Raw genomic sequence first — 71,180 nt, 5'->3', positions numbered from 1 at the left:
GTTAGGTATTGTTTGTGTTTAATTTTAAATAAAATTTTTTTTTAATGATTTTTGACCGCATGGGGTACGATAAAAGGACACGATTCACGGATTCCCAGAATCCTCACCAGTCACCATTTTATATGATAGTATTTTTTTTCTTCTGATATATGTGATAATTTAACTGGTTGTTTTGATATAGGCCCTAGAACTTATATTATTGAGTAAATTATAGTTTGCACTCTCAAGTTTTTGTTTAATTTCAAATTCATATAATGTATTTTAACTTTTTTCAATTTCAAACAATGACTATGATTTCATCACAACCTTATACATCAGTTAGTCATCTGTAAAACTAATCGTTAAGTGATAACGTGACAAATATCAAATTCATAGTTGACCTAGAAAGTTCTAGGAGGTGAGAATCGGAAAATTTGCAGTGTGGACATATACGAGAAATAACCACAAGGGAGAAGGATAGGGAGAGAGAGAGAGAGAAAGAGAGCAGGAAGAGGAGGAGGAGGAGGAGACGGATGCTGATGGTGATGAGGTGCGATGGTGGTGGACGGTATTGGGTGGGCGGGGGCGGTTGGGTTTTGTGTTCACTTTGTTGTTTGTTTTTTAAACTTGTTAGAGTTTTATTTTTTATTTTGTGACAGTAACAATGTTCAAGTGAGAGTTTATGAGTGGACGTATGCCACGAAATTAGCCTCATAGAAGCCACAATTCTTTTTAAGGGGTAGAAGATTTGAACTCAGTATTTTAAGTATTCAGAAACTGCAAAATGGGCAGAGTCAAACAAAATTAATAAATTTGCTTATAGTTTTATTTAAACAAAAAAAACAAAAACACTGTATATATAGAGAAACTTGAATTTCAGGGTTTGAAGTCAATTTTTTGGTAATTTAAATGCTGTTAATTATAAATAACTCATATTAGAAAAAATTACACCAAAACTAAATAATGGCTTTTTAGCCAAAGTGGTCCATGAGATTTGCATAACTCCTCACTTTGGTCCATGAGATTTGAAATCGATATAATTGGTCACTAAGTTTGTCCACAAGCAATCATTTTGGTTATTTCGTGAAAAATCTCCATAAAATAAGGGTAAAATGACAAAAATACCATCATTTTTGTCAAATCATTTTGCCTATTGTTTATTAATGAGGGTAGTTTTGTCATTTTGATCCTTATTTAACATAATTTTTTACCCAAGGACCAAAATGATTGATGGTGGATAATCTCAGGAACCACTTATATTGATTTCAAATATCAGAGACCAAAGTGAGGAGTTATGCAAATCTCAAGAACCATTTTGATTAAAAAAACCCTAAATAATCTTGCAGGGACATAAGAAGGATCAATAGATAGGTGTTGTTGGAATCATCGTATATAGTATAGAAGGGGCGAATATTTGTATTAGGGTTTGATTCCAATACCTTTCATTTGGACGGGAATTTGGAAGAACAGGATGTGTGCTCAGGCTGGAATATACCTATATATGTACGTATGTAAAGTGTGTGTGTGTGTATATATATTATATAATATAATATGAGGAAGTTTAGATATTTTTACTGGTATGTTGCTTCATAAGCTGTATATGCGCTGGTGCTCTGTGTGTGAGAATATTTTTCTTAGAAAACAATAGTATTTAGTACATGTTAAATTTGTAAACTGATTGCTGTTTTTAATATCATAATCACAATGATCATCGTCTTCAATTTGTTTTCTCTTTTACCCTTTTTTTTTTTTTTTTTCTCGATACGGAATTAAACTAGTAGATAATTGTGTGAGAATAAGAAGTGTTGTGCCACATATGAACGATAAGAAATTTTGTATGCACTTACAAAAATGCGTTATTTTTTGTCGTAGTCAATAAATTTTAAGATGAAATCTTAACTTTATTTGAATAAAAGCCTAAGAGATGTAATGATCTGGCTGTGAATGAATGAGATCCACTCCGGATCTTTGGATGAACTGAAAGATCTAAATTGTTCAAGAAAGAAAAGTGGAATAGTGAAATAGGCTAATGATGGTTGTAAAATTGGAATTGAACGGTTCGATCTTTCATTAACAGACTCCGAACACAGAACTTTGAAGTAGATCTCAATCCGGCTGTGAGAGAATAAAAGCATGGAAGAAGAAATGAAGTGATGATATTCATATCATGGCATGCATGGGCATTAGGAGTGGGCGTGGGAAAAGCCGAAAAGGAGTGAGGAGGGAGATTGAGATGGGGGATATGATGGATTGAGAGAATCCATCAGATATATACACACTTGTCGCGTCAACCAAAACTTTAAAGGGTCGATTATCTCCCTTTGCTTCCAAATTAATTTATAAATTATTTACCAAAATAATTTAGGTATAATTTTATAATTATTTATAATAGACGAAAATATTATTCTAATCGACTAATCAATAATATAAGGTTTTCAATCGAACTGAGGACATATACTGGAGAGATTTCTGGATTGTTTAGGCCATCTTCAATCGAAGGGTTCAAAGGATCAGAGGGCCAAAAATAGTTCGAAAACTGTCTCTAACGGAGGGCTAGGCCAAAGAGGTCGTGGGCCCCACGAGACAAAAAGGGCCAACCGATTGGCCCAATCCAATCAGCCTTGTGGGCTAGATTTTTCATTATTAATACATTTTCTGTCAGCTTTATCCAACAGTATTGTCCTTTTTCTTCTCTTTTTTTTTTTTTTTTTTTAGGCCAAATTTAAAAAAAAAAAATTCCACTTTTTTTTTTCCTATAAATACCTAAGTCATTCCTACACCATTTTCACCATTTTTAAATTTAAGTTGTTGTAGTTTTTAAATTTAAATAATAAATTATGTTTGACCCTTTAGCTCTCGGTGGGAGACTGTTTTTTGTCACAGGGCTAAAAAGAGCCCTATGACCCTCGGTTGGAGATGGAGGCAAATATAGTCATGTACTATTCATTAAAATATTAATATTTTTAAAAGATCAGAATACTAAAACGAGCTATCGACCGATCTTCAGTTGGAAATGACCTTATACGATGAGGTCCCCCACCCTACTTCCAGGCCACTGAGTTAGGGCTAGGGCTTAGCTGGCACCATTCTCCTTGCCTTGCCCAAGTCCGAAGGGCAATTGACCAAATATAAGTCCCAAGGGACAAGGGCTAGTCTGTCTTTTTCAAACAAGGATCTTCTTTGAATTCTTTTTTTTTTAAGAATTTTAGAGATTTTTCAATCACATTCGTTCATCATATATCGTGTGATTAGTTTTTATCAAGTATTTATATTTAATTTTAAATAAAAATTTAAAATAATTTTTAACCGTACGATATACAATGAACAGATGTAATTAAATGATCTTCGAGATCCTTACAAAATGAACCCTCGTTCGTCTTTTTCCCCCAACTTTTTCTTAAACTTTTTTATTATTTTATATATATTTTTACTCCCTCATTTGTTAACCGTCCGCTGTAGCAAAACACAACTTTGGATTTGTTATTGCAGGTTCGACTCCTGGCAGCAGAACATGCTTAAAAATATTGTTTTTTACATCAATTTTTTATTTATTTTTGTATTTTTTTAAATTCAGCTACAAGAATTATCAAGCAGTGTACTTTAGTAGAATCACGCTTCCTATTTGGAGACTGAGGGCGAAAGCTTTGTCGTGCCTTTTATAAAGAACCCACATTTTTTCCCATTCTATAACAATTGAGATTTTAAATTTGAATTCTCCATCTAAGCGAGCGTTCATATCAACGAGAATGCTCGATTAGGTTAACTTTAAAAATCAATAAGCAGAAAGTAAATGTATTGTTAAATTACAGACCACTTTCCTTCAACAGTAGACTAGTTACATGCAACAGAAGAGAAGTGACTTTACCAAATCCCAAGGATCCGGAGATCCAAGCCCTTGAAATTTGTTTCAACGGTTACAAACAGCGGCCCCTATAAGTTATAATAATTGTAGTCATTGGATCAAATTTCAAAGGTCTAGATCTCCGAATCCCTAGGACTTGGTGGGAGAGATCTGGATGAGATCTCTTCCCTAACTAGAGAACCCCAGAAGCTGCAGGAAAAATTAGCACCTTCTGAATACCGTTTGTGGCACCTCCGTTATCATTCACAATCGGTGCTCTTTGCCTTCAGCTACTGCGGGATGCTATCCAAATACTGCTTCATGCGTGTTTGGTTCATCTCGAATATGAATGGCATTCCCCGTATCTGCAAAATTCATCATTTGCAGGAAATCGTTTAGTTAACTACGATGCGATCAAGCTACCCTAAACATGCTTTACGTGATTATTACCGCAGGAAAACCGCAATCTATTTGAAACAAATTTCGAGGTATGACGATCAAGACTTAGGCACAGCCACACAGACACATTGCACCAAAAAAATACAGCTAAAAAAATTCAAAGAAAAACTAAATTTTAGCAAACTAAGAACATACCTCGATCAAGCAACTTGAACTAAGGCTTAGACTTTGTCCGGGGGCTACCTCCTTGCTATTTACCGAGATTGAACACTTCCCAAGATTTTTCAGATGGAAGGATCCATCTTTGTCCATATTTATCATTGCCTAACAAATGCAGAAAAAATCAATTTTTGCGCTCACTTGAAGACAAACCAAAATGCATGCCCTTTTCTGGGGTTAGCAAGAAGATGTAAACCGCATAATCTGAAGACACCTAAGTTCGGTTCTGTAATTGTTATCGTGATTTAATGAACTAAATCGTAAATGTCCAAATGATTTCTTTTTTCCACATCACTGAGAACATTACGTAGAACAAACTTTTGGAAGGAAAGGAAAAGGCAAGTAACTGCATCACTGGTATGGTAAGTTAAAGTGGTCAATAATATTATTACCTGTTTTCGAGATATCTTATTACCACGCCCTTCGCTTCCCAAGTCAATATCAACAACAGCGTCGTCTGTTGCTCTACCCAATAAAACCTGCAGATATAGATTGCTATTCAATTATTCATTCACAGAATCAACCCATGTCTGACATAAACTAATTCGACCATCAGTTTTCAATTTTCGATTAAATATGCATGTCATAGCAAAACCTAGATGGATCCCTATGGCAAAGTGATTAAGTTTTACACAGAACTCTTGCTCCATAATGCAGCTATGGGGTGAAAACTTCCCAACCCCAGATAGCAGGAAAAGAGAAAAGAAGCGTCCATATGGCTAAAACCCCAATTGGGTTGGGTAAAAATTTACAGAGCAAACGAAATACCTCAGGCTTCTTAATGTAATGCTTAGAATGACGTCCATACAAAATGGCAAATGCTCCGTGAGATGCAGTGGCTCTTTGCAAATATGAATAAGCACACTGCTCCAGCCTTATGATTCTCCTCTTAGCATCCTCATTCTGATATTTTGAGACTGCATATAGAGAACAGCATAAAATCACAATTTTTTAGGCATACTGATGCAGTGAGCCTCCATCAAATATGATGCAATCGCTTTACTGAAAATATTAGTTCCTTGATTAGGAATGTTCTATATGTTTCAAATAATCAACAAATGCAAACATTTTCTATTGTGATGCATTGCAAACTAATGTAGATCACGAATAATTCCGACATCATTGAGTATAGATACCATATCATCTGTCAGTTAAGCATGAATGCCGCATAATAAACAAACTATTTTCGATTAACAAAACTCATTGCATTAATGCATACCATTTATTACAGGATTTGATATGCAGAAGGGAAGTACCAATAAGATTACGTTAATGCATACCATTTTAGAGGATTTGATAGGCAAAAGATAAAGTACGGATTAAGTCTGTATAAAGAAAACAAGTAATGAGCTGGTCATTAAATGTATAATAGTTTGACCAAGTATTACCTTCCTCGCTAGAGTACAACTCCTGGTCATATGGGTCCAAATCCATATCAAGTACCTGCAGGTGGAACAAAAGTTAATGAAACTAAAAGATGAACTACGAAATTGATAAGCAAATCAAATGTTCATCGACAAGATGATTCGCATTTTAGCACTTACCATTGCCTCTATGTCGGAATAACATGGTACATCATCATCGCTCTCAAAAAGCCCCAGTTGATCTGATGTCTCAGGGTTTAATTGTGCTTCAGCAATCCCTTCTGTATGTAATGATTTATTGTCTCTAATTGTAGCTGATGGATCAAGCTCCTGTTTAATGACACCGGAATCTGGTTTCTCCACATGAAACTCAGTTGAGTTATAATTGAGAAGCTTTGCCGATATACTTTTTTCTCTAGTGTCTTTCTTCAGGATTCCAGGTTGAACACTTGTACTTGGATTGGCTGAATAAATTTGACCCAGAACTTCACTAACATGACCTGCATTCTTAGATGCCACTTCACTGGCGTCAGTCTTAGACAGCTCAAATTTCACCCCAAAATTACCTAGTGGAGGTTTTAGACCCTTTTCTTGTAAGAAGTGTGATCCTTTAACCTGAGAGGTACCATGTGGTTCTCCAAGATTTTTTCGCTCTCTGTGCATAAAGCATGACCCTGTGTCATTATTTCTCTTATTAACAGGGAAACCTCTAGTGGACAAAGATAATGGCTTATTCACTTCAGAAGTTGATGGACGATTTGGTAGAAAAATATCATCGTTGCGTGGAATTTCTGGGTCCTCGGTGTTTAATGGGCAGCAGATAACTCCATCTTTCAATTCAGGATTTTGATAGTTCGAAGCAGTTGAAGATGATAGCATCGGAGTCTCTGAATGGCAAACCATATCTTCATCAGCATTTGGGGATCCTCTATTATCATCTACCACTCCAGGATACGTACTAGGGGGATTCATGGAGTCCATAACTGGAGCTACAGATGTTTCTGGCTCAGATTTGACGATCGTCTGTTCTTGATGAACACCATCTTTCGGTGACCTCAACAAAAGGGAGCTCAAGCCATCATAGTAAGACTTATCAATCACATCTTTTCCATCAGCAGTCATAAGCATGAGCTCCTCGTTCGTAAAGTTTAAAAGCGAATTGGACAGTTCTGCCAAATAACCTTCAGTACTAACAGGAGCTGCAGACCTCTGGAAATCACCACATGGCATTTCAGCATCCACCTCAATCCTAATATGAACTTCAGTTTCTGATGTTCTTGCACTGTCAGCATCGATATTCTCATGAAGTTCAAAAGCATCGCTGGTGCACATATTATTTTCTCTAAGATCAACATCGACTGGCATAGCTGGAAGTGGACATGAATACTCCAAGTTGTTAAACAATGCACCACTGTCTGAAACAGGTGAATTAAAGGCCTTATTCCCTTCAAATTCTGTGCACATATTTCCCTCGTTGCCATTGATTTGATCAAGTGTAAATTTCATTCCCAAGTCATCAGCATTGAACAGGCTGCAATCTGGCAATCCCTCTGGATGATTGAATTCATCCACCTCAGATTCATTCCATGTCATAATATCTTCATGTATATTACCTTGTTCCATATGAAAATCATTCCCATCTGGGTTCTGGAGCATATGAAAGGTATCATCAATGCCGACATTCATCAGATTTTGCATAGCATCCACATCTGACGTCTCAAGGCCAAAAGGGGCTGAGGTCGGATCTCCATTCATGCAATTTCCATAAAGAGGCTCATCTCCATTTCCATGATAGTTGTTATTACTGGGTGCAACCAGAAAATTAAGGCCCATGGAATTAAATGGCTCATTGCAAATCCTTTTACGCATCGCATAGTAACTACTACGAACACTTTCAGCCTTTCTCTTTCCGGATTCGCATTTTTTTTCTTTTGAATTTCCTGACCTGTCAAATGGAACAGTTGTGGTGGAACTCTCAAACTCAATCATGCGAGCAGAAGCATCTTCAGAAACTACTGGATCATACAGGAGAGAATACCACCGATCTTGCAGCTCACGAACAGTAAATCTTCGAGAAAAATGCACTGCACCTTTAGCAAGCGACTCCAACGAAGCACCATCCTGCAAACAGAGCAAAAGAATACCAAGTCCAAATATAACTTTCAAGAATACTAACTTCCTGATAAGCTTTCCTTGTATGATAAATATATTACAAAATCAAAACCGGGATTCTGAAAAGTACCAAATCCTAATTTATTTCCGAAAGGGGAACCAGGGCAGTTCCCCTCCGACGCAACACAGTTAATAGAGGCGAATACTTGTTAATTTGACTAAGATACCGCCTATCTCAGTAGGAAAACCAGCCGTGACAATTATTCTAGCACTGGACAACATAATTTCAACCGTATTCACCTTCAATTTTATCTAGCATTTGTCCAATTTACTGATTATGTTCCTCGATTTCAATCTTAAATACGAGGAAAGCTAAATCCATAACATATTCGGAGAACATAAACCCGAAATCAAAAGTTGAGGTTCCACCATAAAACCAATTGGCAATATGGGCAGTAGCCCAACCTCTTAGAAGCCCATGCAAGTTCCCTCCTCCCATCAACATGGGACTCATTCCCAACACAACTCGAATTCATACTTAAACACACTAAAACGCCAAGAATTTGAAAACCCAAAAAAGAAACATACATAATATGCATAACCAAAAGCAAATTACCAGAAAAATCCAGATTAATAATACACTGCGAGGATGCAAGAACATCAAATTTTCCGAAATTGGGAGGAAATTGAGAGTCGAATTGTACCTCAACAGCTTTCTTAAGCAGGATATCATCCGCCGGAATCCATTTAGAGAACGGAGCGAGAGCACCCATGGCCTCCGTCAGCCAGCCTCCCTCCCTTCCTCCCTCCCTCTCTCTCTCTCTCTCTCTCTCTCTCTCTCTCTCTCTCACTCTAGAGCGTGCTTGTTCACGGGAGCACGGAAAAAGCTTGAAGAAAGAGGAAAATTACGAAAATAGGCGCCCCGGGGGGTGGGCGGGCGGCGCGAAGCGGGGTCGGGGGGGGGGGGGGGGGTGGGGGGGTGGGGGAAGGCCTTGGCGGCAGCTGGAGTTTTGTGAAACGTGGACGGCGGCGAATCGGGCGGTGGGGGCACGGCGTCGTGGTCTCAGATGACTTTTGGGTGGCGTGGTTTAAGGGTTTACTTGAGTGGGGCAATTAGAGCACGTGCCAACTCACTCAGCCGTTTCATCGTTGCCTGGGACTCCTATGCTCTTGGTTGACCGTTGACCCAAGGTTGCTCCTCCGGAACTATGAACTATAGTGGTATTCATACACATATATTTACTTGTCACATATTTTTTTTAATTTTTTGTCGTCGTATCAAATGAATTAAAAATGATTCATGATAAAATTTAATAAGAATGTATGAGATATAAAAATAAATGTGTGAATAGTATTTTTTGAAATATAAAATGTCCTTTTTTCTGTTTGAAAGATTTACTTATATTGATGGACTTTATTTTTAATATGGAGGCGGTACAATTTGATGTCACTAACATTACTCCATTAAACAAGTAATGCAAATTAGCAAAGGAATGTGTTTTCTTTGTGCACTAAATTTTTAAGTGTAGATATACATTGTTGCGTTATTTGGGAAGTAGACGAAAAACTCCTAGGACCAACCATAAGAGAGTATCAAGAACAAACTCGCGCTGCAACAAGAGGGAGGGTGCTTAACCGCACTTGAACTCCATCCAAATTATGACCCAATAAAGCAAGAACATTCATCACAAAATACACTTTTGTGGCGTTTGTGACTATAAACTTTTTAAATATTCTACTTTGGTGAGAAAGGTAATGTCTTTTGGTACATAAGAAAGAATAAAGGCGAAGTGACCAAATTTGTTGTCAAAAGCTAATGGAGAAAAAAAGTTGTGATGGAGTTTTTGAACCGGAAAGGAAGCACATCAAGCAAATCCAGTAGCTTTCAATTTTGTTGGGTGTCCACTTTCCCAAAAGGGCTTGTGGGGCCTTCCTATTTTGAAGGTCACACTTGAATTTTTTGAAAAGAAAATAAAATTTCAAAATCGTTATTCTCTCCTCTTTTTCTTCTTCTTTTTTTCCAAAAAAAAGACCAGTTGATACTATAGTCCATCTTTCTGGAGGCCGAGAAGATTTACATAAGCATTTATTTCAGCCTTCTCACGCACTAAGAACCAAACCGAGAAGGTATCGTATGGAATACGGATCTAAAATTAATCTATAATTACTTAATCATCCCATGATAGTTAACTTAGATGTTATTCTTGAAATCCTCTAAAAAAAAAGAAACAGAAAAAAGGGAATTGAAATCCTCTGTGTTAGGTCACATGGCCCAAACATTTAGGCCCAACCACATATGCAGCCCACCATAACAAAACGACATCGTGATAGGTAATACTGCGACTACAAGTCTACAACAAACAAGTTCAAATTAACAATACATGGGTAATTAACCAAATGTTTAACTAATTACTGCAGTGGTGGTGGAATCTGATGCAGCTCCAGCAGCAATGCAGTGAAGATTAGTGGGATGCGATTGGTTACTACTTCTCAAATATGGGAGGTCCTCCTACATTTGGTGAGCAGCCACACACTGAATCATAATCCCCTTCATTCTCTACTTATTCATAGTGTATACCGTCCCTCGCATACTAATTAATTAAACCAAAAACAAAAACAAAACAAACAAACAAACAAACAAAAAGATTTCAAAGGTCGGAAAAGAGTAAATATAATTTGATCAATTACAAGAGAGAGATTAAGTGCATACGAGTTCGTGAAGACTCATGTTTATATCTGCTTGGCTCTTTACCTATAAAGCAACAAACGGAGAAAAATAAGCGATTTCGTTATATAGTACAACTTAAATAAGAAACGAGATCAAAAAAAGGAGAACGTGGTACGAGATATGATATTGACAATTATGTAATCAATATATAGACATCATCATGATATGCGAAACATGTTGATAATGGATAACATGTTAATATGTTTGCACTTTGTCGATATCGAATAAAAAAAACAAGTCAACTGATAAGACGGTCTAACTCACATTTTTTTCTCCCCAAATGAACCTTATATCAACCAAAGTAACTTAAAAAACATAGAAATTAATTAACAAAGGATTGGCAACTAGGTTTAGATGGTCAATTAGCAAGGGTTAATTACCTTTTTCTTGGTTGTATCAATCTTATTAGAGATCATCCGAACCTGTCCACCATCGTACACATATAGTTAATGTAAGATTAGGAAATTAAAACTCATCTACCCTACAGTCTAATATACACCTATAACTGTAAGAGGAAAGAGCTTTACCAACACATTCGGATATAACTATGACGGATTAATGATATAATGTTATGTAAAACAGTTAAAACACATGATATTGTATCAATAATTGAGAATGCCAAAGTAGCATCTCGAGGCGTAGGTAAGTCATTCTCCCTTGTAAGAGGCAAGGCGACTGTTGCCCTCGTAACCAATATAAACTAAATTCCTTTATCTTCAAATGGTTTATAGGATGCATATTAAGAAGAGATTTTTCAGAGTGCGAGAACACAATTCAATACATCAAATATCGTAATACAAGAAGTTGGATAGTTGAAAACGAAATATTTTCGACCACTTGTATTATGACATTTAATGTACAGGGCCGTGTTACCAACTTTTGTTATATTAATAGTGACTTGCTCGGATTTTCCTTCAAACTAGCTATATCTGATTGGCTTTGAATTTACCACAGTAATCCCTCTAGAAGAATAATATCAATTAATTAAGAGCTACAACAATGGCAACACATATACAACCTTGCGCTGCCGAATGACGGCGACGGCAGCTTCCACCTCTTCCTGGAGACCACGCAGTTCATCGAAACTCAGATCGTTCAGACAATCCCCAACTCTCTGCCTACATATTATACTCCGATTAACTTGAAAAACAATAATTTAATCAGTAACAAATTGACTCCTATGCAGTGTTCTAAGAGTTCTCGTCTAGGCTCCACTTAAACGCCTAGGCGTTAGCCCCTGTCTTGACTAGCGTCTCTTAGAACCTTGCTCCTATGTAAATATCTATTAATTACCTGATCTGCCTCCGAAGATTCATGTTCACCTCCTTCAGCTTCTTCAAATGCTCTTGCATTGCCTGCAGTGCACACACATTAACTACCACAAACATTTACGCATATAAGCGTATTGCAAACGCTAACCAATTAGTAACTTAAAATGAAAAACGAACGAGGAATACCTCGTAGTGCGAGCTCCAAATATCGATTCCAAGAGTCTTCCGGTACTGATCCAGCAATTGCTTTGTTCTGGTTAAGCACAATTCATCACTTAAGCAAACGACGAAACCCAGAAAATCCAACAGTTTGAAGAAAAACCTAGGGTTTTAGAGAGAGAAAATGAGAGGGGAGAGAGAGAGAGAGTGAATGGATTACGTGGTGGAGGGGCTAATGTACTCGTGGACTTTGCCGGAGCTCGAAACCATGATGAGAGAGACCTCGGCGTCGCAGAGGACGGTGAGCTCGTTGGCCTTCTTGAAGAGTCCGTTCCTTCGCTTGGAGTAGGTCACCTGCCTGTTGGTCGAGTTCTCTATCCTCCTGATCTGGATCTTCCCTCTCGCCATCTCTCTCTCTCTCCTCTCCTCCTCCCTCTCTCTCTTCAAATCCGATCTGAAAATATGAATATCTGAAACTCCGAAACGATTAGATTTAATAGAACAAAAATAATTAACAAATAATTAAGAGGAGATTAGGGTGGCAGAAGGGAATTTACCAGAAATAGAAAGGGTTTCGGGTTAAAATCGGGTCGGATTTCGATGTGTGGGGACCCATTGATGGAGATGGAGCATCGTACGTCCGCTTTCCGTTCTTCACCAAATCACGGTTTCCGTTCTGATGTAACATCCTACGGCCTACGGGGTTTGATAGATTCAGTCAGGGCTACCCTAGCTACCCTAGCTAGCCAAATTTTTAATGGTAATTAGAAAGGAACCAAACGGCTAGTTTTAAGGCGCGCTTTTGATAATTCAACGACGTGTTTGCCTTCCTTCCCACCGTTTTAGATAAATTGTATGATATTAACTCGTTTGCAAGTATTTTTAAAATAACTAAAAGTTTTTTTGGTGAAAGTATTTTGGGTTATAAAAGTACTTGAAGTGTTTCGTGCAAGAAGCATATTTCCAAAATTCACTTGTATTTTTTTTTTTACTGAAAATTGGTTTCAAAAGCAATCTTATAAAAAAAAAATTTCAATCATTTTAAAAGTACTTCCAAATAAACACTATATCTATGTCAAGGAAGCAAAAAAAATCTTTAGGCATTGTTGAACTTAATCGTTGGTGGGATGTATTTTAAGAGTTGTTATAACGGTAAATTTGACTCAAATCTCTTGATCCACGTGCTTCAGACCTAGAGATCTGAAATAAATCTAGATCCACAAATAATGAGACAAGAGTAACATTGATATTTACAATTTAACCAAACGTTTTTTGCCATTTATTTATTGGCAAGAATAAAAACCAGTGGTCAAAGAGAAGGCATTGGTGGATGCAATTAGATGTTTCAAAATTGGAACCCCTGGATTTTTCCCTGCAGGCGTGGTGAGGGCGTCGTAGGCTGGAGCAAATAGGCTTGGGACAATCACGAAATTTGAACATGTTAACGTTGTTCAAACCTTCAAGTAACGTCAATGTCAAATCTCTCACGCGTCTAATCGTATTTGACCCCCGCCCAATTTCATGCCTCGAACAGATTTCTTCTATCAAATCCACATAATTCACCAATCAGAACCTTTGAAATTTGATCAAACAACTACGAACAGGGGGTCTTTTAAAAGTTATAATAATTTTAGCGGTTGGATCAAATTTAAGAGCCTGAATTTGTGGATTATGTGAATTTGGTAGCCTAATATGTTAAAATGGTAGTTACATAATGAGGCCCTCAACAAGGGAGGCAATGGCCCAATTGCTTCATTGGGCTACGTAGAAGGGCGAGGCCTTACGCTTAGCCCAGGTTGGGACAGAATAGCAGAGCAAGTACAAGTATTAGTAACATAGCAAAAATGCATTCCTCGTCATTAATATGTTTGCTCACCGAAATTGTGACCTCTCGGGTTTTGCTCTTCTCTTTTCGTTTTTATTCGTTGATTCTGTTTAATTTATTCAATGAAAAATTTGAGAAAAACAATGGTCGAGTGCTAGAAAATAAAAAGAGTGCGAAAATCATTTCTTAATATCAATTCTACTTGATTTATAAGTGAAAGGAATTGTAAGTCTAAAAAATTGATCCAAAACACAGTACCAAACATGAATTTTCTCTTACATTAATCGAGAAGTTCATGAATAGATGAATCCTAACAGTTATGTATTAGTATATTTGTACGTCAAATAATATCGATACATTTCTGTTTGGTTGACAACGAAACATAAGCCCGAAAGAAAAGGAAAGATTATATGAAAATATCACGAACCCATGAGACCCCAGCGACATCTGCAACTAGCAATCGATGACAAGAAAGAACATGCTCAAAAAAGACTGAATCCAAACTGCATGACAAACCTCCGGCTATACCTGTATTTTGTACGTTTGTCACACTCGTACCCCCGTTCGAAAATAATTTATATGTATACAAAAATTGTACAAACGACGGCAGTGCATCATTCGTCCTCCTCGCTGAGCAATGCAAATGAGAAGGGATAGAATTTGTAACCGGAGCCCTCATAAAACTTGTTCTGGAACTCCACCCAGTGAAGCCTCAAGGCATGTAAGAATGCACTCAAGGTCTCCATCACTAGCAGCACTCCGACTGTCGCGCATATAAAGACGATTATGCCAATGATCAGAATGATCACATTGTTGTACCTGTAGTGATTCCGAAACCATTCATTACTCCGATAATTTGAGGTCTCGACTTCTGTGACGAACGAAAGATGAGTAAAACTGTGAAAGAACTTACCCCCAGGCTAGAAGTAGAACCTTGTCGTAAAATACACTGGACAACTCCGAATGAGCTAAGCTGAAGAAGGCAAAACAAGGGCAAACAAGACGATGTAATATGTGAACCGTACTGAGTTAGATGCCTAATTATGCTTCAAGTCGATGCTATTAGATGGTTGTAAGTTGTTATTCACTCACCTGAGTGCCCATAAACGTAGATATGAAGCTGTATTAGACACCGCTCCAAGCACAAATTCTATGGTATGTATGAGTTGGTGTACGAAGACCTCGGTGAATTCAAATTCCTCATGACCAGGCAAACTTGGGTGGTGCTCCTCGTCAAGAGGGTCCTCGCCGCTGTGAAGCAGTGAGTAGGATTGACCTTGGTGCCTCTGAGAGAGGTAATAGGTCAAAAGAGAAAGACGAAAAAGAATAAATGCAAAGTATAGAGACTGTAGGACACAAGAAACAGATGTTGAGATATGATAAGACTTTAGTTTCAAGTTTACCTCCTCATGCTGTTTCTTCAAGAAATAAGGCTTTGGAAACAGCATCCATGGTACAGCAACAAGAGCCGATAGCAGTAACAAAATCTGTAATTAAACACAGGGAAAAAGAAAAAAAAATTGTTAGGAATAGTGTCACTCTTTCGTACTGATTGAGAAATTTTACAGCATAATTGAAGAAGAACAAACCTGAAGGAATCTTTGACCCCAAAAAAGCTGATTTTCACCGAGGTCGTCAGTAGGACTCAGGAACATATATATCATTACATGATACAAATCGGCTTGTGAACCAGTGCACCATTTCACAATAATTAGGAGAGAAAGATAGCCAAACAGGCTGTTTAAAAATATCATCTGAGGAACAAATTGGTACCTAAAAGAATAAGGTTAGGTTGTCAACATTAAGAGAGTAACTCATAATCTTACACATGCATTCTCCGAAAGAGAGTGAACAAGATAGAGGAGAAGAAATACATATCAAGTTTCACATTTAAGGTGGACGGGCATGTCATGCGAGATATACGATATCCCAAACAGTCACACTAGAGATGCTTTATAGGAAGTATGATACACATAAAGATAATTCTTTTTTATTTTTTTTTCTTTCTTTTTGCGCGGAGAGATAAAAGATAAAGATAATTCAATTTCAATCACACACTGATGGAAATTCCTACTCCTATATATATATATATATATATATATATATATGCATATATTAATGCAAGATCGAGGTTGAGTAGTATAGCTTACCAGATATTCAGTCTATCCGCAAAGAATTTTGCATTAAAGTAACTCAAAACGATTCCAAGATTCATCTGGGCTACTCCAAGTAGGATTGACATCTTCATCTTCAATGAGTTAAGAAATGGTAACTCAGATCGAGAACCATGCCATTTGGGATCCACACCAAATGGATAAGTGTCACGAACCTTAGTCAAACCAACTGTAGTAGCGTCTCTGCCACAAAAAAGAAACCCAAGTTTAATCAACTCAAATGGGATTGAGAGACCACACATATGTTAAGGATCTCAGGCTGATTGTGTACCTACAAGACGGGTCACGGCACCCATAGGCAGATTTCCCAAATAACTCAAATGGGACCGAAAAGAATTCATTATATATCAGTCCTGTGTAAATTGAGAACAGCGCCATCATCATAATAATATAACGGCCACCAAATGTCATTTCTATGATGTCCCCGAGTTTCTGTTGTCAACAAATCAAGTTAATAGAACCGTGTGAAAGTTACAAGAAGCAAATAGTCCGTCTACGGTCACAAAGCCATGCAGCATTACCTGGCTAGAAAACTTCCTCTCCCGGATTATGAAATAGAGTGATGCCAGCAACAAGCAAATACCATGTCCCCAATCTCCAAACATTACAGCAAAAAGGAAAGGGAATGTGATAATGGTGTATACGCCTGGATTAGCCTCCTGATACTTGGCGACCCTGTGAGGATGATACATTAGACAAATTCTTCCCGAAATGATCTCATTCGGAAACATGAGTTGTGCAGTCTAAAGTAAAATAACTTCAGTAGGTTAGGAAATGGTCTTCCTTTCTGTTTGATGGAAGAGAAGGAAGACAACAGGTAAAGAACTCTAAAAATTATGTTTTACCATTATAAACAGGTTAAAAGAAATAAACAGGTAATTCCCAAACTTCCCCAAAAGACCTCACCCTCCCCCCTCTGCCACCCCTGCTCTCAGTCTACCAACTCTCATGATCCTCCTACCGAGCATGGTGCAACACCTTGTATAGGCATAACTTGCAAAATGACTCACCCGTATGCATCAACAATTTCTTGAAAAGCAGAAGTGAATTTGTTTGTGCGGAAATATGTCGGTGGCGGTTCCTTTGTATGTAAAACCTGGAATATGGCGCCAAGTTGAGAGTTGCTATCTAAGGATGCCCGCTGCAGCGCGTTTTGAATCTGTGAAACATCAAGCCTATGTTAATTGAAAAATTCTTCAAACATACCTTGCACTTGCAAATGATTCATGCCAAGTTTTAGCATTGAATACAATTTTGGAAAGTGTTACAGGATAAAGATCAAACCTGGTTTGAAGCATATACAGGACACCAACCTTCTGCAACAAGACACATTCTACTCACATCAATGCTTAGCATGTTTAACGTATGGTAAATGGATTTTTCCTTCTTCACCTATCGAGGCATAAAGGAATAAAACTCACCGATCAAACAAAACTAAACTCACTGACTATGAAATAGAAACATGAATGGAGAATTAGAAGCTAGATGCATAAGTATTTGGAATAACAAACCAGAAGGTTCCACTGCTCGTATTGATGACCAATTGTCTGTAATAAACTGCTCCTGTGCAACAATCCAGCATCTATGGTAGTCTTCAGCTCTGAAAGTTTTCCAGACACCTAGAAATTAAAGTGGTTATAGAATTCAGAATTCAGATTACAGAACGAGTCAGTGACTGTAATTAAAGATGGACACACTCATCTCTTATTGAGCACAAAGTTTGATATTTTAATGATAATAAATCCAGACTATTTAAACTCAACATTTAAGGAAAACCCCTGTATAAAAGATATACACATACAGATACACACATTAATACAAAAGGAAATTTTGAATCTAACCTTAATTAAGTTGTGGTAAAGTAAAGCTGTTGATTCCACATATATAGAGGTAAGAATACTGCATACCTCATTAATCATCTGAAATTGTTTTCCCAAGTCATCTGTAAATGGGTAACGGTTTGCTCCAAAAGCTTCACATATTTTCAGAATTTTGTTCTTTGCCCTTTCTCCAGAATAGAAGATGATAAACACATTTTTCTCAACCTGAAATATATTAACTCGTTAATTTCCCGAAAAGAAAAAAAAAAGTATTCAATCATCCTGCAGGAAGACAATGATATCTAGGCATACTAGGATTCACATACATGAAAAAAGTACAGCATGCAGCAAGATTAACCATCATCTGTGAGAGTGCACTTCCACAATAAGTAAAATAAGACGGACAGTTCACAAAAGATATATATGAACATGAAATAGTTATGTTATTGAGTATTAACCTTCTCTCCTGACACAGGATCAACGACACGGTCATTGACCACAGCCTGCTTCAGAAACACATTACCCCTGGTTGCACGAAACAGAATCCTTTCAAAAGCCATCGATTTTTCTCTTGGAACAAGACCACTAACAGATCCGAGTTTAACATGCTTTGATGGATCTGTTGTCATTTCCTACAACAGAAAATACCTAAGCATCAGTCAAAGGATATGATAAAAGAATTTCATCTTAAACGAAACAAATGAAACCAAAAACTACAAATCTGCACTTGTTCGAGTAATAATGGACTGTCGATGGATCTTTCCATACTATGCTGCACTTCAAGTTCTCTGTGCAGAGCTGCAGCAGTGCTTTGAGCTGAATTAAAAAACTCGCCAGCCTGAAACGAGTAAACAAGTTGAGTTCACTTTATGGATCACATGAAGGGAATCAATAACACAATAACAAATAATTACAAATTAAGTTGCGGAATTTCTCATGACCGCAACAAACTAAAATGTAAACAACGCTCTCATAGAACTAACTGCAATTACAGTAAAACAAGCCATACCTTCTGCAGAACAAGTTTATATTCTAACAATTCACTGTAAGTGCGTTGTAATTGTTCGTTGTTCGCATTAATTTCTAACAGCTCGGCTTCAAGTTCACCAAGTTTAACCTAGCAAAGGGGGAAAATGATTCAATGTAGACCATAGAAAACTCAAAATATCAACTCAAGTACTGAAACTACCTCCAAGTTATCGAGATCGATGTCATTGCTAATCATGGACCTTGTTGAGGGAGACAAGCCGGCCTTGTTCATTTGTTCCTTGAAGAACCGTAACCTCCGAGCCATTTCACCACACCGTTTGATCTGCATCACACAATTTCAAATCCACAAACAAGATTTTCAGATCAACCATATTTTTTTGCAAATCTACTCACAAAACCACAGATACTACGGCAATTAATCGCCGATTCCAAATTCCACATCCAATTACTTTCTGATAACAGATTATTTCATATCGTATGAAATTAAATTGGTTCATTAATTCAAAAAATAAAAAATCAACGAACCTGAGTGGCGTATGTTCGCTGGAACGGGCTTTTTTCCGCATTGAGCTGCAAAAACAAAACAAAAAATCCAAAATTGAACAGAAAATTATAAAATAAAAAAAATTGAAAGGAGAAAGAGGAAATGCGAGAGCAACGATTACGTCTTTGAATTGAAAGAGGCCGAGATCGCCGAGGTAGGAGATGGCGTGGCGAGACGACTCAATCGGAATGATGAGTTGGATTAACTGCATTGGCTCCGACCGCAGCAGATCCATCGTTGGACAGCACCCTCCTCCCGCCGCTTCCGTCGTCCCCATTTTCCCGGCAAATTTTCACAAATCTGTTATTTTCTCTCTGGGTTCTTCAAACGTCAAACTGTTTTCTTTTTCTTATTTATTTATTTATTTATTTATTTCTGTGTCGTGTACCGCACACCTACCGTTTTTTCCTTTTTTCAAACCTTTTACTTTACGTTGCGGCGTCGTTTTAACTTTGACGTGGCGCGGTGGGCGCTCTCTGGATCACATTGGCGGGCAGCTGAAACGCAGCGTTTCGTGGAAGATCAGATAAATGCTTGCATCTGGTATTCCAATGGTTCGGTGGTAATTGTCAACGTCGCATTCACGTTTTTATTCTGATTCGTAGGTTGACTTGGACTCTTCGATCAGTCAATTGGAGCCCATGAATGTCGGTGGCCCAAGTTCAATTTCATGACTTAAAAGCCCCTTCAAATTGGATTTCGCACTGATTCCATTAGCAGGGTCCAAGCCCACTACAATTGGCTACAATTTTGAATTTTAATTATTTTGTGGCTATATTGCCAAAGAATGTAAAAAAATAAATAATCATTTCAAAACTTCTTTGATAAATAGATCTGTATTTAGTCAAGCTGCCTAAAATAGTATGCTTTTTTCTTTTTTTTTTTGAACAAATGATAATGTCTATAGGGGTGGGAGAGTGGTGTAAGCCTCACAACGAGGTTCAAATTCACCTTTGACGAGAACTAAACCTAACATCTATCACTTACAAGTAAAAAGAATACCACTAGACCGTAATAGTGCATTTTCCCTTACCACCTTCCTTATAATTTAGATGAATTTTGTACTGACTATCTTATTCTGAAACTAGGGTTTTCTATATGAGAAAAACCCATCCTTCCCAATAAAATTTCTACTAAAAAAAAAAAAAAAAAAACATTTTTATGATATGTAAGATAAGAGACTTTAAAATCAACCAAAACTCTGAAGAAAAAAAAATTCATTAAACATCTTAACATAAAAATGGTGGATGCAATACATTTGAAAAACATTTGTGTCGAGTACATTTCTTTAGTAGTGTTCTTGTAATATAAGTGTGCTGAATTGAATGTTAATAAGAGGAGTGTATTCAGTTGGGATTTTGAGGAATTTTGATGAATTTTATAAATTATGAATCTTGATGGAGTTTAATTAATTTTCATGAATTTTTTTTTAGTGAACTCTCTCAAAGAAGATGTGAGATTTGTGAATGTTTAAAATCCACTATAAAATATCTCTAATTCCCTTGAATTCCTCAATTTTTTAAAACCCTGTCAATTTATAATTCAATACACCTAAACTTTCAAAGAATGACTTAAAATCATAATTTTTGTTTTCAAACAAACGATATTATCTACACTAAGGGGAAGAGAGTACGCTTAACCTCACAATGGGCTAGCAATAATGTGGTTCAAATTCACCTTTGGCGAGAATCGAACCTAAGACCTCTCACTAACAAGTGAAGAGGAATACCACTAAAACGTAATACTAAATAGCGACTTAAAATCATAATTGAATACCCCTGAATTTGTAAAAAGAATTAAAGACTAAAAGAAAATCATGTATTGGTCTGGGCAAATCCATATGTAAAATAGGAGATAAATAAATATAAATGTTTTTCATGACCTTATTGAGATCCGACCAGAAATTTTTATTTTTTATTTTTTATGATTTTTGAGCAATTCCTAATTTAATCCTAAGTAAATAAATACTAAGGGACATGAATAAATGTAGATAGGCACAAAGTAAACATTTTGATTATACTAGTGAGCCTCCGTTTGGATGAAAGTTGCGCTCTTCATAATTTAGATCCAATAAAGTTATCTCTTTTCGCTAGACATTAAAATGATAAACACACACCGTTTTTCACACCCTTGTTTAATATTAAGAGAAATTAGGATGCAATCCCTAACCACCAATATCATTTGACTGAAATCCTATTGATTTTAAATTTTTGATCAAAGTCCTTCTACTTTATACACATTAACATATTTACATTTAAAACTTTATGCCATCCATAAATGTAATTAATTCATTTCTTTACAAAATTTCATAAGATTAGTAGAACTAATCAATTCCTACATATCAGGCAAAACAAAATATGTTTTTGTACATAGATTTTTATTTCGTTTATATCTAAGTTTGAATTCAAGTTATTTCTTTAATGGGTACATGTGAATTTAAATGTACCCATTGATGCATTTGGGATATTTGTACCCATAAAATTGTTATGGTTTTTCTGGACTTGTTACATGTACAATTTTTATAACGTGTATATTTGAGTTCCACGTTACAATTGATACATTCTTTCTCACAATTCCTTTGTTGGGTACAATTACAATGGGTACATATAAATCTGAGATAATATTATAGATGGGTACAAAGATGAACACAAAAGGCAGGTTTAATTTGCACTTACTGTGTAGAAAGACAAAAGAAAATTTTGGTTCATGGGTACAAAGATTGAAACATAAACAATTGTAACACAAATATACTACAATTAACGGTGTTATGATTTTGTACTCTGCAACTTTTGGATTGCTTGGGTGATTTTACAGAAGACAATTGTGTGTGGGTTCTAGTTGGCTAGGTTGTACCCACTAGTAAGCAGTGCAGATTATTTCAAATTCGAAAATCAAATTGAACTCATATTTGGTGTGCCTGATATCACTAATATGTGATATAAATTTGGGATAATTTGGAGGTTAATTAGATTGGATAATTTGGAGGTCTTAGTGGAAGGGTTGTAATTTAAGGTGCATATATGTTCATCGTTAAGATGAGCTAGCAAAATGTAATTTATCACAATGTAATAAATAGAGACTTGAATTAAAGTTTTTAAACTAATAAGATGTGAGTCTATAATATATGATCAAGTGGGACCGAAAACTAAGTGTCCCTTAATATTATTTGTTGCTTTTGATGGTAAAAACAAAGAGCTAGAGATGTGTGAAAAATTAAAATACGTGCGTGCAAATCATTAAAAAGCAAATCAATGATCTCTCTTCATTGGCCCCTAAGTAGATTTGCATAAGTGGTGGATTGCCATAGAATATTATTCTTCAATTCACTGCGTTCCAAGTTCAAACATCATCACTCTTACTATAAATTAAGGGAATTGTTATTAGCACTTCAAAAATCTCATTTGATATTTCATATTTTTTATAATTAGAAAGAAAAATACATTTATGAGGAGTGTAGAATAAAATTTTTAGAATGTTAATAACAATTTCCTAAATTAAAATAGATATCACTTGTAATAAAATAGATTTACAAAAAGGGAATTGTTATTAGCACTCCAAAAATCTCATTCTACACTCCAAACTTTCTATATTGGAAAAGAAAAGTACACTTGTAAGTTGTGAGGAGTGTAGAATGAGATTTTTGAAGTGATAATAACATTTCTCTTACAAAAATTGTAAATAATTAAATGCAAAATCGAAAGTAAGATGCCTTGAAGTCAGGGCCGGCGGGATTGAGGATGATGGCAGGCGTTATGGCCTTCTTGTAAACAAAAACAATCACAAGGATTAGCAGGAGCACCGCAAGTACATACAGATTACATACATACATATCCTATGTATATTCTCACAGTCACACACTGACTGCAACAGAAAACCTAGCAGTAGCAGCTATATATACGTAGCGCTAGCAGACGCGGATGTGTTCTGGACCACCGTCGTAGTTAAACCGCAATCCGCATGCGGCCTGGCCACAACCCTACGCTCCGCCTAGCCCTGCTCACCCTATATCTATATATAATATATAATAATCAAATATTATATATATATATGTATATATTAGGAGGAAGAAATGATAAACCCTAGCTGCATTTGTTCCACTAGATGATCTCATAAATTCTACAAGGGTTTTTTTTTTTTCTTTTCCATCTACGTAGCTAGATAGAGAAAAGCGGAGGGATATGGATAAAGAGATGGGGATGGACTACGTGCACACGGCAGAGAGCTACAACTCGATATCATGCCCATTTCGTGTCCCCTAATTAGCGATGTGATCGCTATTCTGCTCGACCGCTTTATGTGCTTCAACGGCCGAGCGGGTGAGGTAAGTTTTCAAAAGCGGATGTCCACCTCTTGGCATTCAAGTTTGAGTCTTTTTCTTGTGCGAAGTAATATAATTTAGACTTTTGTTGTATCAATAGAAATCTTGAAAAATAAGTTCCGCACACACTTTTCAGTCTCTTTTTACATACCCTTTGTCACATCTCAAGCCTGCTCCACCACCATAGCACGATATTGTCCGTTTTGGGCCCTGACGACGTCCTCACGGTTTTGTTTCTGGGAACTCACACGAGAACTTCCCAGCGGGTCATCCATCAACTCACACGAGAACTTCCCAGTGGGTCACCCATCATGGGATTGCTCTCACGCGCTACTCGCTTAACTTCGGAGTTCCCATGAAACCTGAAGCCAGTGAGCTCCCAAAAGGCCTCGTGCTAGGTAGGGATAGAAATATACATATAAGCATCACTCCCCTGGACGATGTGAGATCTCACACCCTTGTTGTGTGTAAATTATCCTTTAATTGATTCAATTTGAAAATAAAAAAACTCTTGAGCCTATAACGTTTCCCTTACTATTTATTTTTCTCTTGTGCATGCAGGGATCCATATTTAAAATTTACTAATAGTGAGACTACTAGTACAGTAGTTCTTATATATACCCCACATACATCACTGGTTACTATTAAACACGCATCTCTCTCTCTCTCTCTCTCTCTCTCTCTCTCTCTCTCTCTCTTACCGCGAGCCCTAATTGACTCGTGATGATCTGATAATTCTGAGCACAAAGCCAGAAAATAAGGGTGATTGATTGCATACATGGTAGTAGTGCAGTTTTAGGTCAGTAAAGTCAAGCGAGAAAGACACCCGGAGAATTTAAATGAAAAAGTAATCAGCAGTACGTATAAGTCCTCGATCAAACCTTCGTTCAACTTATGTGGGTCAATACAAATACTGTTTATTCGTTCCATCTTGATGTGTCAATGTTTTCAAATTTCAAATACAATTGATTTCAGTGATCTCGATATCAGTTTGGTGGCTAATTAAGTTTCCTCTAATCAGTCCGAGCGTTGGAAGGCCAGGCTGTTGTAACAGTATGACTACTTAGTCCTCGTTCAAATTAATTGTTTTGCATAAATCTGAACTTAGCTAAGTTGATTAGAACTACGTGCTTTTCTTGTGCACCTAAGTTGAAATCATCTTTTCTCTATAACTAAGATAAATTTAATGTACAATATGGTTAATCGAAGATAAAGATTGAAAACTGTAAGCATTACCCCAAGCTAATAAGGCTTCCACATTGCGAGGGTCACAGGAGAAACATTTATCGTACGCAATTTTATCTTTACTTTACAAATATGTTGTTTTCAAAACTCGAATTTGTAACATTTCAGTCACAAAAATACAATATTTTCGTTGCACAAAATTTGTTTTTATAAATTCAGAAATTAAAAATCTTGACGTACGAGATTTGGGAAATCAAATCACAGATACATATAGTCTGACTCCACTCCGCGTTAACAATCTGATCAACCAAATCCCTTTTTCCTTCCACGGTTGTTTGACCGTGTCCTTCCCCGGTTGTTTGACCGTGATCATTTATATATATATATATATATATATATATATATATATATATATATATCTCTCTCTGTGTGTGTGTGTGTGTATACTTATATACGTATATATAGCCTTAGATTTGACATTTTAGGTTATACATGAAACAACCTTTCTTTTTCCACATTTTGCTGAGCTAAACAAAGACCCGTCAAATACTAAACGGGAGGGTCAACAACTAGGGTTCATCTTTTTTCCTGATGCATAAAGTGAGACACTGCTAGGTTAAACTAGTTATAGGGTTTACACGGATCTAACCTTAAAGATTATAGGTCAAAAGTACAATAACTACATCTAAACGTTAAGATCTCGAAATATCCACCATAGAATTTTCAATATTCTTATATATAAGTAATATTCATTCCAGAACTATAAATTGCGGGTGAAAGAATCTTATGAAGAAGCACATCCTCTTTAACCAATACACATATGGCCACATTGCGGGGTGGATGGAAATAGGGAGCAAGATGGTCCTAAAACCATTCGAGTTTGGAAAATATACATGTGAAGGTCTTCCGATAACCTTCCGAATGTTTGGTATGATTTTTTTTTGTACCTACTAAATATTTGATGTAATGTATGCATGCTAAGTATATCTCGACATGTTGCGTCAACAACACTCGACAAATTCTTTCAATATCACTTATCAGATTGCTTCGGCGTATGCCGGTATTTGTCGATAAGTGCACAACAAGTCATCCAAGTAAATAAACTGAGTTTTCTTTTCGTGCTCGGATCCTATCTAAATAACTTGCATTTAGTTTAAATTCTAAATCCTCCACTGCCCGCATTTACCTAGTACTTCCCCCTTCAATAATAAAAAATATTTGTTATCTTTATTATGACATCCAAACGCTACCAATTATATATGCATGCTTAACTCCTTAATTAGGTTTTTTTTTTTTTTTAATAAATACCCAAACACGAAAGAAAATCATAAATAAATGAATAAATAAACACATATACATAAGAAATTGATCATCATCATCAAGTGTACGTATATATAACAAGGCTATAATGTTTTAAATCGGACGGTGGAGGATGCGGTTGCACAAGTTAGGGTCAGAAAAACTATACAAAACAAGGGAAATTTTGGGGTAAGCTTTATGTTCCCTTCGTGATTACCAAATGTAGCAGTCTATGGAAGCGTCATTAAAGATCCTATTGAATCATGCATGCAATTTTGTACCTCAGCCTATATCCCCACTATATAGCTATATACATACATATATAAATAATCGAGATCCTCTCTGAATTTTCTCTCTGAATTTTCAAGTTCGAAGCCTCCGTACCCAAAAATTTGGGCCGTTCAAAGGTATATAGAGAGATCCGAATTCTTGATTTATGTGAGGTACGTAAGCCAGTAGAATCAATAAATGAGGGTTGTAGGGTTTTAAATAATGGTTCGGATCTCTTGATCTATCAACTCCGAACACAGAATAAAAAAGAATCTCAAATATTTGTAAATAAACACATCACATGCACACACTTTCAGAGTTTAAGCTGCATTAAACATTAAGAGCTAATGCCCAGCAATTAAGCTGGCTGGATATATAGGTCTTTCCCTGTTTCCCATGCATGTCACATCGATCCACGCTTGTCAATTTCAAGTGCCCAAATTATGCAGTTTTGCAGGCAAGTAGTTGGCGTTAATGCCTTTGTAATTATCCTTATACGTAGCTAACTAATTAAAGGATTTGTGCTCATCATACAGATACAGTTCTACACACACAAACACACAGAAGAGAGAGACAGAGATAGAGTTTATCTTTCCGGAGTAGGGAAATGCCTACCCTGCCATTTGTCAATGCATGCGCATTTTGAAAGCCCTTCGAAGGAGGGGAATAACGTACATAGAACGAGTTCACTGCTGTCGTGATGTCACGATCCAATAATACACTAACATATGAAAGGTTCTTTTCACATAGTGTTGTATTAGTGAACCGAAACACCACTGTGTCAGTAAATCTGGTCTATGTAAAATTTTCTCTAAAAATAGATGTAGAGTACGAAACTTACCTACAATTTCCGGGACGTCACTGTGACATCTCAAACTAATAACAAAACGTCATGTGTAACTTTTAACACCGCATGATTAATTCGAAACACTAGAGTTTAATATGAGTCATTTTTCTAGACCTAGATCTTCCATGTCATTCCATCCTTTCGTTCTCCCTTTCTTTTTGTTTTACAGTACTTGATGAATTTGGTAGGACCGAAAGGATCAAAACAGGAAAGAATTTAAATTCAGAATATTGTTTAGGTAACCAAACACGAAACCTAGTAATTCATCCGGCAAGGGAACGGATAAACTGGAAAAGCGGTTTCGAGTTCACCGCCACTCAGAAAACCCAGATATGATAACACTACTCATATCTAATCACTAATCTAATTAAGATTTAATTAAACTAATTAAACTGGTCAACCAAATAACACATAACATAAAACATGATCATAAACAAACAATTTATATGCAATGCGCACATATCCAAATGCATGCTGCACAAAACAAGTAACTAAACCACACACAAAAACCCACGATAAACAAATGGTTAATTTAGATTAATTCTAAATTAATTTAGATTATTAAAGAGTCACCATCATCATCATTGATAAGAGTTATCTTCATCAAAATAAATAACCACGAAAACTCAGAATTGAAATTCGAACAAAAACCAAACATCCCTGTCATCCAAATATATATCGTCCTCGTCATTCATGAGTCGACATCTCGATCCAATTCTCCAGCCCTAGCTAGCTAGGTCTTCTTCTACTTTGAGTGCGTGAGATTAAATTAAGAAATTTAAAACCATGATAATCAGAGAAATAAACATCATCAGCTAGACTAATCAAGCTAGTAGCTAGCTGACAATAAGAGATTTTGGTTAAAAGCAAACAAGCAAATACTGCCATTTTTTTTGTTTTCGGTTTAAGACCTCGGAGGCGGAAAGTATTGCGTACCAGCCATGAAAGCATTGAGTGGAGCTGGGAAGAGAGAAGGGTCAAGCAACGTACTAGACGGATTGCCAGAGGTCCCGCCGGCAGCTGCGACCGCTACAAGATCATGTTGCTGATGATGTGGATGACCTCCTCCTCCTCCGCTTCCACATCCGTCTTGGTGGTGATCATGACTAGTACCTCGACCGCCCGAGGAGCTCTCACCACCTCCTCCTCCAGAACTTGGATAATACTGACCATCGATGCCCTGATCGTACAGAAGTCCCTTGAACACATGCCCTCCGATGTTGACAGCCGTTTGATACGCGAATTGCTCATCTACATCGTCCATTGCACTTACTTTTACGCAGCGGAACACCGCCGGTGAGCTCACTTCTGGTGGAAATGGATTCAACTCCAACCCTAGAATTTGTTCTCCCCCACAACAAAGAGAAAAATAAGTAATATCTCGTTGTTATTAATTATAAAGATTACATAAAACAGGAATATATGTAAATTATGGTGAAGAAATTTCATGGAACTTTTGCTTCGTCAGGTTTACTAACAAACAGTGAAAGCAAAGAACAAGGATGTACAGAAAGAAAAGCATGGAGAGTGGGTAGCTGTGTGGATCCGTTGGAGTTCACTATATTCCCACACGCAAACGATCTATATCGGATTCGATGGCGGAAAAAATTCCAAATGAAATTTTAAATATAATTTTGTCCCTTAATTCCTCGTTGGATTCACACTTTCAGCAAGATCTACATCTTACTATATATTGTGGTTAAATAAGCAACAAAATTATTTTGTTTTTCAAATTTCTTAATAATGTCAAGTGATTAATTCCGAAATTTCAGTAGATTTCCTCCCAAAAAAATGTTTATAATTTATAATTAAAGCAAAATTTTGGTGCAATTCTTATATATATTTGTTTGTAAAGCCAAAAGTTTTACCTGACGTGTTGGAAGGAATACGAACGCAGGCAAGAGAGTTATCTCTTAGCCTTTTGGGGTTTTCACCTCGAAACTGTATCTGCTGTTCTTGCTGTTGTTGCTGGTTTTGGTTTTGTTGTAAGGCCGAGAATTGTTCCTGCCGCTCCCGTCGTTTCGCAGCGGGAACCCACGTGCTCTTCACGTGTGTTTGGCACTGAAACCCTCGGCTCTTGCAACAGGTCCGGCACCTAAGGTGCGGACAGTCTTTCTTTGCTTGGTTCCCACAGTCCTGGCAGTTCATGCCGCCGCTGCTGCTTCCCAACCCTCCTAATCCTACTCCTCTCATCATCGTCAGCCTCAACCCCGCCGACAGATCATCCGCCGAAACACCGTCGCTGTTGTTGTCCAGGTGTCTATGGTTGTAGCTAGGATCCACTCCAAACGAGTAGTAGTTCAAATTTTGGTGTGGGTGGTATTGTGATGGCCATATCTCAAACCCCTTGTTGTAGATCTCAGCCTGCTCCTCGCCTGATGATCTGTACAAAAACAAGTTCCCTCCTCCTCCTCCTCCTCCTCCTCCTGCCGCCGCTTCCGCTGCTGCTCCTCCCACTCTCCCGCTCTGATCCTCTCCCGCTTGTTTGTCACCGCTGGTTGGGCCTTGATCTCTCCCTCCTAAGCAAAACAAGCCTGCCATTTTTCTGATGACCTCAATTTTGGGTACAAATCCATATTAATTAACCGCAACTTGAGTTTCCTTTTTTGACCCTGTGATCTTATCTGTACTCTAGTACTGTGCGACCGTGTGTTTTAAATCTCCGCGATCTCCTTGCGGGGTTTTTGCAGCTTTTTGAGGGGCAAATGTTGGGAATATTTTAGAGTTAGGGTAAGAATACTAAGAACTAAGAAGAATATTAAGGAAATATTTTTTGGGTTTTGTTGGAGTTGGGTAAGGTGAGTAATTGGAAGGGTTTAGAAATGAATCTAGTGATGTTGTCGTGGAGTTCGAAGCAATAATAATATTGGCACGAAATTAGAGCCCTGCAACCGCCGCCATGGAAACTGCACCAACTCTGCCCCTACTGCTGCTCCTTCCCTTCCTTCCTCATTAACTGCCCCAACCCCCCCTCTCTTTCTCTCTCCTCCCTCTCTTTCTCTCTCTGAACCTGTCCACTGTATGCAAGTTTTTAGTGAGAGAGAGAGACTGAGCGACTGGGAGATCGACTAAACCATCTGCAAGTCCTTCCAGTTTCAATCAACCTTCACAGTTCACACGGCTCGATCCCAGACGTCGTATCCTCACTCGACGGTCCTCGTTCATCCACGTGTCGCCGCATCAGCTTTGCCTTACTCGTCATTGCACCGGAAAACCCGCGTACTACTTTTTTCTGACCAGTCTCTGTAATTAAGATATTTTTTTACCCATTTTGATTTCTCAATCTTACCCCCCAAAAAAAAACACATCTCATGAGTAATTTGTTGGTTTATCTTCACACCCTTTATTTTTATGTTATTTTTTCATTCAAATTATATTTTGAATTTCGTTAATATAAATCTAAAACTAAAGGAGAATAGGTAAACGGTCATGTAGTGTCTGAAAATACAATCGTAGTGTAATTTTTCTTATAACATTGCATCATTAGGCCGAGAATCTAAAAAATTAATCAATTCATTTCATCTAAGTTGTTTTCTTAAAATGAAATACATCAGCACTATCGTTTAAAATTTACCATTTTACCGTAACATGTAAAATAATACAAAACGTTATTTGTGTTCATGACTCCTAAAATTTCTAATATCACATCCGTATACATCCTCACACTTCATGACAGACCTATATCTAGAAGCCATGTGTACTTTAAGCGCCCGTGACTTTATCCAACGAGTTTCTAAGGAACCCTAGAAAACATCATCTTCTTTTTTTGGGTAACGTAATTTAGATCGAGATTTACGAAATTCTAGGGGGCCGCATTTGTTTTGACGTCGCTGGATGCCTCGTGTCCCACTAAAATTCTTCGGGTAATCATTTTGTGATTGACTAATTGATACAAAAAATTTGGTGTTTTGTGATTTAATTTGGGCGGTTGTAAAAAAAAGGTCAACATCTTTGATGGCAATATTTAACAGAATTAGGCTTGAAGGGCTGTTCCTATGTACTGTAGGGCATATGCACCCCAGCTCCATGTTGGTTATATGCCAGCAGGCACCAAATTCAATTTTTTTCAAATCCAAATACATTTATCGATAAGATTGATAAAAAGTTAAAAACAACTCGATTTTGATTTTCCAAATAATGATAAAAAGTTAAAAACAACTCGATTTTGATTTTCCAAATAATGTTGTACTCTACTCTAAATTACAAAATTGGAGATTTGAATTTTCGTTTTTTAGTGGACATGAGATTCGGATTAGTTGTATAGAGAGATAATAGACTCGTTTAGAAATGTTTTTAAAGTAGTTGAAAGTGCTTTTAATGAAAATATCTTTAGAATCAGTCATTTAGTAAAAATATAAGTGAATCCTGTAAAAATGTACATATTGGATATAGCAAACTCATGTGATAGACATGACATGACATCAACATTAACTCTTCCAGTTGCTAATGCCACCGTTGAAGAGCATCTTCAGAAGTGAATTTTCTGAAGAATCAATTGAGTTCACTTCTGAAGAATCAATTGAGAAATCATATAAGAGATCCATGGATGAATGATAACATGGTTATTTTTAGGGGTGTGCTATCCACACATCCTTTTTTACTTCTCACACACCCTTGTTGATTTCTGTCCGTTGATCTTCTTCAATTCATCTGATCCGACGGTTAAAAACCAAAAAGGTGTGGGAGAAGTAAAAAAAGGTGTGTGGATATCACACCCCTATTTTTATAGGGAGATAATTAATGGTATGGTTAGTGAAGTTGTCATGCAACGTTTTTAAAACATGAAAACGCGTTAAGGGATATTGTAATATGTTCTGTTAGAAAACTTACGGATTTAATGTACAAAAGTGTTTTGTTTAGTAAATTTTTTATCTTTTTAATTTATGACTTTGTTGTTTAAAGATGCCCTCATCGATACAGATCTTTGGCTTCGTCTATGTTTCCAAGAAGTACTTTGAGTGCTTTAGGAATTCAAAAATATTCTTTAAAACGCTTTCAATTATTTTAAAAGCAATTCCAAACAATTGCTATAGTCAATGTGACTGTGTTCAAGTCCAACATTTGAATTGAATCTCCGTGACATTTTAGCTGGATACAATATTGTATATATTAGTAAAACGTTTTTAACGTGGGATTAGCGTACCAAGTAGTCCCAACGATTTGCAATTGGGTTGAGTCAATATTTATGAGAGTAAATCGTAGTCTAAATGTTCAAAATATTTTAATTATTTTAATATGTTGCTGTCACTTGTTTTCAATCACACTGTTTTGTTGCATGACCTTTTTTGGGTAGTAGCGCAAAGAGTATGTATTTGAATAGTGCTTTTTTGCACAAAAATATATGTAGAGATGAGACACAAAGGTGATGCCAAAGCACCAACGGGACACAAAGGCTATATAAAGATTTAAATTTTTAAATGAATATCTACGAGTGACAAGAAAAATCTATATGTTACTAAATTGAAGGTATCTTTTCTCCTTTTTAATTTAAAATGTCTTAAAGTTTTATGAAACATTAAAATGTCATGGCTAGAGCACTAACGTGGTATGTTTCATGGTAGATACTAGAGACATTGTACCCTATCCCATGTATGATTATGTTGATAGGTTAAGATATTGAGGAATTCGGCCACATACTTTTTATGTTTTTCTCTGCTACATAATCTTTCATGATATCATAATAGATTATTTTAGGTGTGAAGCCAAACGGCTAATGTGCTTTACGTCATTAGATTTGTGTTATCCATATGTTAGGTTTGAAAATTCTTCACGGGCATGTTGAAGAATAAATTCTACATTAATGAGATGAGAGATTTTGCATAAATTTATAAATAAGTTGAGTTATTCCTCATATTGCCAATTAGATGAAAAAAAGAGACTAACTCATATAATTCACGAAATTAGTCGGTGATCACTAGCATGAGTTCAGAGGAAATACAATTTTCTTATCATGCAAAATGTAGTCAGTAAAAAGACCTATCAGTGGCTAATAGGGTGGTAAAATGCATGTCAGTGCAATAGCCATATCGACAAGTCATTTAGCCATTTTTTTTTTATAGTACTAAGTTGGAACAAGGAAAAGAGAGAATTTGACATATAGTGGTTCTGAATTTCTATTTAACATTTTTGCGGATGATGTAAACATTTTAATTAGATTATAATAAAGTCCATTTTTCTAGAACAAAATAATAATCAATATTATATACTATTTAAGTTTTCTTGTAGTAGGAGTTTTGTACATTAAATCATGGGTTACCAATTCCATGAGGTGGAAAATATAGGTTGGAAGAAACATCAGGAAGATTAAAATGCCTTTATAAATCTTCCTGATCCTTAAAATGGTGGACTTCTATAACGAAACTATCCGTTGATTCATTTTAAATTTTTTTAAAAAAAAAAGAAAAAAAAAAGAAGCTGGGTTGATAAAGATAAAATGCCTTTTCACCAAAGACGATCACGTGAAGCCTCCCAAATTAGTGCCCACTAATTATTGGATTTCCGATTATATGATCGAAATAAGTACAGACTCCGGCCGCCTTAGCCGTACGCTGACCTTGACTCTGGCGAGAGAGGCCCGTCTAAGCAAAGAAAAGCTCCAAATGTCCATCAATGTTGATTAGCTGTACTTTGAATATATTCAGATTAATTAAGCTGCGCTTTAGTCAAAAAAATACCCTCAAAATTAGGGTAAAGGGTAGACTAGGGACCCGAGGCAATGGGGGTCTTGTCTCTCCCCCAATCAAACTTTTGAGAAAGAGACAGGGTTTGTTTAGGAATTGCAGATGGGAATGTCAAAAATGTTTTTCGAAAATCGGAAGTGCTTTTAGCAAAATTCGATGTAAATTGATAAAAGTGTTTGTAATGGTAGAATGATGTGTTCATGGGCTATCCAGCATGTAGCGCTTTGATATCTCTTGAAATTTTTGTTGAAGCTTGTTTGCTAAATCCGCTTGTGAATGTACTTACTCTCTAAAAAAAATTCAAGCATGTTCCAGTTAAGTTGAATTACGTCATTATATATGTAAACATTATACACCTAATTTTCATTTTATCAAGTTTCATTCACCAAGTAATGTGTCAGGTTCTCGTTTGTTCAAACTTAAATCCCATCTAGACTTCTTTTATTATAAAGTTATGATAATGTAAAATGGGGCAATAATCAATTGGTCGATTATCAAAAATAAATAATAGAAAGGTTGAGAATAAATCGCGGGAAAAGAAAATAATTGGAGATGATGAATTTTTGTATGCAAGTCCAATTGATGAATTTTTGTGTGGAAGTCCCAATTATTGTGTCTCAGAGATTCTTCTTTGTTTCACTCTCGAGCCCAGTGCTTTCTCCTTCAAGTTGACTAGCTTCCCCCTTAACCTCAAATATTCATGCTTAAACTATACCCACGTGGAAACTTGCTTACCGTTCTTATATTATTATCAATATTTTGTTAAATTATTATATATATATATAGGTCATTTATACAGAGGGATTCTCAATTTTTTTTTCTTCCAAAAAATAGGGATTAGATGTGAGGTTCACTCAACATCGAACTTCAACGATCCAAACCATCTATTTTGTAAGTCTCGATTCATAAACTATCCTTATAAAAATTCAATTCAATCCCAAACCATTTACCTATTTAATTATCATGATAAAATTTCATTGTTTCTTATATAACAAAGTATTCGTTAATTTTTTTTGAACCCAATTAGATGTCTTAAATATTTCTAATTTGGCTAATATTTTGCAAGGATGATCTATGAGTTGCAACTTGAAAAATAGACGGTTCAAATCGTTAAAATTCAATGTGGTGTGGACCCCACAACTAATCCTCATTTTTATATATATAAAAAATAAAAAAAAAAGAGAATCACTTCACTTAAAGGCTTCCTATACATACATACATACATATATATATATATATATATATATATATATATATATATTAGTATTTGAAAAATAAATAATTATCAACTCTCCAAAAGAATTATTCAACACTATTTGAAAAAGAGACCAAGGATGAGAATGCATGGTTATTATTCTCGAATTCTAATATAATATAGTGATATTCACATATTTATTTTAACCTCACGCACACCTTTGTTAATTTTATCGTTGATTTTTTTTTTCAATTCATTTGATATGTTGGCCGAAAACAGAGATGGGTATGTGAAAAGTAAATATGGTTGTGTGAATATCACTACCATTCTAATAATAATTATTCGCCAAATTGCACTATGCAATTGAAATTATTCTCATTTTTTTACACCAAACGTATGTATTGATTATATACAATTTCGATTAGTTCATCTTATTATTGGAGAATTTAGCAATTCCTCCTTAATTATACATATCGTTTCATTTTTCCCAGTAAAATTTCATTTTGGTTATGAATCTTCCTTAACTTTTAATTTATGTCGATGTTTTCATGTTAATTATGTCAAATTCGAGCGTATTTTAGTTCACGCTGTACAATATAAGCCTTTAAATATGCAATATAACAATAGGTTTTCAGTTCATCTTAATTTTTCTTCATACCTCAATTATCGGAATTCCAAATCTTTACTGGTTTAGTTTACCTTGTGAATGTAACAATTTGTTGACTTATATGCCCTTAGGTCTTTCGCAGTGGTTCAAGTGAGTGTAATACTTAAATATAAAAATTAAGCTGCCTGAGCTTGATTCCTATGACACTATTCTTACACTAGTGTAAGTTCAATAACCGTAAGAGTAACGGTTTGGAAGAAGATGGACCATTAATCTGAGTAATCTCTAACAACTCATAAAACATAGGTCGTCCATTTAAATTGAAAAAGTGAGCCGTTGGTTTTTTTTTTATTTTTATTTTATTTTAAATGAGCTAATTGCTCATTAGAAATATGACACAAAAAAGTTGTGGGATCCAACTTAGGAGCGGATCCACTCTTCGACCAGGGTGTTCGTGGTCCCAGGACCACCCGGATGTCCAAAAAAACGCTTGCGAGAACCTTTGAGGACCATCCAATGGTTTGGACATGTGCTAGAAGAGAGAACACCACTATGGCTCTGTTGTTTTTGGACCTTGGTTACAACAAAGAAAAAAGACTTTTCTCTTCATTTCCGACATGACCAACTCCCACGTTTTTTTTTTTGTTTGTTTAAAAAAAAAAACTGTTGTATGTGCCACCCAAGCATTTTAATTAGCAAATGGATGGTGAATTACTCAGCCAATATTTTTATACCATATGTTTGACACCGTTATTATTATTTTTTATATGTTATAAATTCATACGATCTCTACAAAGTATTTCATAATGTACTATGAACTTGTAGTTGCTTGCACTTTCATCTCATATCATCAAATTCATTAAATTACTAAATCAAAAATTCTATTTTTGTGTGTAATATATGTTGAATAATAAACCTAATCAAAATAATAAACCTCAAATTCTCAATACAAGTATAATTTTTGTTGTAAGTGTAAATAGGCATTACTTGTATGATATATAGTAAGCTTAGAGCTAGTTTGGTATTGCTGTTCTTAAAAAAAAAAAAAAAAAAAAAAAAAAAAAAAACTGCTTATGCTTTGCTGTGAACAACTATAAAAATAAAGTTGTTGAGTGTTTGGTAAAGTTTTTTTTTTTAAATACTTTTAATATAAAAAAAAAGTGTTTGAGTGCTTGGTAAACCTTAAATTACTTTGAATATTTAAATGACTAAACATGATATGGTATTTAATGTGATACAATAATTGTCAAAGATAATAATATAGGGGCAAAGATTGCTATTTTGTAAAACATATGAGGGTATACTTGCCATTTGAAAATTTCATTAAATAAGCATTGATTACTATATGCTTTGAAAAAGAAAAAAACTTTTTTTTAGAAGCATGTTAGATCATGTTTCTGTTTTTCTATTGTCATTGACAATATCTTTTTTTCTTTTTTTTTTAAAAAACACTTTTTTTATTTGCTTTACTAAACACATTTAATGTTTTAGATTTTTTAATAAGCTGCTTTTATTAAAAGCACCCCAATTTCAAACCGGCCCTTAGTTAAATCAGTCTATTCAACCTAGTCCGTTGCCTAGATCCCGTCTAGCTGCTTAGGCACCTCAATTTGTCGTTGGATTGACACCTAACGTCTCTTCGTTATGACCATCCAAAATTAAAATTATGGATCCCCCCCACTAATTCAACTCATTTAGAGGGCTCATAAATAGATTGAACGTCCAGAGGACAAAGATAAATAACGTTCGAAGTTTAGGGGAAGATGCTGAAGGTTTTTCTTAAGTACCTGCCTAATACGTAATTACGTATGTAAAGATGGCCCAGTGCCAATGGATTTTTGTAGGGTGGGTCCAGCTTGAAGTTAGGGGTAGGGTCATAGTGGCACTGCATGTGGCCACTGCCCGACATGATTGGAATTTAGATTTTAGAGTGAATAATTAGAGGGTAGGCTCCCCTTTAAAAAGCCCATTTTTTGTATATTAGCCGATAATTAAATGTCATCATGTCTCACGAAAGGTTACAAATCCATGAATCCTCCTTTGCCAAAGGCCTAGAGGAAACAGACACAAAGGAAATAATGCATAAGACATGTAGGTATTAAAAAAAAAGGGAAAGGAACCATGGATGCAAAGCTGCCCCCTTGGCTTTTGATAAAAATGAGAATTTTAAAGATAGTGGGAAGGAGAAATTCGAAACTGGGAATCTCGGATGTACGGAAAAATGCTCATAAGTAATGCCGCTTGCATATCTAATCAATTTTAAGAAGTGAAATGCTAATGAAACTCTCTCAATCAGACTCTCAACGACCTCTTTATAACTTTACAGCTTAACGTTAATCATTATTATAAAATATTATGCCAAAAATATAGGTGACATAAAATCTGTAGAAAATCCTACTTTTAAGATAATCTCATTCGCATTTCTCTTTAAGAAAATGAGTTGGATTAATTTTCATCAACATAAGTTGGGCCTACAGAGTGTGGCTTATGAAGGAACTGGGCATGCCTAACTGACTACGTAAGCAAGCCCAAAAAAGGAGCAATACGCGCTTACAGTTTACAATAAGTACCTCGAGAAGTAATATGTGGGTTGGAATACTTAGGGCAACAAAACCACCTTCTTGCACCTAAACTCAAATTTTCTTTCTAATAATTTTAGCGGGTTATAAGTGGCTTGTAACTCAACTTGTTAGAAGCATGCACTCATGTACTCGATGTCCCGTTTCCCAATCTCTTTCTTTGTAGATTATATTAATTTAGTATAGATTGTCACATCGTTTGTAAAAAATATAAAAAATAAAAATAAATTCCAAGCCTAATTTCATGTCAACCAGTCTAATTTCAATTCAAGAGTACGTAAACCAATTTTGGGCTCAAATATGTTGAAAGCCTTATTCGTTAGATTGTTAAAACCTACAAAAAAAATGCAAGTGCGAAAACCGAACTGAATAATTTGGTTTCTCCTTTACAAATTGCAAAAACTGAACCAAATAGTAATTTTGATTTGATTTTCAATTTTTGGCTAAAAGCAGAACCTAAATGAATCAAACCCAAATAGACAAGTCACATGAAACACTCAGAAACCTAAAAACTGAACCTAAATATGATATTATAATTGTAATGTATAACGTTCGCACATTACTTTTTCTCTTGCTCATAGAGCCAAAATCTAGGATTTTGCTTTTCCTATTCTCGTTTACACAAACATGCTAATTATAAAATACTATTTACAACACAAAGCATAATAATTAAGTAAACAATCCCATAAGATCAATATAAATACATAAACATTATACAACTTCAACCATCATTAAACCATGACATAAACATAAACTTATTAGCCCCATTTATCTATATTATCTAGGAGATCAAATCACACAAGTATATTTACAAATCTCCCAAATTCCTAAACAAGGTACAATAATAATACGGTGCCATCGTAAACTACTTGTTGGATGTATGCAGAGCAGCAACAGTTGAGACCAAGGAATCCACCCCACAAGAATTATAACCCCTGCAGATCTTGTAATATCCCTGTTCTCCCCAGCTCTGTCCCCATGAATTCTTCAAGATCCAGTACGGCTTCTCCTTAAATCGAATCGGAGCAAAACCCGAAGAACCATAACCCACCAGAAGCACTCCATGATCAATTCGCTTTCCGCAGATGTAAGGGCACGAAACTCCGCCTACGTATGTTTGCATGAGCACCGCATTGATCCCAACTGCACCATGCAAACCAAGTTAAGTAAACGGAGAATAAAAATGTGAGCATCAATTTGAAGGAATGCTACGCTGAAGTACCTGCAAGAGGGCCATGGTTAACCAAATTTGCAGCGATTTGATCTTCGTCGGTAGAAATAACGCTGAAGTTATTCACGGAAGAAACAACTTTGCTCTTGTCGAATTTGCAGGTGTCATCAGTCCCGGTGTAAGGATAATCTTCCTCTCGTTCTAGCCCGCCAGCCTTGAGTGCGTACTCAAAGGCATTGTTCATCAGCCCGCCATTGCAACCCGAGTCACACGAGCCATATTCTTCCGGATCACACTGCAAAATGTTCAGGCTTGATATAAGATAATGCAATGAGGATAGTCAAATCTATGCAGGATTAAAAAAACCCAACTTCCTAAATTAACACACATCGCCACCACCCTCGACCACGAGAGGAACTTACCTACACTTGCTAAACTGCCACGGTGACATCAAATTGTAGGAAAGTTCATCTTCTCTATCACAAGTACAAGTATCCGCAAAAGAAACTTAACTACACTTGGGATACCGCCACAGTAGCCTCCCAAGCGTATGAAAATTCTTCTTGTCTACGAATGGTACGAGTCTAAGTTCAGTGTTTTTTAACCATGAATGTCAAACAGTAAACAGTCTCAAAGAACATATATTTCTCTTTGTTTACAATTTCCTCATTAAAAATCAAATTTTCAAATGCGTTTAATTGTTTTCAGATAGTAAATGATAATATAACACGATAGAAATTAGTGAAGCAATTAGCTTAATCTTTCAAGTTTTGTTCTTCTCAAAGAGCAAAAAGTTCAATACTTTAAGCACAGAAAAGACCAAATAATCATTCATTATATAAAGAAAACAATATATATTCATACACACATACATATATACAATATATATACACACATATACACATACATATATACATATACACATATACACATATACAAGGAAAGTAAAGTACGTAGATTAGAACCTCATGGTCACAGTCAACAAGCTGCTGCTCACTCAGACTGACGAGCTCCCCTGTTTCCAAATAATGAGCTCCTTCCAAAGCTCCCGTCGCACTAAACGCCCAGCACGACCCACAAGAACCCTAATTTTTACCATCGCATTCCAAAACGAAAAATAATAATCCACAGAAATTCCATTTATTTTTTTCAAATAAATAAATAAAATTTTAGAAATATTTGTACCTGGTCCTTCACCGGCGTGACAGCACCTTTGTCGCGCCAATCAAAGTCCGTTGGAAGATCATTGGTGGGAAGAATCGGAGCCTTGTTCTCGTCGGCTGGAAGCCGGAGACGACGCTTGAGTCCGAGAAAGTTCCTGCGAAACTCCTTGGGAGTGAGATCAGAGAACTTGGTGACACCGTGGACGGCAGAGGGGTCGAGCGCCTGGTGCCGCTTGGCTCGGCGGAGGTTGGCCTTGAAGACGCCGAACCTGTAGTCGTGCTCCACTTGAGTCGCGTAGGTCTTCCCGAACGTGGCTTTGAAGCTGGAGAAGTGCTCGGCGTGGAGGAGATGATCTTTGTCAGTTTCCGAAACGACTTGTCGGATGATAGGGTCGGCGTCGTTGGAAACTGCGGCGGAGGCGACGGCGGAGGATAGGAGGGAGAGGAGGAGGAGGAGGAGGAAGTGGGAGGCGAGACGATCCATTGTTAATGGTGAGTGTGACTGTGTGAGGAAGTGAGTTCTATTGGAGCGGGGAGATAAGCAGATACTTATGGTTGGTGTTTTGTGCGGGTGGGCTTCCGAGAAGATGGTGAATTTGTAGAGACGTGGGTTGTTTTGGTTCGTACGATTTGTCAGCAAGTTGAGCTAGAAATCGATTTGTCAGCAAGTTGAGCTAGAAATCAAATGGAAGAAAGAGATGGGTTGTTTCCTTTGTTCTACGTACGACTCTATTATTCATGCTGATGGCTACTACTACATTATTGTTACTTGTCTTCTAATCAATTATTATCTCCACTAAAATCAAGAACTTACCTGATACGAGTAACACGAGTTTATCATCACGTGACATCTCATATTAATGAAACGATAATTTTATATGAAACAGGTTCATCATTACATTTATGTGGCGTTCATTTTCCAATAATGCATTGCTGTGTGCAAGTTTTTCTTCACATAACAATGTATTATTGGATCGAAATATCACGTTGTAGTAAGTCCCGTTTTATGTAAGTTGCTCTTCATTTTCAAAGACATAACGACAAATTTTTTTACATATTTTTATCTCATTGACACACAACGTTACCATAACAGTAAACCTATGCCATATCAATTATTATCTTAAAGTGACACCCCTCTTTATTCAATTTTTCGGACCAACCTACATCTCAGACCGGCCTAACAGCATAAGGGAAAAGTTGGACACGAGGATAGAACTTGGGTGACAAGTTTGATTGGCAAAGTGGATTGCTAACATGCATGTTCGCGACTCACGAGCAATAACACTAATTATGCCTTTTATTTTTTATTTTTAACACAATCGATATAAAGAAGGAGAAAGTCGATCATGTGACACCATATGTGTGGATAAGCTTTCATATATAAGGCATGGGTCACGAGCAGGGTCTTGGGTGCTTGTGGTCGCGAGCCGCGTCGAGAGAATGGGTCACCAGAGGTGTCTTGGGTTGGTCGCCGCGACCTCCGAAAACAACTCGAACTATCTCGACGCCCCTCAAGTTGATCTTGAGTTCAATTCGAGTGATCTCTCTTATCTCGAGTATTATATTTGTTTCTTGTTATAGTAGTCGAGGGGTAATGAGATGGGCACGAGTTTTCGATCAACAAAAAAACTCACCAGTGACAAGTCTATGACTAAGCATCTAAAATAATTTAAAAAATAATTTAAAAACACAGCATACACAACTTCATGAACTGACCGTCCCTAATAAAGCATTTAAAAAGATTATGTCCTATAACTAAGAGTAGCTTCCATGAAACGGATTTACCGCCACGTGACGCTTCAATCTAATAATACATTATTATGTGAAGAAAAACTTACACTTGACCATGTATTATTAGATACAGAAAGCCACTTAACGATAAATTTATTCCATGTAAGTCCTTTCCCTATAGTTGCGAGTGCATGGAACTTAACAATTTGAGAGCAATAGCTTCTTGTTCCCCCAAAGATATTGAGTCAGCAATGAACCCCGGTTTATCCCTCTTTTTTATCTCCCCATCGCTCTCACTATCAAAGTATATCTTTGGCCTTTTACGGGGTCGATCTGCAGACGGCTCTCCTTCCGAATCTGAAATATCGTCCTCCTCCTGCTCGTCCGTGTTCCCTCTCTTCGACTTAATCTAATCCTTTAAACGCTTCTCGCAGCAGCAATGACGGTATAGAACCTTGTCATCCTTGTCCACCTTCTTCAAATCTTCCATAAGCTTCCTATAATATTCGTTCTTCTTGTCTACGTTAAAAAAGAGAGCAATTTCAGGGCAATCACTTTCTTTGGAAGAGACAAGATCCGACACGAAAATGCATACCTTGAATTTGATCGAGCAGACCACTGTCATTGTTGGTATCAGCCAGCCTTGCTAGTGGTGGTAGCGTGTTGCCTTCCTCGCCCAAAACAACTCTAGTTCCCACTGGTCTGTGGATATTGATCTTTAACTTCTTCTTGAAAACCCGAGTTTCACGTCTGCACAAAATCAAGGTAGATTGCGGATGTCAAACTTACAAAGAATGGAGCGTAATCAAACCAGTGAGGTTGGGGGAGCATCTAAGAGCCGTGGCACAGGTAATAAAAAATGGCGTAGAAGAATGCGGGTGGAGGGAGAGGATTCGTCTTCTTGCTCTGAAATGGAAAGCATCAAAACAGTGGGCGAAGGACAATCGGGCGATGTCCAGGGGGGCATTGATATTCTGTCCGCCCAGGGTGATGACTCACTCTGGGGCAGCAAAAGAAGTGGGGAAGCACAGGATTTGGTGCTAACTCAAGCTCCACAGAAGAAACTTAAGGGCCCGGTTACGGAGGAGAACTGCCAAGGTAGGGCGGCAGAGATAGAAATGAGGTTAAACAGCAAGGATAGAGGGCTAACGATGGAAAACGCGAACAGTACGGCGGAGGAAAATAAGGAAGAAATAAGTGAGAATACTGGAAGACAGGATGTAATGGAAGGGGGTCGGACTTTGATAAAGGTAGGATGGCGACACGGAAGGCGTGCAAGGGGGCTCGGGGCGGTGGCGGCTGGCCTTCAACAGCCGCAGGCCAGCCATGAGTTATATCTTCTGGAACTGTCGTGGGCTAGGGTCGAACACGACAGTCAGGGCTATCCATGAGCTTATTCGCAAAAAGAGACCCTCTATGATCTTTTTATCGGAGACTAAGATGAAAGATCATAGAATTTTTGGGGTAAGGAGGAGATTGGGTTATGTTCATGGCTTTGATGTTTCGCCAGTTGGAAGCGCTGGAGGATTAAGCTTGTGGTGGGAGGACAATCTGGAGGTTAATATTATCTTTTCGTCCAAGCATATTATTGATGCTGTGATGAGAATTAAAGGGCAAACGCATTGGTGTCGGATTACGGGTGTGTACGGTACGCCGTATAGAGTTGAGAAACATCTGTTTTGGGATTGGATGGTTAACCACTTTACCCCCACGGACATTCCTTGGATTTGTGGCGGGGACTTCAACGAATTCCTGTGGGATCATGAGAAGTCTGGTGGAGTTGAGGTTTTGTACAACAGGCCAAGGTTCTTAGAAGAGTTTCTGTCTTCCTCTCAGTTGATGGACTTGGGTTACAATGGGCCGGCCTTTACGTGGAGAGGGATGAGAAAAGGGGATTGGGTGGAGGAGAGGTTAGACAGGGTCATGGCGAATGAGAAGTGGCAGCAACTTTGGCCGAACTCCCAAGTTATGCATGAAACGGTTTTAGCTTCGGACCACTGCCCAGTTATTCTTATTTCTAATATTGAAGGGCAGAAAGGAAGGAAGATGTTCAGGTTTGAGGCGTATTGGGTCTCGGAGGAAGAGTGTAAGAATTTGGTGGCAAAGTGCTGGGATCGGCGGCATAATGGCAGCCCTGTGAATAGGTGGGTGAGTTCTCTAAACGATTGCCGTTATCATTTAAGCCGGTGGAATCGCACTAAGTTTATGGGGCTAGGTAGCAGGATCCATGTTCTTCTTTCCCAGTTAGATTTGCTCCAGCGGGACTGGGGTCCAAACTATGATGAGATAAGGGAGATATCTAGGCGGATTGATGAGTTAAGACTCCAAGAGGAGAGTTATTGGTGCCAGCGATCGAGGGTTAAATGGTTGAGGGAGGGGGATGCTAATACTCAGTTTTTTCATTCTTCAACCCTTCAGAGGCGGAGGAGAAATAAGATAGTGAAGCTTAGGGATGAGAATGGGAATTGGGTGGAGAGTCCGTCTCAGGTGCGCCAATTGGTGGATAATCACTTCACATCAGTTTTTAGCTCGGCAGGGGATCGTAACTGGGGGACGCTGCTAGACTGCATTAATCCCTCAGTTTCGCCAGACATGAATGAGGCGCTAATTGCACCAGTCACGGAGGAGGAGATAAATGCGGCGGCTGGGAATATGGGAGGGCTTAAGGCTCCTGGCCCCGATGGTTTCCAGGGGATCTTTTATCAGACATATTGGGAGATTGTGAGGGAGGGTGTTTCTGCTTTGGTTAGAGATTTGATTCAGGATGCTGCGGGTTCGAGTTTGATAAATCAGACTCATGTGGTGCTGATTCCCAAAGTCCCGAATCCGGAAGTTGTGTCGCAATTCAGGCCGATTAGCCTGTGCAACTACTCGTACAAAATTCTGTCAAAGATTCTTGCTAACCGGTTGAAGGTATTATTACCTAAAATCATCTCTCATTCTCAGAATGCTTTTGTGGCGGGTAGACAAATCCAGGATTGTATTGGCATAGCCCATGAGATGTTTCATTATCTGAAAGGAAGGAAAGCTCGGAATAGATTTGGAATGGGGATTAAACTTGATATGCAGAAGGCGTATGCTCGGGTTGAATGGGATTTTTTGGATGCGGTAATGGAAAGAATGGGTTTTTGCAGTAGCTGGAGATCGTTAATTAGTGGTTGTGTTTCGTCTGTGAAGTTCGCTGTTCTCCTAAATGGGCAGGTTGGAAAGTCCTTTGCTCCCTCGCGGGGTCTCCGTCAGGGGGATCCTCTTTCTCCTTATTTGTTTATTTTGGTGGGGGAAGTTCTATCCAATCTGATTCAGGGTGCGGTAGACCAAGGTAGGTTGGAGGGTGTTAAGATTGGTGGATCAGGACCCGTGATTTCTCACCTCTTCTTTGCGGATGATACCCTTCTGTTTTTGCGGGCTGATATGAAAAACTGCCGGAATTTGAGAAATCTGCTGGACAATTTCTGTGTGGCGTCGGGGCAGAAGGTAAATTTGGAGAAATCCAGTGTATTTTTTGGGGCTAACGTTCCGAAGGTAAATGCTGATCAAATGGGGAACGCCCTTGGTATGAAGGTAGTAATCAATCCGGGAACATATCTGGGGGTCCCTACCATATGGGGTCGGTCAAAAAAGCGTGGTCTTGCTTATGTGAAAGGAAGAGTTATGGAAAAGCTACAAGGGTGGAAACAAAATACTCTTTCCCGTGCAGGTAAAGAGGTATTAATTAAGGCTGTTATCCAAGCTATCCCGACATACCCAATGTGCATTTTCAAATTCCCAGCCGCTGTTTGTAAGGAATTGGATGCGTTGGTGGCTGGGTTTTGGTGGGGATGCAAGGAGGGAGCCCACAAGATTCACTGGGTTTCAAAGGAGGTTTTGGGTTTGCCAAAAGACATGGGTGGTTTAGGCTTCAGAAATTTTCAGGAATTTAATGATGCTCTGCTTGCTAAACAGTGCTGGCGCTTAATCACGGACCCGGATTCGCTGTGGGCTAAGGTGATTAAGGCTCGGTATTTTCCACATAGCTCGATCTGGGATGCGAAGAAGGGTGGGCGGGCCTCTTGGGCGTGGAGTAGCCTCATCTGTGGCAGGGACTTGATTAGGGAGGGCTCCCATTGGCAGATTTTGGGTGGTCAGGAGGTACGGGTGTGGCAGGATAGGTGGTTTCCATCCTTGCCCCTTGGACATCCGGTGCCGGTTGGCCAGGTTGCGGTTACTCCCAGTTTAAGGGTAAGTGCTCTTATCTGTCCGGAGTCGGGGCGGTGGAACATCAGCTTTTTACAGCCTTTCATATCGGGGGAGGCTATGCAGGCTATTGAGGAGACGCCTCTTGGAGAGTTAAGTCGTAAAGATAGGCTTATATGGGATATGAGTAAGAACGGTTCTTATTCGGTCAAGTCGGGATACAGATGGCTGCAAGAAAGATCGCTGGCGAGAAGGGATTTGCGTCGGCCTTCTGTTCGTGGGGTTCCCAAAGCGTTTTGGAAGGGGATTTGGAAGCTGGAGGTGCCCCCCAAGTTGCAGCATTTCTTGTGGCTTAATGTTCACAATTGTCTTCCTACTCGGGATGCACTGTTCCGACGAAGGTCCTCTCAAACATCTACTTGTCCTATTTGCTGCTGCCATGATGAAACCATTGAGCACATTTTCCTTTCCTGCTCTTGGGTTGAGCCAATTTGGTTTGGAGGGGCATTGGGTTATAAAATGGATCATCTTTCTCTCCCTTCTTGGTCGGACTGGATTCAGGGGGTTTTCTCTCCGAATCTATGCAACTCTGAAGATCTAAGGTGGAGACAATCTTATATTGTTTTTACCTGTTGGTGCATATGGAAGGCTCGCTGTGATTTTGTTTTCAAAGGGGTGCCCATTAACCCGTTAATGGTCCTGGCTGCTGTCTCTGAGGCGGTGAGCTCGTTTTTTGGTGCAAAGGCAAAGGCTGGGGATAGAGGAGGGGGCGACGGCAGGAGAAACTTTCAGGTTACGAGATGGTGTGCTCCGGCCTACCATTTTGTGAAGATTAATGTGGATGCTAGCTGGTCCAAGGCATCAAAGACGGGTTTTGTTGGATTGATTGTGAGGGACTTGGAGAGTAAGTTCGTGGCTGCTGCGAGGCATCCTATTACTGCTCCTTCTGCGGCAGCAGCGGAGGCCTATGCGTTGTTGCACGGGTGCAGGCTAGGTGCAGAGTTGGGTGTAAGGTATGTAATTCTGGAATCGGACTCCTTGGATGCTATTAATTGTCTCTCTAGCTCGCTGACTATGGGTAGTTGGGAGGCATACCCGATGCTGGCTCGGGTTAAACAGTTGGGGGGGGGGGAATTCATTGATTGCCGATGGTCTTGGGTGCCACGGTCTGCTAATGGCGTGGCTCACAAGATTGCATCGATTGGTTTTACGGAGATGAGTGATGTCGTTTGGGTCGTTAGGCCTCCATCTTCGTTGGTCTATGTATTGAACAATGACGGATTACCGTGCCCTCCTTAGTGGGTTATGGTGGTGATGGGGATGACGCCTCTACTTGGTGGAGGGTCGTTGTGGATTCCCTTGACACTGCTTAGTATTGTTTTTATGTTTGCCTCTCTGTAGGCCTTTTTATGATATGGTTCTTGGTTTCAAAAAAAAAAAAAAAAAAAAAAAAAAAAAAAAAAAAAAAACCCGAGTTGACGCTGTACAATGCAACCTGCGAGTCACATAAGTATTATAAGTTCAGAGTTCGTCGTGTGACAATGGTAATGCGTCCACTATTACTAAAGCTGGACAAGATCTTCTTCGATAACCAAGTCACTTTTAGCTTATAGTTTTTGTTGACTCATTGAAAACTGAAAACAAAAAAACAAAAAAGTTATCATACTGCCCTTTAAGCTAATCATCTGAGTTAAAACAAGTATAAAACATAATATACAAGAAACTTACAAAATATGTTCAATTTTTCTTCCTTTCCCGTCTGCGGCATGTGCTATATCATTTGTTAGAAGAGGATCTTTATCCCCTTCCTCGTCACTAGAATAACCAAGATCAAGCTCCTCTTTACGAAGCAGCTCCAATTCATTGTCCTTGTCCAAATGCTCTGGTTCAACAGTGGGAGATAGTTCTGATACTTTCTTGGATGAGGACTTGATTTTGTTGTTTAAAAAGCGGATTCTGGGGGTCGATGCAAGACCTATCGATGCAGAAAACTCATCAATGGGTAGTTTTGTAACGTCGAAATTCTCTTTGTCCTTCTTGTAAACAGATTTCAGTACGTTTTATAGGCACTTTGAGCCAGACCGTGTAGATCTGGGTCTTGGACTATAGAATCTGCCAACTTTCCGGACACTGATTGCACTACGTTCTTGTTAGGCTGAGAAATCAGTGGAACAGCTAATTTAACGTAGGCCACAAATCAATGGCAGGAACAATAGAAAGATGTGGAAAATAGAGAAAAAGTACAATCACTTTACATTTATTTCCCGTATAGGTATTTTTGCCGCTTGTAATTTCTCAAGCATTTTTTCTTCCGACGGCATCAGAAATAAAAGTGATTTCCCTGCCGAGTCATAGCAAGCGGTTCGACCAACTCTGTGTATGTAAGATGCAACATCTCCTGGACAATCCACCTGCACATGCGAAAAAGATGCAACATCACAAATTCCATCAGAGCTTCCTTTTACCTTTCTAGCTTATGTTGAAGACAAAAACTCACCTGAACAACCCAGTCGACTCCCTGGTTGAAGTCAAGGCCTCTTGAAGCCACATCAGTCGAAAAGAGTACTGAAGGTTGTTTACTAAACTCTGAGACCGTTGCCATTCTTTTAAGTTGGTCCAACTTACCATAAAAAGCCATCAAGGGTATTCCAGGACGAAGCGTTGTAAAGGCTTCATATACAAATTGTACCTATTAATACACCAATTCGACAATCATACTTAGTAAATCATGGATCGGTAGCACGTGAAAAATGCACATGAAGTATTATTCAGCAAATATGCTTTGAGTTTCAAAAAAGTGTACTTTAACGAATCATTGAGAAATGTACAAAAGACGATAACATTTATAAAAAAACACAAATTCACATAACACATGTCGACTTTGTTGTGCTAGGATAGCACCAAACCACGCGGAACCAACTGAAGCTAACCCACAGGAAATTTATCAAATAAAATGCAAGAACAAAATATAAAAGACACCAAGATTTTAACGAGGTTCCTCCACAGTCAGTGTAACTGGAGTACGTCCTCGGAGCAGTAGGAGCTCACCCAATAATCCACTATCAACCAAATGGGAGTTTACAAAGTGTTGACAATCTCACAACCCAAATAACCCAATACACCCAATAGCTCTCTCACACCAAAGAAACAAATAGAAGAAGAAATATAAAGAATAATTTCTTCTCTATACATATAGCTCAAAGCTATTACAACAACAACTACTTTGGTTGATGATTGAAGCAACAACTTCTCCTTTGCTCTCTGCAACTTTCCCTTTCTCTGCAACTCTCCCTTGCTCTCTGCAAGAAGAACTTTTCTTCTCCACCGAAAATGATAAGCTCTCACTCCTTTTTTCTCTACTAAAAAAAGAACTCTTTCTTTTCTCTAGTCTTTATGCCAAAACCAAAGCTCACGGGTGGTGAAAGGAACCAAAACATTTTCAAAAGCAAAGGTCTTTTCCCTCTTTTCCTCCCCAAAACAAGGAAGGTGTTTGCCACCTTTGAATTTGTTTATTCTAAAGTATGGCCACTTGGCCACTTATTCAACAATCTCCACCTTGGCCAAGTTCCGAAAAACGCCATGATAAGCCAAACAACACAATTAACACACAGCATCACTCCCAATCACTAGCAAGAGAACAACTCATGCCGAGCCAAATGCTCCAAAACTCCTACTGCTCAACGCCTTCTTTATATAGGCAAAATGTGAGCCAAGTTCAAGCAATGAACAAACTTGGCTACACCAACAACCTTAGTCAACATATCAGCGGGGTTGTCTTTAGTTGGAATCTTCTGGAGAATGATTTCTCCTTCACCAACAACTTCACGAACAAAGTGATAACGCACATCTATGTGCTTGGTCCTCGCATGATGAACCTGATACTTAGCCAAATAAATGGCACTCTGACTATCACAATGCACCTCCACCTGCTTCTGATCAACCCCCAAATCTCTAATCAGTCCATGTATCCAAATGGCCTCCTTTATAGCTTCAGCAACTGCCATATATTCAGCCTCTGTAGTAGACAAGGCAACAGACGACTGCAAAATGGACCTCCAACAAACTGGCCCTTTAGCCATAGTAAACACATAGCCTGTAGTAGACTTCCTTCCATCCAGATCACCTGCATAATCTGAATCAACATAACCAACAGCAAAATGACCAATACCAGAGTCATCTCTCTCAAAGCATAAACCAACGTCTCGAGTACCATGGAGATATCTCAATATCCACTTAGCTGCTTGCCAATGCTCTTTACCTGGATTATGCATATATCGACTCACCATGCCAACTGCATGAGCAATATCCGGTCTAGAGCATACCATTGCATACATCAAACTACCAACCAAATTTGCATATGGTATATCTTTCATTTGCAGCTTCTCTTTATCAGTTTTAGGACACTGTAGAGAACTTAATTTAAAATGAGGAGCCAAAGGGGTACTAACCGATTTGGTTGAATCATGAACTCCAAACTTCCGAATCAACTTCTCAAGGTATTGTCTTTGATTCAAGCATACCAAACCTTTCTCTCTGTCTCTAGTGATCTCCATGCCAAGGATCTTCTTTGCTTCACCAAGATCCTTCATCTCGAACTCATTCTTCATTTGCTTCTTCAATTTCTCAATCTCTTCGACATTCTTTGAGGCAATCAACATATCATCAACATATATCAATAAATAAATGAAAGACCCATCTTGCAACTTCTTGAAGTACACACAATGATCATATTGACTTCTAGAATAATTTTGGCCTCTCATAAATTTATCAAACCTCAAATACCATTGTCTTGGAGATTGCTTCAAGCCATAAAGTGATTTCTTCAACTTGCAAAACAAATTCTCCTTCCCTTTCACTTTATACCCATCCGGTTGACACATATAAATCTCTTCATTCAAATCACCATGTAGGAAAGCCGTCTTCACATCAAGTTGCACAAGTTCAAGATCATATTGTGCAACAAGAGCTAACATAATGCGAATTGATGAGTGCTTCACAACTGGAGAAAAGATTTCATTGTAGTCAATGCCCTCCTTTTGTGCATACCCTTTAGCAACTAATCTTGCTTTGAATCTCACATTGCTTTTCTCATCAGCATCTTCCTTCTTGGCGTACACCCATTTGCAACCAATAGCTTTCTTACCCTTAGGCAATTTAGCTAACTCCCAAGTCTTGTTTTTCATGAGAGAATTCATCTCATCACCCATGGCATTGCACCACTTCTCCTTTTCCTCACTCTCAATGGCTTCCTCAAAATTGGATGGAATCTCATCAGTGATAATAGGAAGAGCAAAAGCAACATAGTCACTATACCGAGCTGGCTTGGTAATATTTCTCTTTCCTCTGTTCTTGGCAATAGACTCTTGAGGTGAAACTTGCTCTTCAACTTGAATAGAATCTTCAAGTTCAACTTCTTCAACATCCTCATGGTCTTCCACTTCTTCACTTGTAGTGGCTTCGACATCAGCGGAAATAGGATTTGAAGTACTAGAGGCAACTTTCTCAAGCTCCACCTGTTGGACATCTTTCACATTCTTCTCAGAGTCTCTAAACATATTTTCTTCATCAAATGTCACATCTCTGCTGATTACAAGTTTCTTCATCTCCGGGCACCATAACCTATAACCTTTGACACCACTACTAAAACCAAGAAAGATAGCCTTTTTGGCTCTAGGATCAAGTTTATTTTCAGTTACATGAAAATAAGCAGGTGAACCAAAAATACGAATATAATTATAATCATTAGAAGGTTTTCCAGTCCATACCTCCATTGGCGTCTTACCCTGAACAGCAGCTGATGGTAATCGGTTGATGATGTGACATGCATAAGTAACTGCCTCTGCCCAAAACGACTTGCTCAAACCCGACTGAGACAACATGCATCTAACCTTCTCAAGCAAGGTTCGATTCAATCTTTCTGCAACTCCATTTTGTTGTGGAGTTCCCCGGACACTAAAATGTCTCACAATCCCTTCCTCTTTGCAAACTTTAAAGAAAGGGTCGGATGTGTATTCACCACCATTATCCGATCTCAAAATCTTAATCTTTCTCCCAGTCTGGTTCTCAACCATTTTCTTCCAACCCAAGAAAATGCTTAACACCTCACTCTTGTGCTTCATAGTGTAGACCCAAGACCTTCTTGAATAATCATCAACAAAGGTCACGAACCAATGTCTACCACTCAAAGAGGGAGTCTTTGTAGGACCCCAAACATCCGAATGCACATAATCAAGAATGCCCTTCGTCTGATGTACAGCAGTACCAAACTTCACTCTAGTTTGCTTCCCCAAGACACAATGCTCACAGAAATCAAGCTTACAAGTCGTGGCACCTTTTAGAAGACCTTGTTTCACAAGCCCTTGTAGAGCTTTCTCACCGGCATGGCCTAATCTCATATGCCACAATCTAGTAGTATCAGAATCGGATGTGCCCATATTTTCTGAGACTACAGATGCTTCACCTGTCACAGTGCTTCCTTGCAATAAATACAAATGGCCACATCGAGGAGCTTTCATCACAACAAGTGCACCATAAGTCACCTTCAATGTCTGCCCATCTGAATGAAACCTGAAGCCCTTGGCTTCCAAAGTTCCCAAAGAAATAAGATTTTTCTTCAAATTCGGTACATACCGAACACCTGTCAACTCTTTAACCATGCCATCATGCAACTTCAAACGAACTGTACCAATCCCTTTTGTTGTGCAAGGATTGTCATCTCCCATGAACACAACACCGCCATCAAACTCTTTCAAGCTTGAAAACCAATCCTTGTGAGGAGTCATATGATGAGTACAACCCGTATCCAAAACCCACTTAGTAGCACAATCAAATGATGAGGAAGTGGTTAAAGCAAAATCAGAAAAATCTGTTTCAACCTCAGCAACATTAGCTTCAGAACTTTCTTTGCCTTTGGTCTTCAATCTAGGACAATCTTTCTTCCAATGACCCTTATTACGACAAAAGGCACATTCATCCCTTTCCAAAGGTTTTCTACCTTTAGAGTTTCCTCTAGGTCGAGACTGTGATTTTTTCCTGCTAGAAGAGGATCTCCTCTCCGATGATCTACCTCTAACAAATAAAGCTTCAGAGGTACTATTATGATTTTTATCTCTATGCCTCATTTCATAATTCATCAAGGCATTTGACACATCTTCAAATTTCACAGTTTCTTTACCATGCATAATAGTGGTAACAAAATGCTCATAAGAGTCCGGCAAGGAATTCAACAATATTAAGGCCTTATCTTCATCCTTAATATCCTCATCTAAATTTAACAAGTCGGCAATCAACTTATTAAAAGCATCAAGGTGTCTAATCATTTTTGTACCTTCTTTGTATTGGAAGCGGTAGAGCTTTTTCTTCAAGTGTAGCCGGTTCTCTGCACTCTTCGTCATATACTTGTCTTCCAATTTTTGCCACAACACACTTGCCAATGTCTCCCGCATCACAAAATACTTCTGAGTTTTTGCAAGGCACAACCGAATTGAAGAGCAAGCCCACAAATTTAATTTCTCCCATTCCGGCTTCGACATAGTTTCCGGCTTCTCTCCCAAAGCGGCAAGTAGATCTTGTTGAGCCAACACATCTTTGACCTCACATTGCCACATCCCAAAGTTGTTTGTGCCATCAAACTTTTCAACTTCGAACTTTGCATTTTGCACCGTAGTTCTTGCAAACCCGGAGCTGCTTCCAAAAGGATTCTCCTCTTGCCCGTCTGACATCTTTGGCAACTAGACAGTACCCAAGAGCAACCAGTGCTCTGATACCAATTGTTGTGCTAGGATAGCACCAAACCACGCGGAACCAACTGAAGCTAACCCACAGGAAATTTATCAAATAAAATGCAAGAACAAAATATAAAAGACACCAAGATTTTAACGAGGTTCCTCCACAGTCAGTGTAACTGGAGTACGTCCTCGGAGCAGTAGGAGCTCACCCAATAATCCACTATCAACCAAATGGGAGTTTACAAAGTGTTGACAATCTCACAACCCAAATAACCCAATACACCCAATAGCTCTCTCACACCAAAGAAACAAATAGAAGAAGAAATATAAAGAATAATTTCTTCTCTATACATATAGCTCAAAGCTATTACAACAACAACTACTTTGGTTGATGATTGAAGCAACAACTTCTCCTTTGCTCTCTGCAACTTTCCCTTTCTCTGCAACTCTCCCTTGCTCTCTGCAAGAAGAACTTTTCTTCTCCACCGAAAATGATAAGCTCTCACTCCTTTTTTCTCTACTAAAAAAAGAACTCTTTCTTTTCTCTAGTCTTTATGCCAAAACCAAAGCTCACGGGTGGTGAAAGGAACCAAAACATTTTCAAAAGCAAAGGTCTTTTCCCTCTTTTCCTCCCCAAAACAAGGAAGGTGTTTGCCACCTTTGAATTTGTTTATTCTAAAGTATGGCCACTTGGCCACTTATTCAACAGACTTACCTGCTTTCTGGTTGATAGAAACACTAGAACCCTAGATTTTAGATTTTTTTTTTATGAACCTCCACAACAAGTCTAACTTTTTGTGAAGAGGAACGATGACAAATGTTTGCTGCAAATTACTAGGAGTGGCTGTCGCAGACTTCTCATGCACGCTGAGAAATTCTGGACCCTTCAAACATAGAGCTGCGAGACCTTAACATCCTTCGGGTGAGTTGCCGAGAAGAGTAAGGTTTGCCTTTGCTTCGGTAGCTGTGAATGTAGGAACTATACATGGTTAGTCTTCAACAAGGATCACAAACAACATCTCTTACATATAACATTACAAGAGTTGGCATTAAAAAGAGATTGACCATACCTGAGAACCCATCTGCCCAGCAACAAAGACAGCAACAACACCAACTAAAAAAAAAAAACTTGGTGCAGGCTGTGTTTACTGGTAATACATAAGAATTCTTCTACTTGTTTAAGACCTTATGTTCCAAAGGTGATAGAACCCTTAATCTCAGAACGATGCTTCACAAGTAGGGAATTGGATTATATATATACAGATTTCATCTGATTTCCATCTATCGTGGAAATCAGTTACTGCAGTTGTTGGTGTTAACCCAAGTCAATCTGCCGTTTCATCCACTCCATGATTTGATGCTCCACATGCAGTGCACTGTGCTTTACAGATTCCACTGTGCTTTACAGATTGGAATATGGTTCCCACGTTAAGGATGTATGATTATGCATAGTGGACAGCAAGGCCACTGCATGTGTATACTGACTGATGATTCATAGACAGCAAGGATGCAACATAGATTTATATACTTATAATGTTAGTCAAGTCCAATTAGGTATCCAACATTCTCCCACATGGACACAGACTAAACATTATAATCAAAGTCATGCCTTTCACAACACTGATACCTCATGTGATCACATCAAGTTTCACGCATACTAACTTCCTTTCAACTACTATAATTAATTTAAATATTTGAACTCCAGAAAATCATGTGTTTATAGACAACACAAGCACCCTGAAACCACAAATACTTAAAACTAATATGTAGAAAGAAACTTTAGACTTTTCAATGAATTTATATTCCTTCATTCATTCAAAACAGTCATTTCATGGATCAACTTTGGAAGATCCTGATGCATTCATCGAATTGCATCCCTCGAATTATTCATGTCCAATCATCAAGACACTAGAATAGACATATACATGCATACAGTCAGCAACTCAGACAACTAATAGGCTCAACAAGCGCATATGATTCAGTAGGTCTTGATAGTGAACAACATAAATAACATTCGAAGACATATTTGAAATATACATGTGACTTACATCAAGTTTTTCTCACTCCCACACTTCAGCAGATTCTAGAGATTCAAGCACTCCCATCTTAGAGACATGATCCTTGAATACTCTTACTGCCAATGGCTTAGTCAAAGGGTCAGCTATCATTGAATTTGTTTCAATATGCTCAATCGTGATTTCACCCTTTCTCACATGTTCTTTCACTGATAGATATTTGATGTCCATCAACCTTGTTGCCTCAGACTTCTTGTTATTCTTAGAGAAAAATACTGCAGCTTTGTTATCGCAGTATATGGTTAGTGGTCTCGAAATTGAATCAACAATAGCCATGCAGCTGATTAAATTTCTTAACCATAAACCTCTCTTGGTAGCTTCAAAACATGCTATGAACTCGGCCTCCATAGTTGATGTGGCTAACGCCTTTTGTTTAGCACTTTTCCATGATACAGCTGCTCCTGCCAAGAAAAACAAGTAGCCACTCGTGGATCTCCTGTCATCCACACAACTTGCAAAGTCAGCATCTGTGTAGCCAACTAGTTCCAAGTTCTCTACTTTCTTGTAAACCAACATAAAGGATTTTGTCCTTTGCAAGTATCTTAACACTTTCTTGGCTGCAACCCAATGTTGTTCACCGGGGTTTGACTGATATCTTCTCAACACACTGATGGCAAATGCCAAATCAGGTATAGTGCAGACCTGTGCATACATCAAGCTACCTACTAGAGACGCATAAGGCTTATTGACCATGCTTTGTCTCTCAATTTCATTCCTTGGACATTGAGACTTATTCAACCTGTCTCCCTTTCCCTTAATTCTAGGAGATCAATTATTGACATGGCCATGACTCCTAATTGGTTTGAACCCACATTTAGGTACCATTCTCCCACTTTTGAACTTCCACTTATCATGTTCCTTGTCCAACGTATTAAGCCAATCCCTTTGTGATCACTCAAGTCATGTCAACCATACAACAACTCACATCTGCCATGAATAGCTTCAAAAGTTGAACCCCAGAAAATTAGTACTTCATAATTTGTACTAACACTCTGAAATCACATCCCCCAAAACTATTCATGCATGATATTAACAGAGCAAACAAACATATTTAACATGTCTATTATTTACACTCCCACTGATCAAACCAAACATCATTGTCAAGCCATTGTTTGGCTCCAATGATAAGCCTTTTACAATAACCAGCTCATTAAACCTCGGTTTGATTAGTAATTCATCATTTCAAACATTGCATATATATATGAAACAACATCAAATATGATACAATCATATTCGATCCAAACTCCAATGAGTTTGCCTAATGCTTCCAACTGAGCCTCAATTCTGCCTTATGCAGATAAACTAGTCATTGAGTGAATAACCATGACATGCAATTTTATGTAACACCTTTGGGCAAGAGACATAAAATATCAGTTATGCAATCTTAATCATGCATCCTTATTTGCAGAGCTATTTCACAAAAATTTCAAGTTACAACTCAAATCATGTCTTTGGACAAGGAAACAAAGTTGACTTTAAACTTTTATAAAATACTACACACTACATCACAGTTCAAGCCATTCACTATTTCTTTCTTTTGAAAGATTGGTCTTATGCAATGAATTGTCACTCGCAAAATTCAATTAATAATCCCTTGAACAAAATTTCCTAATAATTCCCACTTTGGTGAAGATTTATTCAAACATTTGTTCAAGTATAGAGATTATTAGTGTTGAAAACCTGCATAAAACTTTAGCATTTCAATTTGATTGTAGAAATCATCCAAACGTCAAATGAAAAACTAATTTTCCACACAAGTAAGTTATAATTATAGATTATTTTCACATGTATCAGGAACCTTGCAACCTACCAGCCATATTCAAGTTCAACATAAATTTACTAAGCTACAATCTACACCAATGCCTATTGCCAATACATATTTAGATATCAAGAAACTGATTTCAATCATATACCAGATTTCAATCAGATATCGATCATCGTTTGTGAATCTGAAACAACCATGACTACCAATTCTAGAATGATAAAAGCGCAGCTTACAGTGTTTTAATCTCCAAACCATATATTCCTTTTCCTGCTGTGAATAAAACTTTGGCAGCAGCATATGGTATTAGAACAATTAATCATGCTATAGAAAAACTGTAGCAATCATCATACGAATTTTATACATGCATAAAGCATTAGGATTTCTTATCACAATAAACAAATAGCACAAGTTCATAGCCGAGGTATTCACTGAAGAAGACATGGAAAAATCGTTGAAATGCATGCTTATAACATACCTTTAGTTAAAACTATAAGCAACCATTCATTCTTTATTGTACACCCACCATTACAAGATCTTTTCATGCAATTATATCAAGTATATGGCAGCACCATCTGCTGTCTTCTGACAGCACGCATGGGAAAGACTTGTGTAACACACATGGGAAAGAAGTCTGAAGGTTATACTTTAACAGTAACAACATAGGAATGCTTCTGACAGCACACATGGGAAAGAATGAAAGCATTAGAGTGATACCTCAGCATCTGCTTCTGCTCGCATAACACAGCAGCGGCACAATCTCAAAACGTGAAGATTCCCAGTCCTTAAATCTATCCTGATACGCCAGTTGAAATCATCTGGAAAACTGTAAGGACTATCTTAAGAAGACATGGAAAACTTGAAACAATCATTAGTGATTGTTAAATGCATGTTTATATCACACCTTTGGGCAAGAGATATAAACTGACATTGATCTTCATTGTATAGCCATCATTCAAGGATCTTATCATGCAATTATTACAAGTCTTTGGACAAGAATATGGCCTGATCTACATGATGTCATACACTGATTAAAACCACCAACAATTTATACATCCCCTTCTTTGGAAAAGAATGTGAACATTTCTTGAGTTTTAAACCACAACCATTCTTCCTTTACTGTAATCGAACAATTTTCTTAAGTGTTCTTAACATTTACTGCAAACCAAACTGTTAGTATAGTAGCAAAAAAAAAAGATAAAACTCAAAGTGATATAGTTCCAACAATATACGGATCATTATATTGATCACAACAGAAATAGGTGAAAAATGTATTCTCAGTGCAGCTAAACACGCTACATATGCAGATCATAAAGCCACTTCATCTTCCATTTTTAAATAAATGGGATATAATCATACTAATAAACTAATGAAAAACATCATTTGATTAGTCACGTCCCAGAGCATGCACTCAATCTGTTGTTTAACGAGGAAACTTTACCAGAAGAATCACAGCAGCAGATAGCACACACACTGCAGTATAATTTTACCAAGATACATTCTCGCAATGTTCATTTACACACCATCAATCAGTGCATGAAAATAGTTTAGTTTCAACTTTACTTGCATGCACCCAAGGAGATCAAGGAAGAAAATTGAAATAAATAAAAATACGCATGCTTATGAAGAGAAAAATTTACAAGCATCCATCATTGCACAAAAACAAACCACTCAAAATTTCCCTTCTTTGTAGAATTTGCCTAATTCTGTGTCTTTTCAACCAAGATGAACGCCACATGCAGGTTCTCTAAGCAGAGATTGGGTTTCACAAGTTTGGTGACCTAATCATCTTTTTACTTGTACTTGCATATATAAACAATCAAGAAACATTACAGGAACTTGTAATTAGGAATTAGGCAACAATATATCGAGGCAACCATGAACCAAGAAATCAAAATAGTCATAAATAAATGCCTCAAAATAATAAATGAAACCATCATTAACCAAGGTAGCCATGATGTAGGGAATTAGATGTTGTCATGAATCAAGGCAACAATCACCGATGCTAACATTAGGGGCTAGGTTGAGGCAATTTTCTTCCCCGTACAACAAATATTCCCAGTTAATGATATAGGTATAAATGTTAAGATAATTAAGTTTGAATCCAAGTAGACTAACCTTGCTCTGATACCAAATGTAGGAACTATACATGGTTAGTCTTCAACAAGGATCACAAACAACATCTCTTACATATAACATTACAAGAGTTGGCATTAAAAAGAGATTGACCATACCTGAGAACCCATCTGCCCAGCAACAAAGACAGCAACAACACCAACTAAAAAAAAAAAAAAACTTGGTGCAGGCTGTGTTTACTGGTAATACATAAGAATTCTTCTACTTGTTTAAGACCTTATGTTCCAAAGGTGATAGAACCCTTAATCTCAGAACGATGCTTCACAAGTAGGGAATTGGATTATATATATACAGATTTCATCTGATTTCCATCTATCGTGGAAATCAGTTACTGCAGTTGTTGGTGTTAACCCAAGTCAATCTGCCGTTTCATCCACTCCATGATTTGATGCTCCACATGCAGTGCACTGTGCTTTACAGATTCCACTGTGCTTTACAGATTGGAATATGGTTCCCACGTTAAGGATGTATGATTATGCATAGTGGACAGCAAGGCCACTGCATGTGTATACTGACTGATGATTCATAGACAGCAAGGCTGCAACATAGATTTATATACTTATAATGTTAGTCAAGTCCAATTAGGTATCCAACAGTGAAATGATTGCATTCATCGTCTGCTTAAAACTCGGATCGCTGAGCATACTATCCACCTCGTCAAGGACACAAACCTGCTCCACAGCCGTGAAAGTCCACCCAAATTAGCAGTAAAACAAATACATACATACATACATATACACACATATATATAGGAGAAGCTTCATAATAGGGATGCCTTTTCTACTAATCACGGAAGGGGATTGCATGGGAGCCCAAACATGTAATGCTATTTGGTAATCCGAACCGTTCAATTTTGAATCATCAAATGGTCTTGGATTTTGACAATTTTTTGTAAGGATCATTCTTACAAGGGTATCTAAAAACTATCTGGTTTTGATTATTGAAACCCACTGTCGGAGTGCCCTGAACAATGGATCCCTCTTAAGAACGGGGTCCTATATATATATATATATATATAGAGAGAGAGAGAGAGAGAGAGAGAGAGAGAGAGATAGACAATGGAGAAATACTACTGTCATGGATACCCAAAAAAAGGGGATAACTTGAGTTCCAAGTTAACAGACTTGACGGTTTGAGTTGCAGGAGGTTCACTGAGACCAAGTTTGAGTTCCAAGCTAGTGTGGATGTAATTAAGTCAAAGAATAAAGAAAATTAAGAAACAAGAAGCAACTGCATATTCAATACAATATTACTGATAGAGATGATAAAGTCGACCTGAAGCTGTGAACAGTCAAAATGTGGCTTTTCATCCATGTGCTGAAGAAGCCGGACGGGTGTGCAAACCAATATGTTGCACTCATTTATGAGCTCCTTCTCTGCTTCGACATCTTTTCCACGGCAACGTCCAATTAGGAGGGCAGCACTAAAACTATGGTGTTTCCCCACCAGTCTCAACACATCAAATGTTTGACTGGCTGTTTCCCTTGTCGGAGAGATTATGATGCTGCCCACCCCATCCTCCCATCCTGAGGACACCATCTCTCTCTGTACAATTTTTCCACAATCTGAAAACAAGGCAAAGGCAACTAAGTTCTTACATTGTTTAACAAAAAAACAAGAGTCTTTCCGGAGCCAGTCTTGGCAGCACCGCGAACATCTCTGCCGCTTAAGGCGTGGGGCAAACACGCCCTGTGAATATCGCTCATTTGGATGTACTTCTTGGATTGGCGTAAGGCGTCCTTGGTCTTCTTAGAGATGGGCAGCTGGTCCTGGTGGCGCCGGCGTAGCGCGAAAATCTTGTGGAGTCGAGGCGGCCAGCGCGGGCGTCCGAGGGAAAAGCGGGGAGAGATCGATGGGGTTGGAACCGCGTTTGGGTTGCTGGGATTCGATCCACGATTTCAGAAGCTCGACTTCCTGGAGCTCCGAGTGTTTACTTTGCATGCGAGATTTCTTTGATCTGGGTTTTCTCATTGTCGCTTCAACGGTTGTGTTTCTACTTTGAACTGTGGAAATACGATCAGAGAGTCACAAACTGACAGATGCTAAGATCGAGAGAGAGAGAGAGAGAGAGAGAGAGAGAGAGAGAGAGAGAGAGAGAGAGAGAGACAGCGAGCGAGAGGCAAAGGTCTCCAAGGTAAACGGTAGGGTTTATAAATAATAAGAAAACTAATGAGAGTTTTAAAACAAAATGAAAAGTAAAGTGACTATTAACATGATTTACTTTTTAGTACAAAAATATGATTTTTCGATATATAGATAGTACAAGAAGTTTTTCGTTAAAGTTTCATTTACAATATAGAGTAAACTTGTAAATTTCGGCCGGGCCGAGCAGCCCAGCCGTCCTAACGGGCTATAAGCTTTTAGGCCCATAAATTTACAGGTTGATCCATATAAAAGCTGCAATGCAGGGGATTATAACCCAAAAGCCAAGATAGCGTCCGTCTCTTGACACTGTGGTGAAGCTTCAAGTCTTCCTGGTCAGTGAGAAACAAAATCCCTAAAAACTATGGGCGTCGAGAAGAGAGAGAGAGATTCGACGGAGGAGGAGCGCGGGAACAGCAGCAGCAGCAGCAGTCGGATGGACACGGGGAGGGCGGAGGCCCCGGTGTGGCTGATGAAGTGCCCGGTGGTCGTCGCCAAGTCCTGGAGCTCCCACAACCCCTCCGATCCCCACCCGATCGCCAAAGTCGTCCTCTCTTTCGATCCCCTCCGCGCCGACGACCCATCTGCCATGGAGGTTCTTATTGCTTTCTATCAATTCTTACGCTATTTCGGAGTTATTGATATAAAATTTTGAATTAGGGTTAGAAATTCGAAGGATTTGGGGTTAGTTCAGTTGACTAGTAGCTTAGTTGAGGTTGTAACTAGTGATTTTAGAGCAAAAGCCTAATTGTTGTTATGCTCTGCCACTGATTGATTGGTTTTCGAATGCTCCATTTGCATTCTGCATTTGGTTGATTATGATTTCTGGTTTTGCAATCAGTTCAAGATGGAGATGCCTGGCTCCGCGGCTGCGAATTTGCCACAAAGTTATTCCTTGAATATGTTTAAAGACTTCGTTCCCATGTGCGTTTTTTCGGAAACAAATCAAGGTGAGGTTTAGGAATTCAATTTGCCGACACTCGTTGTGTTCGTAGATTTCCTTTCGTAAATATCTAATAGAGTTGAGATTCTTCATTTTGTTTACTGCACATTTAAACTAATGATCAACTCCGTTGATTGCAAAAATTTCTTCTCTTTCACGATGTGTTTAGGGTTTAGACGAATAAGAGCTTTATGCAGGGTTTAGACCACTGCACATAAGAAAAAAATGCCGAAAATTGAGTCTTGGGCTGTAGAAATTGATTGGTTCCAAGACATAAGATATGATGCATCTATGTTATAGATAATATGCAGGGCGACCTGCAGAAACTTGTTCCCCAATAAGTATACCTCTATCGGTGGCCAATTTGTTCATCAAGTCATAAGTTATATGTCCTGCTTTTGTTTTCCTGCTCACCATTTTACTACCCTCTCTCTTCATTGTACACCGTTTAGTTTTGAGGTTGATAAAAATAGTCAAAAGCTTTTGCTTTCATTGTAGGCAAAGTTTCTGTGGAAGGTAAAGTGGATCACAAGTTTGATATGAAGCCTCACGGTACTAACATTGAGGAGTATGGGAAGCTGTGTCGTGAAAGGACAAACAAATCCATGATCAAGAACAGACAAATACAGGTACCATTTTCTTCCATGTGTTTCTGATACAGCAGTTCCGATGGTATATGAATAACAGATTTTGATTCTCTCTTGTTGCTTTTAATTTATTCCAAAGATGATCGACAATGACCGAGGAGTACTTATGAGGCCCATGCCTGGGATGATTGGTTTGGTTTCATCCACCTCAAAGGTATCCGTTGCTTCCTATTCATCCATTTCTACAAACTAATACCAAAACAAGGAATAACTTTTTTGAATTATCTATTTCAGGATAAGAAGAAAACGGCACCGGTTAAACAATCAGACATGAAAAGGACTAGAAGAGATCGTGGGGAACTGGAAGACATAGTGTTCAAGTTATTTGAACAAAAACAACCAAACTGGACCTTGAAGCAGCTGGTGCAAGAAACCAATCAACCTGCGGTTAGTATTTTAGTCGTTTTGTTTATGCTTAAGCTAACTGCTATTTTCTGTATTTTCGAAAAATTTGGAATTAGTTTCATAAATGCAATAAATAATGCTTCAACCTTGCAATCTTACAATTTTTGGATGTTTCATCTGCAGCAATTCTTGAAAGAGATACTGAATGAGCTCTGCGTTTACAACAAAAGGGGAACGAACCAGGGTACTTATGAGCTCAAGCCAGAATACAAGAAATCTGTTGAGGATACTGAAGAATAAGCTTTACACTCTGCCTAATCGAGCGTCATCCATTGTTCTCTCAAGAACAGGAAGTCGAAATGAATTAGCAAGAAGAATAGCCAGCTGGTTGCGTGGGGCAGCAGAGTAACAACATCAAGAACTTCAACCCTCGAAATATCGGAGGCAATAGTCTAATTTTCTTTTTCCAACCTGAAATGTGCAACTATAATGTGTTTGATCTGACGAGAGAGATAAATGCTTCGATAAACTAAACTTCCGAGGCAAGCATGTATAATTCTGTATCAGCTTGTAAGATAATACTTTCACTACGGTTTTAGCTGAATAGTTTTATTACTTTTGATACTTTGCTGGACAAATGAAACCATAGATGCATTGTTTTGTAGAATGATCTTGGATGCCTTGTTCAGTTGTTCCTGCTGCGGAATCTGGTTTGGAAACAAAATATTGTGGGAATCAAGCGACTGTCGAATCTCACTTTTTTGTGCTTATCTAAATTTCGCTTTGTCATGCTTCTCTAAAACTCCTCTCAAATACAAGGAAATGGGTATAGAGAACAATGGATTCATAAAAAAATAAAAGAAGACTATGTTTGGAAGTTTAGTAAATTATTCTGGGTGCCTAAAGAAATATGTGAGAGTAAATTGAATGTCCAGAAAAACGAAGGTGTTCAAAGAGAAAATTTGGGTGTACACAAAACGACTCTAAACAGGACTACTTAAGGGTTGATTATCTAAAGGAAAACTAATGAAAATGGCTTAAAAACTTTGAGTTTTAACGATAAGGACAAAATAAAGTGTAAAGTGAATAGTACCAGATTTAACTTTTTAGTGTAAAAATATGGTTTTTCGTTAAAGTCAACAGTACCGTGGACTTTTTGTTAAAACTCCCATTATCCAATCAATAATGATGTGGGCTATACGTACATGCTAACTGGCCTGCTAAAGGCCCAACCATCCCTATTGCAATTGTCGCAGAGAGACTTGCATTAAAATAGAGATGCCAAATATACCCAAACCATGCATTTTCATGTGCTTTAGCTTCTATATCTGGCCTCGCATGATTGGTTTGAGCGAGTCACCTTAACGCCCTTGTTTCATGTAAGTATTCTCTGATCACCTTAATGTCCTTGGTTTGGTCTAATCATATTATCATTGTTAGTACAATGGTGGCTGTATTGGTTATAAAGCTAAGAAAATATATCTTACATTGTCTTGTGAAAGAAAAAAAATGTGCAACATCTGCTTTTTGTTTATATTTATTTATTTATTGATATAAAACTAAATTGATCAAGACAGATCGAAGAATTATGGTATGAAATGTAAAACGACTCAATCAAGCAAATGAAAACTCTGCATGTCTTTGACCCCTTTTTGAAAAATTGTATGATGAACTTGTATGAAAATGGTATACGAAAACCTAACTAGTTGAAATGTTGAGAGCAGGGGCCACCACTAGACCAACACGTAGAATATTTTGGATTCAAAATATTATGATGCCAATAGGGTATGGGGATATATATCTATAATTTTCTCCAATACCATCATTACCCGCACTATTTCTATGCAAAAATGAATAGTTATATATTATTACTCATGCCAAACAAAACAAATCGTTTGAATCTTGTCACACATGTACATCCATCACGCATGTTTTCTTAATTAATGTCAAATTGTTTAGAGTTGTTTCATAACCATTTTGTTTTGTTTTGTTTTTATTTTTTCTTGAAAACTCACAAAAATATTCAAATTTTGGGTTTCAGCTTAAAAAGTATAAAATAATTACCAAAGTAAGTTCCAGCTTCTCAATTTTTTTTTATTAAAATAAATAAAAAAATAAAAAAGCGAAACAAAAAAAAATGAAATGTTATCAAACAGATCTATGGTGTGAGGATACAAACCCTAATCAATTATTAAGTTCATTGATTGTGCCGCGATTAGACCAGTGACTACGAGATTCCAACAACTTGGAGTTTCAAGGCAACTGACATCCACTGAGCTCAGTGTGTGAGTTGATGTTTCAATAAAAATGCATGAAGATGCATGATGCCTATCTAAAACAAGGCTGATCACAATCGAGGCCAGGCCTTGTCAATTGTCAAGCACCAAAGGCCACTGATTGTTTCAAAGTCTAGATAATAGGATGATGAGAATTGACCAACTAGGAATCTTCTTTGTCAGCTTTGGAAGATTTGCAAAAGATTCCAACACTATCTTCTCAAAGAACGTGCCCGATCACGGGAGAGCAAAGGTAAGAAGGTATCAACTTGTTCATGCAAATGCGGTAGTGCATGGTGGGTTAGGGTTTGGGACCCTTCTTTTTTTTTCACGTTAATGGTGCGATTGAAAACGAAGGGTAATGGGAACCCTGTCACTCCCATGAACGTGGATGCCAAAAGTGGCAAACAAATTGATGAAGAGAGAGAGAGAGAGAGAGAGAGAGAGAGAGAGAGAGAGAGAGACGACAGAGAGGGTTTCAGTTCAATGGGGGATGGTAGGAGTGGTCTGCCACAGTATGTTGTGGACATAAATGTGGAAGGCAGATGGCAATCGATGACAAAGTCGCATTGGTAAAATGCATGTTTTTGTGTTATTGTTCTTGTTTGGGGGTTTAAAACAACTACTTCTTCTACATGCATTACCTACTTAGGCTTTTATGCCCAAGTTAGATCTCATGGTTATTAACGTATCACAACCCTAGAAGAGAAACCGACTGCAGAAGTGACAGATTATATGATGGTTATACCAAATCAACGAGAGTGAGGTTGGTTATATTTGTATATAGAATTTTTGTTGTTGTAATTCAGTACCTACATGCTCTTAGTCCAACGATCATATTCACTAAATTTAAGTCGTTGATCAAATTCAACATTCAATGTACCTACACAATGCTTGTTGATACTCAAGAATAGCCGATGCTTCTTACCTATTACATGTCTTCGGTCATAGGACATGTGTTTAAAGTTGTATATGGGTATGAAAGACCAAGGTAAGTGCAAAGATATGTAAAGCTAAAAGTACAACTGAAAATTAAGCAAATTAAACAGACTTGGGCTTCACCAAGTCAACACTATTAACCCTTCACGTAGATTAATTAAACAAATGTGGGTTATCTCAAAGTTGATTAGTAACATACAATTTCAATCCTACTCCTACTATGCTAAAGCTAACCAATTAGTTAAATAAAAAATGCCCTACTCAGTAATCACCAACAAAGATTTTTGGTCAAAAGGAGAAAACTATAATTGTCTTTGATGGGTACGTTAGTCGGATTTTTTTATACTTTAGATTAATCTATGATAATAAACATGAGCCTATCCAATAATCATGCAGTTTCCTCTGTTTTTTCATTAATTTTTTTTATTACAATTAAGGGGAGGAAGAGGGTTCAAAACAATTACATTAATATAGGGGAAAGGACAGTTTCGAATTGGGAAGTATGGACCACCATATCCATTAGGATATCACACCACATGCATCAGTTTCCTCTAACAAAAGTAAGTAATAGTATATATAATATATGTAGTATGTACTCTCAAAATATCCGCCCTATCACTCTTTTACAATGTTTACAAGGTGTTGCCGGTGGGTGGAATCATTTTTGTGCCCAAAGAGCCAAACAAAAGCAATAAAGAGTTGCTATTGGAAATTATGAAAAAGAAACGAACCAACCCACATAAAGCCGTAGGGATCTTTCCAAACGAGGGATTATTTGGTTTGCGTTTACATGTCAATCCGATTTCATCTACCAAACAGGGAGATATGGATCTTCATATATTATTTGCATTTGAAGTATTCACGTGATCCTTTTGGAAGATTGTATATGAATTCATATACTCTAAGAAAAGAAATTAAAAATGAGAATCATGTGTAAACGAGAATCATGTATTAACATATACCATAGCTCATCTGAATTGGTTAGACCATTGTGTTTTGTTTTTTGCACTCAGAAGTTTGAATCCTCCCCATATCTATTTATATGAATATTCAATCATTCATAGACCATTCATTAGATCAGCTCGATTTTATGTTGAAATTTGATTAGAATCCACTATACTGAAACCCAAATTATCAAATTATAATTTAAACTCAAATGATCAAATTAGAATCTATTTTTGTGCCAAAAGAGGCAAACAAAAGCAATAAAGAGTTGCTAGTGGAAAATACGAAGAAGAACCGAACCAACCGAGGGATTATTTGGTTTGCCTTTACATAGGCTCTTCAATGGAAGGGATATCCATTTTTTTTTTAAATGGAGATTAGTTGTGGGAACCACTCCACATCGAACTTTAACGATCCGAACTGTCTACTTAGTAAATTTATTTGAACTCAATTAAAAGCCTCAAATATTTTTGATTTGGCTAATATTTTGCAAAGATAATCTATAAGCTGCAACTTAAAAAATAGACGGTTCGAATTGTTAAACTTTGATATGGTGTGGACCTCACAACTAATCCTCATTTTTTATATTAAAAAAAATGAGAATCCCTTCCCTTAAAGGCTTCCTTCATTTACATGTCTATCCGATTTCATCTACCAAACATGAACATATGGATCTTCATATGTTATTTTTAGTTGTAGTATATTCTCATGATTCGTTTTGGAAGATTGTATATGAATTCATATACCCTCCAAAAGAAAATAAATTAAGAACGAGAATTATGTGTTGACATACCTGAGCTCAGCTGAATTGGTTAGACCATTGTATTTTGTTTTTTGCACTCAAAAGTTTGAATCCTCTCCTTCTCTATTTATATTAAGATTCATACATTTATAGACCATTCATTAGATCAGCTCGATTTTTATGTTGAAACTCCAATGATCAAATTAAATTGAAATTCCTCGAGCTACAAAAGAAAAGGAGAACAAATTTCAGCATCTCAGTGGGGCAAACGCCCACACTCAGTCATATACACCTTCAAAGGATCACCTTAATTGTACAATTATTAGTTGGAATATCAGTAGCTTTAACTATAAGTGGGACTGAGTTTAGTTGAGCGGCGGTTTAGATATATTATCAGTGTGACAACTTAGATGCCAAACATATGTTCGTGCACATTGTTAAACTAACAAGTTCGAGACAATAGCGTAAGACTAAAAGAAAAAGCATAAGAAACGTCCAACCGTGATAGGGTAGGTCACATTACCTAATGACTGTGACCCAAAGGCCAAAGCTAGCTATTCTTCAATCAATAAGCTATGGTTTACACCCTTACAACTTTTCATTTATTTTACACATTAGTAATTCACGTGTTAATAAATTACTTGCTGCTGCTATATGTTAGAAGTGGATGTTTTGGATCGTGCGGATTGATGCAGTGGTTTGTTTGGCATATTTGATTTGGGACCGTAATATATAAATTCGAAGAGAATCACGAGCCGAACTTGACACATGGTACAGGTAAACCACGAGTCTGACGCGTTTAAGGCCAAAAAACAATCGTTATGCTTCCAAAATAGTGTTTTAATATTTGTAATTTAAATTGGACTTTTGATTTTCCGTTTGATTATTGTCATTTGTTTTTGTCTTAATTACCTAACTAAGTCTTTGAAATGTCCAGAGGATTGTAATCTGTTTGTTTAATCTATTTGGCTTCTCATTTGTAATGATCTTTCAATAAATTAATTAAATTATCCTTTGAGATTTCTACAAACCAGTGGACTCCAGAATTTTACCCTTCAAGGATTTATGCTTGTAATCCTTACTAGCTTTATGCTGCGTCACTGAGAGGTTGGAGGGCATCGGGGCAATATCAATTGCCTAGCTACCTTGAACATAGTATTGAAAGTGTGAATCTCAATCAAGAAATTAGGGGACATTTTATGTGGATGTCTAGGATTGTACAACATCTTATATTGCCAATTAGTTTTATGGTAGAACTTCAATTTTCTTTGTAGCATAAAAATAAGTTAATTTTATAGTGAAACTTCAATTTTCATGGTCGTATAAAAATAGATACCCAAGTGCATGCATGTTGAGCTCAACGGCCTACATCCTCGTCCGTCATCTAATATGGATTGTCAGCTTGTTTGGCTAAAATAAGTTGAAGGTGTGAATCCCACCATATCCCTCCCTCCCCCACCCCCTCCCCCCCCGCGACAACAAAAGAATAAGGAACAATGCACCTCTTTTTTTTTTTACGATTTGGGTTACTCATCATATCTATGCGAATTAATAATTTTATAATAAAACCCAAACTTCCTCCACAGTGTTTAACCAATAAAGCTGAAAAACTCTTTTTTTTTTTTTTTTTTTTTGTCAATTTGAGATTCATTAAATTGAAGAACCCTAGCTTGCTAACACTGAATGTGACTTAACATTAGCATTGTGTGATGGGTGTAGCTTTGTCCATGCTGATCAACTAGAGGGAAAGGTACAAATGGGGGCAAAAATAAATTAAAGAAGACAATAATATTCATATTGTCTCGAAATCGCTAAACATTTGTGTTCAATTGCGTAAAGGCACGAGTAAGACGACTCT

General features: G+C 37.7%; 6 protein-coding genes and 1 pseudogene across 6 annotated transcripts; 1 reads left to right on the top strand and 6 right to left on the bottom strand.

Moving 5' to 3' along the window:
• Nucleotides 1–3,733: 3,733 nt before the first annotated feature.
• Nucleotides 3,734–9,025, bottom strand: LOC137718229 (uncharacterized). Its single transcript, XM_068457739.2, has 7 exons — nt 8,619–9,025; nt 5,983–7,923; nt 5,827–5,881; nt 5,207–5,355; nt 4,831–4,917; nt 4,415–4,543; nt 3,734–4,185 (listed from the first exon to the last, which is right to left on the bottom strand). Exons 1-7 carry the CDS (start codon nt 8,685–8,687, stop codon nt 4,111–4,113), a joined length of 2,505 nt encoding a protein of 834 aa, XP_068313840.2. The 5' UTR covers nt 8,688–9,025; the 3' UTR covers nt 3,734–4,110.
• Nucleotides 9,026–10,094: 1,069 nt separating this feature from the next.
• Nucleotides 10,095–12,542, bottom strand: AP3 (K-box region and MADS-box transcription factor family protein). The gene is made up of 7 exons (XM_068457520.2): nt 12,293–12,542; nt 12,100–12,166; nt 11,936–11,997; nt 11,661–11,760; nt 11,023–11,064; nt 10,625–10,666; nt 10,095–10,505 (listed from the first exon to the last, which is right to left on the bottom strand). Exons 1-7 carry the CDS (start codon nt 12,478–12,480, stop codon nt 10,476–10,478), a joined length of 531 nt encoding a protein of 176 aa, XP_068313621.1. The 5' UTR covers nt 12,481–12,542; the 3' UTR covers nt 10,095–10,475.
• Nucleotides 12,543–14,079: 1,537 nt separating this feature from the next.
• On the bottom strand, nt 14,080–19,809 carry LOC137718201 (V-type proton ATPase subunit a2). Its single transcript, XM_068457704.2, has 18 exons — nt 19,547–19,809; nt 19,407–19,451; nt 19,081–19,203; nt 18,901–19,008; nt 18,619–18,729; nt 18,350–18,523; nt 17,979–18,116; nt 17,583–17,690; nt 17,356–17,463; nt 17,082–17,230; nt 16,593–16,746; nt 16,343–16,503; nt 16,048–16,254; nt 15,487–15,670; nt 15,301–15,384; nt 14,990–15,183; nt 14,811–14,870; nt 14,080–14,716 (listed from the first exon to the last, which is right to left on the bottom strand). The coding sequence occupies exons 1-18, from the start codon at nt 19,700–19,702 to the stop codon at nt 14,512–14,514; spliced, it is 2,469 nt and encodes an 822-aa protein (XP_068313805.2). The 5' UTR covers nt 19,703–19,809; the 3' UTR covers nt 14,080–14,511.
• Nucleotides 19,810–27,860: 8,051 nt separating this feature from the next.
• Nucleotides 27,861–30,503, bottom strand: LOC137718562 (protein SHI RELATED SEQUENCE 1). Its single transcript, XM_068458115.2, has 2 exons — nt 29,213–30,503; nt 27,861–28,679 (listed from the first exon to the last, which is right to left on the bottom strand). The coding sequence occupies exons 1-2, from the start codon at nt 29,883–29,885 to the stop codon at nt 28,249–28,251; spliced, it is 1,104 nt and encodes a 367-aa protein (XP_068314216.2). The 5' UTR covers nt 29,886–30,503; the 3' UTR covers nt 27,861–28,248.
• Nucleotides 30,504–39,071: 8,568 nt separating this feature from the next.
• Nucleotides 39,072–41,450, bottom strand: LOC137717767 (putative cysteine protease RD19C). Its single transcript, XM_068457245.2, has 4 exons — nt 40,762–41,450; nt 40,542–40,661; nt 39,628–39,871; nt 39,072–39,548 (listed from the first exon to the last, which is right to left on the bottom strand). The coding sequence occupies exons 1-4, from the start codon at nt 41,221–41,223 to the stop codon at nt 39,271–39,273; spliced, it is 1,104 nt and encodes a 367-aa protein (XP_068313346.2). The 5' UTR covers nt 41,224–41,450; the 3' UTR covers nt 39,072–39,270.
• Nucleotides 41,451–42,645: 1,195 nt separating this feature from the next.
• LOC137718041 (DEAD-box ATP-dependent RNA helicase 32-like) lies at nt 42,646–62,314 on the bottom strand (annotated as a pseudogene).
• Nucleotides 62,315–62,764: 450 nt separating this feature from the next.
• On the top strand, nt 62,765–65,087 carry LOC137717747 (transcription initiation factor IIF subunit beta). The gene is made up of 6 exons (XM_068457210.2): nt 62,765–63,080; nt 63,327–63,435; nt 63,927–64,057; nt 64,155–64,229; nt 64,310–64,462; nt 64,604–65,087. Exons 1-6 carry the CDS (start codon nt 62,850–62,852, stop codon nt 64,718–64,720), a joined length of 816 nt encoding a protein of 271 aa, XP_068313311.2. The 5' UTR covers nt 62,765–62,849; the 3' UTR covers nt 64,721–65,087.
• The last annotated feature ends 6,093 nt before the right edge of the window (nt 65,088–71,180 follow it).

This window comes from Pyrus communis, chromosome 8 (assembly GCF_041283825.1).
Source record: "Pyrus communis isolate YQ-2024b chromosome 8, ASM4128382v1, whole genome shotgun sequence".
Taxonomy (NCBI): Eukaryota; Viridiplantae; Streptophyta; class Magnoliopsida; order Rosales; family Rosaceae; genus Pyrus; species Pyrus communis.
The sequence above is the reverse complement of the archived record's forward strand: the minus strand, read 5'-3'. Positions and strand labels throughout refer to the sequence as shown.

Excerpts from the sequence above, each read along its gene's own strand:
- LOC137718201 (XM_068457704.2), bottom strand. The coding sequence starts at position 19,702 with ATGGGGACGACGGAAGCGGCGGGAGGAGGGTGCTGTCCAACGATGGAT. Across the intron at positions 17,691-17,978 it reads AATTTCAGATGATTAATGAG|GTGTCTGGAAAACTTTCAGA; the intron begins GTATGCAGTATT and ends TTTAATTTCTAG. Across the intron at positions 14,871-14,989 it reads CTACGTTTATGGGCACTCAG|CTTAGCTCATTCGGAGTTGT; the intron begins GTGAGTGAATAA and ends TGCCTTCTTCAG.
- LOC137718229 (XM_068457739.2), bottom strand. The coding sequence starts at position 8,687 with ATGGGTGCTCTCGCTCCGTTCTCTAAATGGATTCCGGCGGATGATATC. Across the intron at positions 4,918-5,206 it reads ATTACATTAAGAAGCCTGAG|GTTTTATTGGGTAGAGCAAC; the intron begins GTATTTCGTTTG and ends CTATATCTGCAG. Across the intron at positions 4,544-4,830 it reads ATAAGATATCTCGAAAACAG|GCAATGATAAATATGGACAA; the intron begins GTAATAATATTA and ends TGCATTTGTTAG.
- LOC137718562 (XM_068458115.2), bottom strand. The coding sequence starts at position 29,885 with ATGGCAGGCTTGTTTTGCTTAGGAGGGAGAGATCAAGGCCCAACCAGC. Across the intron at positions 28,680-29,212 it reads TATTCCTTCCAACACGTCAG|GGTTGGAGTTGAATCCATTT; the intron begins GTAAAACTTTTG and ends AACAAATTCTAG.
- LOC137717747 (XM_068457210.2), top strand. The coding sequence starts at position 62,850 with ATGGGCGTCGAGAAGAGAGAGAGAGATTCGACGGAGGAGGAGCGCGGG. Across the intron at positions 63,081-63,326 it reads ACGACCCATCTGCCATGGAG|TTCAAGATGGAGATGCCTGG; the intron begins GTTCTTATTGCT and ends TTTTGCAATCAG. Across the intron at positions 64,230-64,309 it reads TGGTTTCATCCACCTCAAAG|GATAAGAAGAAAACGGCACC; the intron begins GTATCCGTTGCT and ends TATCTATTTCAG.
- AP3 (XM_068457520.2), bottom strand. The coding sequence starts at position 12,480 with ATGGCGAGAGGGAAGATCCAGATCAGGAGGATAGAGAACTCGACCAAC. Across the intron at positions 11,998-12,099 it reads TTTGGAGCTCGCACTACGAG|GCAATGCAAGAGCATTTGAA; the intron begins GTATTCCTCGTT and ends TGTGCACTGCAG. Across the intron at positions 10,667-11,022 it reads TTGATACAACCAAGAAAAAG|GTAAAGAGCCAAGCAGATAT; the intron begins GTAATTAACCCT and ends GTTGCTTTATAG.
- LOC137717767 (XM_068457245.2), bottom strand. The coding sequence starts at position 41,223 with ATGGATCGTCTCGCCTCCCACTTCCTCCTCCTCCTCCTCCTCTCCCTC. Across the intron at positions 40,662-40,761 it reads TCACGCCGGTGAAGGACCAG|GGTTCTTGTGGGTCGTGCTG; the intron begins GTACAAATATTT and ends GGTAAAAATTAG. Across the intron at positions 39,872-40,541 it reads TTGTTGACTGTGACCATGAG|TGTGATCCGGAAGAATATGG; the intron begins GTTCTAATCTAC and ends AACATTTTGCAG.